Source organism: Sarcophilus harrisii, chromosome 1 (assembly GCF_902635505.1).
Source record: "Sarcophilus harrisii chromosome 1, mSarHar1.11, whole genome shotgun sequence".
NCBI classification, from domain to species: domain Eukaryota; kingdom Metazoa; phylum Chordata; class Mammalia; order Dasyuromorphia; family Dasyuridae; genus Sarcophilus; species Sarcophilus harrisii.
Genome location: NC_045426.1, coordinates 42,295,161 through 42,367,249, shown reverse-complemented (window position 1 = coordinate 42,367,249; position 72,089 = coordinate 42,295,161). Strand labels below are relative to the sequence as shown.

The 72,089-nt window shown below is 34.8% G+C and overlaps 2 protein-coding genes across 7 annotated transcripts; one reads left to right on the top strand and one right to left on the bottom strand.

The window, feature by feature from the left end:
- Positions 1-11,707: 11,707 nt before the first annotated feature.
- Positions 11,708-48,049, top strand: CRBN (cereblon). Of its 5 annotated transcripts, none has more exons than XM_031954191.1 (11): positions 11,708-11,874; positions 17,293-17,399; positions 18,210-18,412; positions 19,305-19,454; positions 23,238-23,400; positions 31,884-31,946; positions 34,296-34,380; positions 35,215-35,330; positions 37,255-37,319; positions 39,980-40,111; positions 45,390-48,049. In XM_031954191.1, the coding sequence occupies exons 1-11, from the start codon at positions 11,814-11,816 to the stop codon at positions 45,571-45,573; spliced, it is 1,329 nt and encodes a 442-aa protein (XP_031810051.1). In that variant the 5' UTR covers positions 11,708-11,813; the 3' UTR covers positions 45,574-48,049. The 5 variants fall into 5 exon arrangements, with proteins under 5 accessions (XP_031810051.1, XP_031810055.1, XP_012399041.2 ...); XM_031954195.1 differs by having other exon boundaries at positions 11,724-11,874; positions 17,296-17,399; XM_012543587.3 differs by lacking the exon at positions 11,708-11,874 and adding an exon at positions 12,273-12,685.
- Positions 48,050-53,225: 5,176 nt separating this feature from the next.
- On the bottom strand, positions 53,226-70,869 carry TRNT1 (tRNA nucleotidyl transferase 1). Of its 2 annotated transcripts, none has more exons than XM_031954176.1 (8): positions 70,787-70,869; positions 69,338-69,485; positions 68,417-68,610; positions 65,640-65,778; positions 60,549-60,675; positions 56,677-56,870; positions 54,348-54,601; positions 53,226-53,474 (listed from the first exon to the last, which is right to left on the bottom strand). In XM_031954176.1, exons 2-8 carry the CDS (start codon positions 69,483-69,485, stop codon positions 53,226-53,228), a joined length of 1,305 nt encoding a protein of 434 aa, XP_031810036.1. In that variant the 5' UTR covers positions 70,787-70,869. The 2 variants fall into 2 exon arrangements, with proteins under 2 accessions (XP_031810036.1, XP_031810041.1); XM_031954181.1 differs by lacking the exon at positions 70,787-70,869 and adding an exon at positions 70,498-70,582.
- Between the last annotated feature and the right edge of the window lie 1,220 nt (positions 70,870-72,089).

Here is a 72,089-nt window from a genome sequence, read left to right as displayed (position 1 = left end):
AAATCAACATAGTAACTGTAAAAGTATTTTATAGTAAGATCAATTTAAAGATACACTATTGTACCTGATTTGCTTATGGTTAAATAAAAGACCTTTCCTATGGGACATATTTAAGAAACTGTTACTGGCAAGAAGAGATTAAATCAAAAAAGAATAGTTTGCTTGGGTCTTTCTCCTCTAATTTTAAGGTTTGGCTAGCTTCTTTTCCCTTCATTCACAGCTTCCTCTTCTGTTTTGCTCTTCTTAGTTGGTGAAAAGGAGAAAAAAAATGGGTGAAGGATAATAGCCTGATAGTCTGTGTGTACTACTGATAGTCTCATTATGACAAGAAAAAATGAAAAAAAAAACTTCCAGCCCTCTAGATAACTTGATTGTGAAAAATTTATGGAAGTACAGAAATAAAAGACCCATGAGAATGGGCCGCTATGAATGGATTTCAATCTGCATTTTTGGAAGGAACATCCAAACAAATGAGAACATAGATCCATGAGAGGTCCTGATTGCTTTCTAATTTTTAATTCACTACTTTTTTTCAAGACATGTGCTTAACTGTCAAGTTATCATAAGTTCCAACTATGAACTTTTCCTCTCATGGTCTCCTCACCTTTTGCTGATTTTAACCCTAAAGGCTTTATTGTTACCCATAGTCCATATCCTGAACAAACCTTAAGGAAAGCAAGAGTAAAAAAAATAAATAATTTGGTGTAACAATTCCAATGGAATATATATTATATTATATATACTATTATATAGTATTTTATATATACTATTACATAGTATTTTATATATACTATTATATAGTTTTTTACATAAATTATTATATAGTATATAATATAATATATATATATATATATATATATATATATATATATATATATATACTCCACTGGGAGAAACCTTTTTTGTTTGAATTTTATTCATTTTTAACCTAAATCTGTTTCTTTTTAACTTCAAGTCATTGGTTTTTGGAGCAACACAGGATTTTTTTTTTTGGAGGGGGGTGCAAAAATACTACGTTCCCACCTCTATCTCAGAATATGAAGGCCAGCTATCCACCATTAGCTTTGATAGATAGATGAATCAGACTCTGTTGTCTTGCTAACTCCAGCAACAGGGCCTATGTCATTGGTCTGGCCATGAGAGCTATTTGTTTGGAAACTAGCAAGCAAGACTTAGAGTGATCTAAAATGTGAACTCTTTTTTTTATAGTGTTTTTCCCCCAGATACTCAACTAGAGCAGATGGTTCCTGGGAATCTTAGATTCTAACTCACTTTGGAAAAGTTCCCTTGCCTCCAGTGCAGACCACTGCTAATGTGCTGAGAGAACATGAAGAAGATCAATAGATGCTTTCATCCTCTATAGCCCTACAGCAAGGCTTTTATTATACTCTGTGAAAACTTTTCTTTGTTGGAAGCCAGTAATTTGTGATGCATACATTTTCTCTCTCTCTCTAGTCTCCTTGTCACTAATCAATCTGGCTCTTCAAAACAAAAAAGAGAAAAACAAGGAGTGTAAAAAATATAATTTTACAGGAGACACTGAATCAAGATTATTGTAAATTTCTTCAAGTTCTTCCTGTAATTTTGTTAACCAGTCCTACATCTTATTTATACTTATTTAGGCATTTTTGTTAAATGAATGAAGAACATATTTTTATGGTGTTATTGCTTTAAAAGGGCAGATTGGGATATTGGGGGGAAGAGATTGTAGAGTGGTAGCGGGTATATGGGGCAAATGATCAGAGGGGAAGAAATTGAAGAAGAAAATGGAGAACAAAAGCCAGAGATGAGTATAGTTTATATGACCCAAGCTGAACAATATGCGAAATAATTTAAAAAAAAAACATAAACTAATCAGAGAATCATAGACTCACAGGGACGGTAGTGATCTAAAAAGTCACCAGTTCAATTTCTCATTAAGTATATAGTCCCTTTTATTATATTATATTATATATTATTATATAGTATTTTATATATATATATACATATATATATATATGTATATATATATATATATATAGTCCAATAGGGGAAACCTTTTTTTAATTAGGATTTTATTCATTTTTAACCTAAATCTGTCTCTTTGTAACTTCAAGTCATCATTTTTTGGAGCAACACAGAATTTCTTTTGAGGAGAGGGCAAAAATACTACATTCACATCTCTGTGTCTCAGAACTGTCTATGAAAGCCAGCTGTCCCCCATTAGCTTTGACAGATGAACCAGGCTCACTCTTGAGAATTTCTTTATTCATTTTGGCCCCATTCTGAATTCCCCCTAGAAACACCATAAACTGATATATCTATCTATCTAAAGGTTTCCTCAGCCCCTTGTAAGCAGATGAAGTTGAAGCAATAAAGAACAGAGAAAGCAGTTATTACAGGCCCCTTCCTGAGAGTTACAATTTCCCCACAGGTCAGTCACAGTCCCCACAACAATTCACAATCCATCTATTAAGGAAGTCCTGAAAGAATGAATAAAAAAAACATTTACCAGTTTCTGGTGTCTGCTGAGATATTTGCTCTAATTTCCATCATTTCTACACTGTATTTCAATTCTGAAATTTACATCTTAAAAGAGTACTGTAGCTATCAGATGACTAGATGGGACATCCCAAACAGACTCGAATTCAAACCAAACCAGAAATTTTTAACAACCCCAGCAGCATTATTGCTTCCTTTCACTGATTCTGCTATTCCTTCAAATCATTCTTTTTTCTCCTATTACTAGTCAATGTGTATGTCTCCTTTTTTCCATCTACACTACATAAAGGAGAGGGAAAAGTTAACTGAGTCCTTTTGGGGTGTTCTTTTGAAGCTGTCCAAAATTTAAAATGTAAGTTCCTTGAGAGCAAGGATTGACTCATGACTGTCTTTATATTTCCAATTCTTAGCATGGTGCTTTAGGTACTTAATGAACATTCACTGACTGACTAATGATCCTTTCAGAGATTCTAGAGTAGAAACTATTAGCTTGCAACTAGTGTAATAACTTTAGTTAGGGACGACTAAGTGGGACAATGGATAGAGTGCTCGAGTCGGGAAGAGAAGTTCAAATCTGGTTTCAGATATTACTAACCATGTAATCCTAGGCAAGTTATTTAACATTCTTTGTTAAAATAAGCTGGATAAAGAAATGGCAAATCACTCAAGTGATCAAAAAAAAATCCAAATAGGGTCATGAAGAGTTGACACATTCAAAATTCAACAACAATAAAAAAAAAAAAAAACTATAATAATAGCTACTAGGTAACATACAGCTGCCATTTTAATTCAGTCATTCTTCTCCTGGATGATTACAGCAATCTCCTGAAATTATGTATCTCATCACTACAAACTGTTACCAGCATAATTTCCCTTAAGTGCAAATCTCACTATGTGACTGTCCCATTCAAAGCCAATATTTCCACATTTATTATTTTGCGCAAGAAAAATGAGATCAAAAGGGGAAAAATGGGAAAGAAAGAAAAAAAAAAAAAAAACAAGCCAACAAACAACAATAATAAAAGGTGAAATATGTTGTGATCCTCCCTCTGGATGTGGATGGTTCTTTCCATCTCAAGTCTATTGGAATTGCCTTGAATCATGTCATTGTTGACAAGCTATGTCCATCACAGTTGATCACATAATCTTGTTTTTGCTCTTTACAATGTTCTCTTGGTTCTACTCATTTCACTTTGCATCACTTCATGTGAATCTTTTCTTAAATCAACCTAATCATCATTTCTTAAAGAATAATATTCCATTACTTCATATGCCATAATTTATTCAGTCATTTCCCAGCTAATGGGGCATCTACTCATTTTCTAATTCTTTGCCACTATACAAGGAGTTGTTATAAATATTTTTACACATGTGCTCCCTTTCCTTTTTTTTTTAATGATCTCTTTAGGATACAGGCCCAGGAGAAACACTGCTGGTTCAAACAGTATGTATAGTTTGATATCCCTTTGGGTATAGTTCCAAATTGCTCTCCAGAATGGTTGGAGCATTTCACAATACCATCAATAACGTAATAATGTCCCAATTTCCCATATTTCTTCCAATATTTATCATCTTTTCCTGTCATCTTAGCCAGTCTGAGAGATATGTAGTGGTAACTCAGAGATGTCTTAATTTGCATTTCTCTTATGAATAGTAATTTAGGGCATTTTTTCATATCTAGAAATACCTTTACTTTCATCTGAAAATGTTCATATTCTTTGGACATTTATCCATTGAAGAATGGCTTGAATTCTTAGAAATTTGAGTCAATTCTCTATATATTTTAGAAATGAGGCCTTCATCAGAAACATTGGGTATAAATTCCTCTCCCCCCCAAAAAAATTCTGCTTCCCTTCTAATCCTGCATGCATTGAGTTTCTAAGAAATCTTTTTTAATTTAATATAATTAAAATTATCCACTTTGTATTTCATAATGTTTTCTAGTTCTTCTTTGGAAATAAATCCCTTCCCTCACCACAGATCCGAGAAGTAACTATCCCTTGTTTTCCTAATTTGCTTATACATCACTATGTTTAAATCATGAACCTATATTTCAACCTTATTTTGGTATAGGTTATTAGGTGTTGGTCAATGCCTAGTTTCTGTCATACAATTTTCCAGTTTTCCCAGCAGTTTTTATTAAATAGTGAGTTCTTATCCCAGAATCTTGAGTCTTTGGGTTTATCAAATACTAGATATATAATTGTTCTTATAATGCTCAATAGAATTCACTTGTAAATCCATCTGGTTCTGGAGATTTTTTTCTTAGGGAGTTCATTAATAGCTTGTTCAACTTCTTTTTCTAAAATGAGACTAATCTTTGTAATTTATTTCCGCATCAGTTAATCTGGGCAATCTATATTTTTCTAAGTATTCATCCATTTCATTTACATTATCAGATTTATTGGCATATAATTGGGCAAGATAGCACCTAATTATTGCTTTAATTTCCTCTTCATTTGTGGTAAGTTAACTCTTTTCATTTTTGATATTAGTAATTTTTTTCCTACTTTCCTTTTTCTAATCAAATTAATCAAAGGTTTTATCTATTTTGCCTTTTTTTCATAAACTCTTAGTTTTATTAGTTCAATAGCTTTCTTACTTTCAATTTTATTAATCTTTTTATTTTTATTTTCAGAATTTCACATTTTGCATTTAATTGGTTGTCTAATTTGGTTTTTTCCTATCTTTTTATTTGCAAGCTCAATTCATTGATTTTTCTCTTTCTCTATTTTATTAATGTAAGCATCTAGAGATATAAAATTTCCCCTATGAAATGCTTTGGCTGCATCCTATTAGTTTTGTCTCATTATTGTCTTTCTCTTGGATGAAATTACTGATTATTTTTTTATGGTTTATTGTTTCATCAACTCATTCTTTTAGATTATTTAGTTTCCAATTAATTTTTGATCTATTTTTCAAGGGCCTTTTATTATATGTATTTTTATTGCATCAAGATCTGAAAAAGATGCATTTACTATTTCTGTCTTTCCACATCGGATTTTGAGAGTTTTATGCTCTAATTGCATGATCAATTTTTGTGTAGGTGCCATGTACCATAGAGAAAAAAAAGTATATTCCTTTCTGTCCCCATTTAATTTTCTCCAAAGTCTATCAAACCTAACTTGTCTAAAATCCTATTTACCTCCTTTACTTCTTTCTTGTTTATTTTCAGATTTATCGAGTTCTGATAGAGCAAGGTTGAGATCCCCCACTAGAATAACTTTACTGTCTTTTTCTTTTTGCAATTCAGGAAATTTCTCCTCAGGGAATTTGGATACTATCCCACTTGGTGCATATATACTTAGTATTCCTATTACTTCATTATTTATGGTGCCCTTTTGCAAGATGTAGTTCCCTTCCTTGTCTCTTTTAATTAGATCTATTTTTGCTTTTGCTTGATCTGAGATCAGCATGGCTATGCCTGCTATTTTTTAACTTCAGCTGAAGCATAATAGATTCTGCTCCAGCCTTTTACCTTTACTTTGTATGTATCTTTCCGTTTCAAATGTGATTCTTGTAAACAGCATATTGTGGGATTCTGACTTTTAATCTATTCTGAAATCCACTTCTGTTTTATGGAAGAGTTCATCCCATTTATATTCACAGTTTAAGTTAATAACTCTGTATTTTTTGCCACCCTATTTTTCCCAAGTTATATTTTTCTCTCCCCTTTCCCCATTTCTCTCTTTACCACCTTCTGATCACTTCAATCTGCCCTTCCTTTTTTTCAGGCCCTCACCCTTTCCCCTTTTCCTTCTATTCTCCCTTCTATTATCCTCCTTTTCTCTTCCCCCCCCCCCATTCTTAAATTCTCTTCCCCCCATTCTTAAATAGTGAAAAAATGATACAAGCAAAAGAAAGCCCAAAATGAGACACAATTAAATCACATCATTTCAAGAGATTTGATTGATGAAACTGCAGGTACAACAAATAGATGGACATTGGAAGAAATTCATCAATGTTTCTCTAATAAGTGATGACTCTCAATGCAGTCCAAGATCACATTTGCTCCTTTTGTGGTAACATGATAGTATTCATTCATTCATATTGATCTTGTGGTACATTAAAAATCCCAGCTTTTTTCCCCTAAGAAAAACAGCTCCCCAACCACACTGTCACCATCTTTTACTTCTGCTGGAGATTTTGGGGGACCTAAATATAACACGACTTTCCCTGCATCCTTGCTGATTTCATTCAACCCTACTTCCTAGCATAAGATATTTTTGATTGTGACTGTAATAGTCACAAAGCAATAACTTTTCTCTAATCCATGCATTTAACAAATACATCAAATTGAATTCAATTCATACTTCTCTATCTTTTCCACAAGAGTGGTATAAGATATATTAAATGTTTTGTTCAAATCTATGTGCCTCTGTTCTATCATTTTATTAATCTTGTCAAAAATGACTTAAGCATGTTATGAACTTTTCTTGCTTTGTGTATATTTGTTCATATTGTTCTCTATGTCTGGAATACTCTTCTTCCTTCCTCTTTTCCTCTTCAATTCCCAAGCCCTTTTTCCAATAGAATGTAAAAGTCCCTTGAGGATAGGGATTGCTCCAATTTGGATTTTCATTAATGATTAATTTAATCAATTCAGTGATTAAAACTGCATTATTTTTAAATTGTAATAGGCTGAGGCTTGAGTTGATACATTGAGGTCCCAAGCCCGTGAGGCTAAATAGTAACTGGACTATACTCTATTAATATATATACTTGGAGAAAGAATGGCCCCCACCCACTCTCTGTGCAAGTCCTGATGTGTTGTATAGGAAATGACGATTTTGGTGGGTGGAGGCAGAGGAGAGGAAGAGAAACGGAGAGAGATGGCTGGCTGGGTTCTGCTCTGGTGGCTGCTGGTCTCGTGGCTTCTGGTCTGGCTGGCTTCTTGACTCAGTTCCCTTTTACTTCTGATCCTCTTCTACCTTGGATCCTTCTTCATCTCTACTGAGAATAAAGATTGAAGATTTTCCCCTAACCTGAATTCCTGACTCCAGCTGATTTTAAAATATGCAGTCATCACATTAAATAATTTTAAATTTTAATTTAATAACTATTTTTAATAATTTAATTATTGTATTAATATGCAATCAAAATGTCTGCCACCTCCATCTGCTGTTGAGTTATTGTGTCCAACTCACTCCATTTGATGTTTTCTTGGCAAAGATGCCAATTTCCATTTCCTTGTCAAGTTTGTTTTATAGGTGAGGAAACTGAGATTAACAAGGTTAAGTGACTTACCCAGGATCATCTAATTAGTGGCTGAGATCAAATTTGAACTCAGGAAGAGATTTCTTGGCTCAAGGCTCGGCCATCTATCCACTATATCTTCTGATAGCTTAAACTGCCCTTTAACCGCCTTAAAATCCTTTTAGTCAATAAAGACCTTTTGTCTCCCATAGACAACTTTCTGGGAGACAACTTTTTTTGGGAGACAACTTTCTGATACACTTTGTGTATGTGTTGTATATATTATCTTTCAACTAGAATAATGTCTTATACCAATACAAAACACAGATGTTTATTGAATAAATGTTTGCAATAATGACCCATCGACTGGAGGCAAAATTCACTAATTAATTCCAAGTGTGGCTGCTCACACAAGATTGCTTTGAGTTAATAATTCTTGTTATTTTTCAATTAGACCAAAATGAATTGACACAAATATTCCATCACATTATTTGGTGACCCTTATCATTATACAATTATGACAAAAGCAGTACACAAAGAACCAAAGATCTTTTTTTCCAGTAAATTATTGTAGACAAATACTCTGGATAACCTTTATGTAGATTATGGATCTTGAATTCTCTCTACTGGCTAGAGATACATGTAGATGTGCCATGGAACATCATTTATCCAATTTGCTTGTCTCAACTGGAATTCACATTTAAGTTCAATTATTTCTGGGGAAATATTACATGCCTGGCAATTTATCATGTTTTTAATCCAGAAAGAGCCAAAGCAATCTATGATAGATGTTGCCTTATGTTTGTGGAAGATACCAAGTATATATTTTAATGGTTATGAACCAGTTGATAGAAAATTCCTGACAGCCATTGACATTTTCCAGACCAATCAATGGGCAGCTATGGTGACAACCCCAGAGTATAGCTGAATAACCTGTTTATAGACCCATGGAAACTGCCAAGAGACTTAAAGGTTTACAAAGTGCATGTGTAATCTCATTTGACCCTCGCAACAATCTTGTGAAGTAAATATTATTCCCATCTTACTCATCCTGAGAGAGTTTAAGGCTTACAGAGTGTTTTCCTGATTCTAAGTCTGTTTCCCCATCTGTAAAATGAGGTGAAAAATAGCAATATTTTTGCCAAGAAAACTCCATATGGGGTCATGAAGACATGAATGATAAAATAACTGAACACAAGGCATTGTGGGAGAAGTATATATTTGTATATGGTACGCTTGCCAGAATTACTCTGATCATTGCAGATTTTAAGAGTCAACTACTTTAGGAGGTACAGCTGTAGCAGGAATCAAAAATTTTAGAACTCTTTCTTATCATATTAAGGCTTGCTTCCTTAGTGATATTTCAATGAACCATGTTTACTTATTTGACTTGGACTTTGAAGTTTCAAAAGGAAGAGGAAGATTTATAACTTTCATGTCTCTCAGTTGAGGGGCCAGTTAGAAGCCTCATATGTACTGATGAATGAAGCCCAGAAAAGCCCTCAGAGAAACGAGACAAATTGACATGCATGTTCACGGCCAAGAAAGGAGAAAGTCCTACTAAAAAATCTGTTTGCAAACAAATTGACGGAGAGTCATCTTGTACTGAGTTACACAACTAGGCAGGTTGCCAGTGTACAAAATGGCCTTAGAAAGCGGAAGGATCATTCATTATAACTAGCTATTGTCCATAAGGAGAGTTAGCTGAATTTCCTAGTGAGTGGAGAGAGAGAAGTGAAGGTGATTAAACCAAGAAGTTCAGTGAAGAGCCTACCCATCAGTCACTAATAAACTGTTGAAAGTCAGACAATTGCTCATGAAAGGAGAAGCTAGAGCTAAAAAGAGTAGCAGTCTGTACCTATCATGTAGGTTGTAGCATACAACCAATTCTATTCCAGATGAGAGGAGCTGAATCCAGAGACATCCCCTTTTCTGAAGTTTTCTTCTTGTGAATGTCCTTACAGAACCACAGAGCTTAGAGTTGAATGATTAGGATTTCTGGGCCATATACATGTCTGTACTGAAATTCTAAGATCATCTCTCAATTTTTCATCCCTTGGGTCCACTATATTTTTCTGTGTTCACCTCTAATCCTTAGAGAATAAGCTCCCTGAAGGCAAAAAATAAATTTTATTATCTTGCATCTGTCTCTAGAGCCTAGGAGAGGATTTAGCATAGAGTAAGAGCTAAATAAAAGCTCATTAAATTGAATTGTAAAGATTCATTTGTATTCAACTATGTTAGGACAAAAGAGAATTAGAATATTAGAGCTACAAATGACCTGCCCATGTTTTAAAATATTATATTCATATTTTTGTATAATAATTTTATATAATTATATATAAATATAATAAACAATTTTCTATAATATAAAATAAAATATTTTATATAATTATATATAGAATAAATTTATATAATAAAATTATAATTTTATATAATGCCCTTATAATCTTGCCCTTTGTCTCACCCCTCCCAGCAAGCAGCAAATATTTTAAAGAAAAAAATAGAAAAAAGGTCAATACATTGAAATAAAACTGATATCTTGTACAATGGTCCTCACCCATGGAACCAACCACTTGAAAAGAGTGAAGTAGTTTTCCATTTCTTTTTGGAGGGATAAACCTGTTTTTGTGGGGTTTTTTGTTTTTACAATTTCACAACACTGAGTTTCAATTATTATTGCTGCTGCCATTACCATCCCTGTATTCTTTTTGCTTATTTCACTCTGTATCAGTTCATGTATCTTCCTATGCCTCTGTATTCTTTATGTTCAGTTCTTTTCTTATACTCTAGTAATACTTTATTACATTCATGCTTCAATAGTCACTTTATTTCCTTTTCTTTTCCACCAAGAAAACTAATACTATCAGTTTCTGTTTTTTAAATGTTTCAAGCTTCTCTTTTTGCCACTGACCTCAGGCTTTCTCCCTTATAGCAGAATCTCCGAGGGAAAGCGTGTGGACATTTTAGCCACTTCCAGAATAGTTGCACCAAATCTCAGTCTACAATGCATTAGCATGCCTTTTTACAACCCACCCACCACTGTCTATCCCCCTCCTTAGCTATCTGTGTGGAAGATGAAAACTCAAGGTTCTTTTTAGTGACATTTCTCTCGTGACTCGGAGTTTTCTTTCATACGGTGGTTACAACTTTGTGATTCTTTCTGAGAACTGCCTGTTCAAATCCATTACCATGTATCTATTGAGAAACGGTTCTTGTTAGACACATATATACATATGGGTACATATACATGCATTCATAGGTATGTATATTTACGTGGGGCTATTTCTTGTCCTCTCTGTGTATATGTACAGACCATGCATACATAAGTGTGTATGTGAGTATACATAGACTCAGCCAACTACATTAGAAGTGAATAGAGCACCAGGCCTGAAGTCAGGAAGACATCTCCCTGAATGAAAACCCCGCCTCCTTGCAGCTGGCCAGCTGTGGCCCTGGCAACTCACTTCATCCTGGTTGCCTCGGTTACCTCCTCTGTGAAATTAATTAGAAAAGGAGATGGCAAACCACTTCCATGTCTTTATCAGGAAAACTTCACATGGGGAAACTTAGAATGCGCACAACTTAAAAATGACGCAATGACTTTTGGGACATTTTCGCGGAGGTACACACCACCGCGCCCCCGAGTGTATATCCGTGTGATGCGTGATGTGTATGCCTACAAAGGTCCTCAGATTTTGAGATTCTCTTCTCTGGTCTATAATCGCTAAGAGACTGTATTTTTTTACAATTATTTCATAATTGAATTCAGTGCTGGTAAATGCACACAGAGACCCTACGAGATGCCATTTCTCCAAGGAGATACCACCACGAAGTCCTGTACAGGTGATGTCTCCATCTCACTGGTCCTAGCCCGGGGGGCGGGGCTAAGCTGCTGTCGCTCCGCAGCCTCGGTGGGTGGCCCCAGCAGGGGCCCTCCTCCCCCGCCTCCCGGCCGCCCCGCCCCGCCCCGCCCGCAGCTCCGCCTCCCTGCTGTCGTCGCGGAGCTGGGCCGGCAGAGGGCGGTGTGGGCATTTGCGCTCAGAGATCCGGCAGCGAAGGAACCTGGCGGCCGCCGTCTCTTTCCCTCGTCGGCCGCAATGGTTTTTCCCAGACTTCCCCGCGGGTAAACAGACATGGCCGACGAAGGTGGCGGAGGAGAACCAAACATGGGGAACCACCTGCAGCTCATGCCCGGTAACCGCCCGGCCGCCTGCGCCCCCGGGGAGCGGAGCGAGGCGGGGGAGGCGGGGCCCGCGGCGGCGGGGCCTCGCACTAGGCGGGGAGCAGGGCCGGGGGGATCCCGGGCCGGACGGGGCCGGTGTCTCGCGGCCCGGAGAACCGGGCCAGCCTGGCTAGCGGCCGGAGAGGCGGCGCTGCCGGGTCGGGGGCGGGGGGAAGAGGAGGAGGGGGTGAAGGGAGAAGAGGGCGGGGCGTCGCGCTTGAGAGTTTCGGCGGGGGGAGCGGAGACCCCCGCCTCGTACTCCTGCGGGAAACCCCCCCGTTCTCCCCCCTGTCAAGCCTCCGCGGCATCCCTCAGCCTCCGTGGGACTCCCGGGACTCCTCTCGGGTCCCTCGGAGTCCTGGCCGGGGAGGCCGCCGGGGCGGCCGCCTCCGCTCCCCCCCACAGCCCCGGTAGAATGTAAGCTCCTTGCGGGCAGGGCCGTTTCATCTTGGCCTTTGTGGCCCCGAGCCTGGCACGTAGCGGGCGCTCAATAAAGGCTGGCCCGAGACGGGGCGCTACCGACCTGGCGGAACCCTGGCCGAGGGCGGCCCCGGCGGCCACCTGGGGCGGGGGGCGGGCGCCGTCACCGCCCTCCTCCGCGATCTCCGTGACTCCCCCGGCCCCTCCCCTTCTCAGGGCCCGGGCTGGAAGCTGTCCAGCGGCGGCATCGCCAGGGGGAGCCCCATCACCGGCGCGGAAACGGAGGCCGGGCTCGCTGGCCCCGTGACCTTCCTCACAGCGTGGGCATGGAGAGGCGCGTGGAGACGGCCCGGCCCATTGGGGGTATTCCCAGCTGGGGGGGACCTCAGAGACCCTTGCTAACCGCCCGGCCGCAGTGCCCAGAAAAGGGGGACAAAGTAATCTGAGAAATTAAGGACAAGCTTAGACACCAAAGGTGGTACTTAGTGAATTTTTGCGTAGACATTTGCCAACGCACTGTTTCCCAAGTTAGAATGTAAGTTCCCCGAAGGGAGAGACTTTCTGCTTTTTCACTTGTTATCTTTCGGACTTAGCACAGGTGCCTGACCCTTAGGATCAATTGATAAGTTTTTTGATCAATCGATAAGCGTTAAGTGCCAAGGGCTGTGCTAAGCACTAGGAATAGAAAAAGAGACAAAAAATGTGATTGATTGAAGGATGGATATAATTAATTTTGAACGTGATCAGAGAGGTATTCTGTATTAATTTGGAAGCAGAATTAGGCATAAAATAAAGGGGAAAGAGAATAGATTCCAGTTTCCAGAAATTCCAGTTGCCAAATATATCTTTTTCTGGAAAAAAGTAAATAGAAGGCTGTTTGGATGAATACTCAAAGCCAGGCTTGCTGATTTACCTTATTATGTCCATTTAAATCTTAATTGGTCTAAGAGTTAAATTATCTGTAGCGTTCCCCCCTCCCCCTTGAACAGTATGCCAGGTAATTTCTTTTATCTACCGAGTCCAGTTTTTCTGCAATGGTAGCAGGTGGGGAAAGTACAGATAGTGTTGTATTTATTGCTGCAGTAAAGTGACTCATCAGTCTTTATGGATTCCCAGATTGACCAAAATCGCACACTGAACAAGTATTGGCGTTTGCTTTGTCAAGAATTATCAGTAGCCACGGAGTCCACATATGTTGCTAATCTAATAATAATGTTTTTCAAATAAGTATGGATTTTAATTGTACAAAGACCTTATATATTATTCATAAATCCATGCAATAAAAGCTTTTTTGTGTGGTCTTCCTACTGAGCTCTAAGGAAATGGCTTAGTATTTAAGAAATGGGGGAATCTATCCTAGCCAGCTGGAATATTAACAAATAGCAATGCAGCTAAGTAGTGGTAAGTGGGCTTTAGCCAAATATTTTTCAAGGACACCCGTTATAGAAGAAACTATAGGCAACGATAACGAATAGGATTCAGATTATTTAAAATAATATTTTTAAATGAAGGTTTTAACTAAAAATGTTAACTTTTCCCTGACAAAGCTGTGGAATTAAAAACTTTAGAATAATGGACACATTCACCATGCAGAATGAAAATTAGTGCAGTCATATTTGTACAAAGAATGAATTAAATTTCAAGTTAGAAGAATTTGTCATATTGCAGTTCTTAGATACTTAGAATTTCATGGTAGGAATAATTCAGTTAATTAAACATTTTCATATTCTTAGTGAAAATTAATATAATTCATCACTGTCACGATAAGTTTTCAGTTGATTTCTTTGAGATAACTCCTTAATTTTCAAGTTAGTAAAAAATACAACACTTCTACTATATTGAGATACACTTGTATTCTGAACCATTTTGTTCCATATGTTGGAATTTATAGCCATATATTGAAATATATCCATGTATTGGAATATTTCAAATTTGATTAAAAATAATGTACACACATTTATTAAATTTTTGTGCAGTACCTTTCTCGTTCTTAATTTGAACATAGGAGAGTGACTAGGCCCATGATTTCATTGGTATTAGTGAGCTCTGGGATGAGCTTGACCCTTTCTCTGCAAGATACAATTTTAGGAAGTTACTTAGAATACCCCAAATTTTCTCAGGGATCAAACAGTCAGTATATGTCAAAGGTGATACGTAAGCCTAGTATTTCCTGGCACCAGGAGGGCTCTACATTCACTCCACCATTCTGACTATACTCAGGGTGAAATACATCTATGGTATGTAAATTGTGAAAACGGTTACAAACTACCTGCTATATGCACTACAATATGATGGGTACTGGTAGTATAGAAATGAAATGGCACTGTCTCTTTTACTGAGAAGCTACAATCTAGTTGGCTGGGGTACAGAATAAGGCACCTACGAGCCTGAGAGAGCCAAACTAAATACCTGGAAAATGTTGAAGAAGCAAAGTTCTGTAATAGGATGGGTGGAGTCAAAGTGAAAGAGAATCTACCTGAGCTTGAAGAAAGGAAGGGATTTCTGTTGCTGGGAAGAAGGGAGACTTGTGAGTGGTATGGAAGCAGGAAATTATAGGATGAGATTGGGAGCATCAGGTAGGCCAATATAGCTGGATCATAGGGTATGAGAAGAGGAACAGTATGCATTCAGGCTGGAGTTAGACTGTGGATAGCCTTAAATTATGGCCTAAGGAATTAGGTGTTTTCCTTGGTAAGCAGTGTGAAGCTGGAAGGTGGAGAAGACCCCTGTCTTTTGGAAAATCTCTCTTGCAGTGATGTGTAAGATGCATTAGTGAGGAGAGGAAGACTATTGGCTGGCAGCTGATGGCATAGTGGAATGATTACTGGTCCTGGAGTCAGAAAGATTATAGTTCAGATACTGCCTTTGACACTTCATGTGACCCTGACATAATTTCTGTTTGCCTCAATTTTCTAATCTATAAAGTAAGGATTATAAGACTCTACTTATAACTCTCTCAGTTCCTTTCATTCTCTCTAACTGTTGCCGCCATGCCTGAAACTCTCTTTCTCCTCAGCTTTGCTTCCTTTTTTCCTTTATGTGCCCACTAAAATCCTATCTTTTACAGCAAGATTTTCCTAATCCCTGTCAATTCTAGTGCCTTGCTCAGAGGATTATTTCCTTTTTATTCTGTATATAGCATGCTTATATTTGTATATTTTCTCTCCCCTTAGAGTAAGCTTCTTAAGGACAAGGGTTATCTTTTGATCTTTTGTCTTTTTTTGGGGGGAGGGGGTATACATGATGCTTAGCATAGTACCATGGGCAATTAATAAATGTTGATTGACTAACTTCATCCCCAGGGTTGTTTTGAGAATAAAATGTGGCAATTTTTGAAGTACTATATAAATACAAACTGCTATTAACAATAGTATGCATTCAAATTAACTTGCAAAGCATTTATTTAATGGAAGTACAAAGGAGGGGAACTATGGCCAGTGTGCTACTTTGTAAAAAGAAAAGATGATACAGGTATAAAAATCACTTGCTTTAAAATTGTTCACCCTGAATTTGTTTTTCATATGTGAAGCTTGAACAGAAAATTTATTGAACTCTCCCTTATTGCATTATAAAAAAAAATAAATTTTTTGAGATGTGCATGTTATTTAGTCAAAGTCTAGTTATTTTTTATTGCTTTCTCACAAAACAGCATTATTTTCGATATAAATTTAAGAAATTTTCACATTAAGAAATTCATTGTCTTTTTTCATATAGTGATTGATAACAGTCAAACTAGAGAAGATTGACAATTTAGCATGGCCAGAAAGAATGTTGTAAAGATTCCAAAATTAACAAGCATTTATTAAGCTGGGGAGTATTGAGGCCAGGCAAAAAATAGTCTCTCTCAAAGGAGCTCCTAGTAAAGATGACTAATTGTGAATCATATATTCACAGAATATTAATGCTAGGAGAGATCTTAAAGAACATCTAAGTCAACCTGCTGATTTTTTTAATTGAAGAAATTGAGGAGTAGTAAGGGAAGACTTACCTGAGATTATATTTAAAGGGCAAAGAGAACTAACTGATTCCTAAGCAATATTCTGATTCCAAGTCAGGGGTTGGCTTGAGCTGGCTTGAACTAGCAGGGTGAACATTTAATAGATCTCAAATACTGACAAATGCTATGAATCAGAAATTGCTTCTTTTTCTTTCTTTTTTTTTTTTTTTTTGATTGTCTAGAATTAAAAGTTATTGAGAAAAAGTTAATAATTTAAATTAAACTTAAAAGAAGAGAAAAGGGAAAAGCATTTATAGCACCTACTGTGTGAGTTACACTGTGCTAAATGCTTTACAAATATCTCATATGAGCGTCACAACAACCCTATGAGGTAAATATGGTTGTTATCCCCATTTTACAGATTTGGAAACTAAGGAAGGACAGAGGTTAAATGATTTGCCTAGGGACAGAGGCTGGTAAGTGTCTGAGGATGGATTTGAATTCAAGTTTTCCATATTCCAAGTCTCAAGCTCTACTGCCACCACTAGCTGGTTGTACATTTTTCACTACATCCCTCTTCTAAGTCTGTTGCTCTTTCTTCTCTGCCAGTTCTGTCTATTGAAGATGTTATTTTATTTTCTTTGATACAGCTTTTTTTTTTTTTTTGCAAGCAGACAAAAAAATTAGGTTTTTAATGTGTTTTTATTGGAAACATAAGAGATCATTTCTTTTAGAGGAAGAGTTCTTAACTTTATCATTGTAAAGGAGATCTCTAGCAGTATGGCAAAGCCTGTGGACCTTTTATTAGAATAATGTCTCTTCAAAAAAAAAAAATTCATTTAGAGTGAGAAAAAAGATTTTTCTTCTCAAGTTCGTGTATTCTCTGAAATTTATCCATGGATCCCAGGTCAAAACTTCCGTTCTAGAGAGATATATGCCCAAAACTTTGAATATGAAATTTTTATTAAAATGCATTTTGACAAGTTAATTCACTTTTTAAAAAATACAATTTTTTTTTCTTACTGCTTATTAGCAGAAAATGAAGAAGATGATGAAATGGAAGTTGAAGATCAGGACAGCCAAGAAGCCAAAAAACCTAATATCATAAATTTTGACACTAGCCTGCCAACATCTCATATGGTGTGTACTTTTGGTTATAATCCTGATCAGAGCTACTTTTAGCTAAGATATTCCTACAAGTTATTAGAAATAATGATTATGCTGTCATCCAATATAATCTAATACAACTCTCTATGAAGGAACATATTAGTCATTTACTAATACACAAGTCTTCTATAATGAAATAGTTTTGAAAAATTTGTACTTAAGTAAATGTGTTTGTTAAAAGAAATTTGAATCATGGCTCCCAAACCTTTTGAGTGTAAGGAATCTTAGTAGAAAACAATTTTTGACCCCCACATTATTAATATCTATTGAATTAGGAAATAAATTAACAATACAAAGCTACTTTGAATTCAGAAATGCTTTTAAATTAACTTGTATTTTCTTATTTGAATTTGAATTTTCTCATTTGAATAACAGTTGCAAGATATTGTATATATAGTTTGCCAAAAAAGTGTTTGTTATGCTGATCGACATTGGGTGTTTTGTTGAAAGTTAATGATGCTTAAAGTACATGTAGATTCATGTGCCCCTTTTTATAACTTCTTAGCTCACAGATTGGAAACTTTCTGAATTTAATCCCATGGTTAGAGTAAATTTTTACACTTTAATCACAGAATCCTATTAGCACTACAGTTAACTTAGTGTAATGTTCAACTTTACACATTACTACAATAGTATTTTGTAATGCTTTAAAATATCATTTCAGTTTAGACTTTTGAATCTATCAATATTTCTCTTTGTTTATATCATATTAATAGTGTTTAATAAACTTAAGATTGTGCTTTCATATCTGTGAAGTCATTGTGTGTATGTATTCTTAAATAGTATCTGGGCTCTGATATGGAAGAATTTCATGGCAGGACTTTGCATGATGATGACAGCTGTCAGGTGATTCCAGTTTTGCCACAGGTGATGATGATGTTGATTCCTGGACAAACCTTACCTCTTCAACTTTTTCGTCCTCAAGAAGTTAGCATGGTGCGGAATTTAATTCAGAAAGACAGAACTTTTGCAGTGCTAGCGTACAGGTATGTAGTTTGTTTTCTTTAGTCAAAAGCAATTGGTTACTGTCCTTCAGTCAACCAGTAAATAATTATGCATGTTCCGATATGGTATGTGGTGCTATGAATTAATATATTTTATTGATAGAACTATATTTGGGAAAGTTGATAACTTTCACTGTACAAATTTGTATTTGTATGATTGTATACATGCACACACACACAAATACATACATACATACAAATAAATTTGTACACATTACTGACAAATCTAGGATTAGACTTTGAATATTTTTATATTTTATACACTATTGAAGTTCTCAAAAATATTGATGTTCTCAAATGCTTGAATTGTTTTGAGAATTCTTAATTTTAAAAGTTTTCTAAATTTCAGTGAATGCCATAGAATGTACAGTTAAACAAATTCAGTTTTTAATCCTAGAAATTTTACTTAAAGAAAAGAAAATTTTTTATTTTAATATAAAACTTGATTTTGCAAAGGACAGATTTCTTATCAAAATGACAAATCCATGATTTGTATGACTACAATCCAATGGTATAGAAAGGCTAAATTTAAATATTGTAAAAGGGAATATAGGAAATTGGAGCTTGAGGCAGGAAACAATATTGAGAAGGGATCCAAGGAAATATCACAGCTAACATTTGATGTATAAAATGAGTGAAAGTGAATCTCCACAGCATTTTCTTGTCCTAAATAAATAGCTATCTTCTCTTTAAAATAGCTCATGTACTTTCATTAAATCTAAATGTGATTTTTTAAAAAGGAGCTAGAGTAAACAATGAGTTGTTTTGTGAAGTTTATATATATTTAGTGCCTTTAGTAGCTTTTCATGAATTGATATTGAAATTTTAGACAACTGAACAGAATTTCTTTTTTTTTTTTAAACCATTTCTTCAGTAACATACAGGAAAGGGAAGCACATTTTGGGACAACAGCTGAAATATATGCCTATCGGGAAGAACAAGACTTTGGAATTGAAATAGTGAAAGTGAAAGCTGTAGGAAGACAGAGGTTCAAAGTACTTGAAATAAGAACACAATCAGATGGGTAAGAAATTGCTATGTGTGCTTTAAAAGTTGGACCTTTTTTTATCTTTGTAACTTAAGTCATTTCCTAATAGGTTTATATGATTATCCTTTAAAAAAAGAAAACAATTTGAACTTTCCTATATTTTCATTTTGTAATAGAACATTATCATGTTTCCTGTTCCAGAAAAAGAACTCTTTACAGGCTGGGTTTCCATTCACAGTTCTATTCCAATAAAGATCTAACTGTACCCATCCATGAAGTATGGTCAGAGCTCTGTGGGAGAGTCTTTCTTTCATAAATGATTGAGGTGTTCAGAGTATACTGGCTCAACTTTGCAGGCCATGATTGTTCAGTAATCAAACAATCAATAAACATTAAGTGCTTATTGTGTGCCAAGTACTGTGCTAAACAAAAAGAGGCAAAACATAATCTCTAACTTCAAGGAGTTCCCAATCTAACGGGGAAGACTATATGCCAACAAATTTGTACAAAGTAAACTATCTCCAGGATAAAAAGGAACCATTCATAGAGAGAATTCCCTGGAATTAAAAGTGATTTGGGAAAGGCATCCTCTGGTAGATGGGATGATAGTTGAGATATTTTCTCTCACGAGGCAGGAATTGAATTTTTTCCTGCTTTTGTGTGCTTAATAATTAAAAATACAGAACTTGGGCACATTACAGGCATCCAAGAACTGCTTGTGGTTTGATCAACATAAGCCATTTAGGTGTTATGGCAAGGCTCGTGTGTGTGTGTGTGTGTTTATTTTATTTTATTTTTTACTGTGTAAGTTTTATTTCTGTTTGGATCTTAACTCAGTTTAATCTCTAAGCACTATAAAAAAGCATCTGGCTTGATTACAAGCAATTGCTTAATCTTTTGAACATTTTGTGTTGTTGTTCGTCAGTTGTTTTAGTTTGTCCAAATCTTTATGACTGTTTTTGGGTGTTTTCTTGACAAAGATACTGGATTGGTTTTGCTGTTCCTTTTCCGGATCATTTTACAGATGAAGATGCTGAAAAAACAGTTAGATGACTTGTCCAGGGCCACACACAGTTATTAAGTTTCTGAAGCTATATTTACACTCTCTCTTCTTGACTCCAGACTTGGCACTTTATCTGCCCATTGGCTAACTGTGTTAATGATTATCACTGATGCTTAAAAGTATGAAAATCCCAAAACAAGCAAGCACATTTGGGAGATGGAACAGAATGGAAGAATTTATAACAGGCCAGAAAGAAGTAGTGAATTGATCTGGTAAAAAGCACTGTAACTTCACAGGCCATTTTATCAATATAATTTTTGTTAATTTAAAAAAAATCGCATTATGAAGGGTTTTGTTTTGATTTGTTTTTTTCTTAATGCAGTACTCTGAAGGGCTGGGATTTATTCACTTTTTTAACCATCACTTAAAGGACAATTGACATTGAATGCTGTGTTTCCTATATATTATTTTTGGCACCTGCAGAGTTACTATTTAAACACAAGATGGCAGTATACCAATATCTGTGAAACTGGTTTAGGAATGCAAAGCATATGACTGAATACCATCTATACCCAGAGGTAGAAGGGATCTTTGAAAGGACATTGTCCTTTTGTACCAAATGAGACCAAAATTAAACTATCTCAAAAAGTAGAAAATCTGTCCTTCTACAAAAGATAGCGGACTGCTTTAACAACCTTTGCTGGGAATTCTTCATGTGTAATTTAAATCACAGGGAGACAGTAAGTGGGCACTACCCTTTTGTATCGCTTCAAATACCCGTGAAGTCTGTGCCATGTAATATTTTCATTTCTAGGAAAATATCTTAGAATCATGAGACTCCTATAGGTCTTATATCATCCCTTGAATAATTTTTGTTACTCTTGTGAATTTTCTGAATCTTTCAACTTGTGAATGTCACCAGGGCCTTGAACAAACTATAATGGCAATAGAATTTAAAGATGGTATATGATATATGCATGAAGATAATTACAAATAGTTTGTTTTTTGTTCTACTGGATTAATAAAATGCATGGTAAGCCTTTTACTTGTAGTTTACTGATCTTGTCTCTTACTCATAAATTTTAAATATGATTTGTCATATGAAATTATAGTTTTCTGACATAGACAAAATATTTTTCTTAATTTTGTCATTAACAACTTTTGAGGAGATGAGTGTTTTCAATTCTGTGCATATTCATATATAATCATTTATTTGCTGTTTAACAAGTTTGGGCAACAGCAAAAATAAGATTTGGAATTTTAAATCATTTTAATTCATGTTTGAGTAGGGCAAAAGATTTTCCTTTAAGGTTTTTAGTAAACATCCCTACTATTAAAGGAATCCTTACTTAAGGGATCCATTTTAAAATTTCTTTTGAGTGTTCTCCCATCAATGCATCCTTTGCAATTTCCTGTAGCAAAAACTAGTTAACTAGCAGCTAACTCTGGTTATTTGCCACACCAGATTTTGCCAAGTTGATAGTGAGACATGAGTCATACACATTGCATTGCTAAGGATCTCAGGATGGTGAGACCTGTCAGACTTGGATTATCCTGACATAGTCTCCTAGAACCCAAACTCACTTCCATACCATGATGAGAAATCAAAATAAGACTGTGGTAGAGAGGAGTTATCCTTAGTTATTTTCACATCATACCGACATGCTGTGGAGGTCAAAAATAACCAGTTTTATTGAACATAAAAATGCAAGTATCAGTTTGTCTTTCAGTCTTCATTTGTTAGGATAGTAATTAATTTAAAAAAAACTCATTTTAGAAGCCTCAATTGTAACTAATGATGGAACCACAGACCTTGCTTTTAGAAAATCATTGGGTATTTTATTGAGATGCTGTAAAATAAGAATATTTTGATGAACTGCTTTTAAAAAGTGAATAGCATGGTATATTGAATTTGAGGTCTTTTATTTGCTCACTGGTTTAGAATACTATGCCGTTTAGTATCAGGAAAAGATCGATGCTTTTTCATATAAGTCCATTTCACTCAAATTTGAGGGCAATAAACTTATTTTCTGTCTACCTAGTACAGCCAATTTTCAGTTAGTTGTTCTCTGGCAATGTTGGAAATAATGAATGATATTTGAAATCCATAAACAGTATTTTAACTTGGAGGAGGCAGTATGGTCTAATTGAAAAGACTCTAGGTATGGAAACAAAACCCCAGCTCTGCTTCTTATTATTTCAGATCTCCTTTGATCTTGATTAATTTGTTTCTTCTCCCTCAGTTTTAGTTTCTGAACTTGTAAAAATTTTGAGTAAATCATTCTTAAAATCTTTAAAAGCCTTTAATGTGCTATACAGATATGTTATTAACCTCATTTTAATCTCTTTTCTCTATAATAATCAGCCAGATCATTTAGTAATTTTCCTTCTTTTTTTTAAAAATGCTTTTTCTAAAAGTCAAACAAGGGGGAGCCTGAAGGGCTCTAGCTAATTCACAGAATAGATAATCAGTACTTGGTTTTATGTTAACTTTTGGATCTTTTGGTACAATTACTTTTGTAATTGTCATGTGTTATACAACTTTATACAAGATCTCTCTTCCTGATTCTGCTTTAGGATTAAACTACCACAGCCCAAGTTATCCTCTGTTAGAATTAGAGCATAATGGTATAATGTGTGAACTGTTTTCTTTCTGAAAAGGTATTTTGATTATTGACATGTCACAACATGAATGAAATATGAATAACTTGATAATTTGTGTTTTTAGAGTAATTTTATCTCTTCCAGAATTTGGAATCCGAATCTATTTAGTTTTTGTTTAAATTGTTCCCCATGTTTGCTCGTTTTGACCACAGAATCCAGCAAGCAAAAGTACAGATCCTTCCTGAACGAGTATTGCCTTCAACCATGTCTGCAATCCAGTTGGAATCTCTTAATAGGTGCCAGCTTTTTCCATCTTCAAAACCTGTATCATGGGAAGACCACTGTTCACCTCAGTGGTGGCAGAAGTATCAGAAGGTGAGAACAAATTGTTTCTGCCTCTTAAAATTATGCAAAGCCACTCGCTCATTCTCTTGCTTTTTGAAGACTGTTTATAATTTACTTTACCTTTTACAACATTTTGCTCCAAAAGTCCAGGCTTTCTGTTTGCTATCTATAAATCTGCTCCTCTATAAATAGTTATTTTTTTTTTAGCCTTAGAAGTATCAGAGACCATTGCAATCAGTTCGTCCAACCCAGTCAAATTCTCCATGAGGCATCCGAGGGTCTCAAGAGGATTGGCCTTAAAAAAAAAATGTAGAATTATGTTTGTTTGGAATTTGTTGCTCTTAAAAGTATTGGCAGTGAGGGGCAGCTAGGTGGCACAGTGCATAGAGCACCAGCCTGAAGTCAGGAGAACCTGAGTTCAAATCTGGCCTCAGACACAATACTTCTTAGCTATGTGACCCTGGGCAAGTCACTTAACCCCAGTTGCCTCAGATATATATATATATGTATATGTATATGTATATGTGTATATGTGTATATATATATATATGTATATGTATGTATATATATATATATGTATGTATGTATGTATAGCTGGTTGTGCAAAACTGTTTTAATAGGTTATTTTTGTATTTTACAAAAGTGAAGTAACAGAATTATTTTTGGTTATTCATTTGTGGGATGTTACATCTCTTTCCAAGTTTCAGATAGAATGTATGTTTTTTTGTTTGTTTTATGATTTCTGCCCAAGGACCTGCCTGGTGTCCCACATTAGAAGTATGTGTACTAAACACTATGCTAACCAGGAAGGTTGATATTTTTGGTTGGCTTTTTGAAATTTAATTTAGAAGTATATTCCTTAAAGTTAAAAACAAGGTTTTCTAGAAATCTAGCATTATAGTTTCTCTGGTCTTTTATAGGTAAAATGACTGAATGTGTTTAATTTAACTTTTATAACAAATTGTTAAAAGTGTAAGATAATATGCTAGATTTCCAAGTTAAAAATATAACACTTTGTATATCTTGACCAAAGAGAGCTCAAAAGATCACCAGAAGGCAAAATGTTTAAGATTCCCCACTTCCTTTTACTCAAGTAGATTATTGCCATTATTCTTTTCATCATATGACTTTTTCTGACCTTTTTAAACAGAAGGGATTTAAACATGCAGGTGGGTTAGTCTGCCACATGTGTGGCTGTCCACACTTACTGGTTTGATTTATGGTTTTGACAGATTCACTACAAAACTTTGAGAAGTCACTTAGCTCTAGTATGCAACAGTTTACCAGCCTGTGAAATGAATGTAATGACAATGCATGTGTTTTTTAATTAGTGTTAAGTGGCTCAGGATTCTCATTGGACACACATTATGCAAAGTGCATACTTTATACATTATACATCTCCAAACAATTTGCAGACTTATATCTTCTTGACATTTTAACAGTATTATTACTAATGTCTGACATTTACAACTTCTGTATAGAGGTTCATCTTCCCCTTCTCTCCAATTGTACTCTTTATTTCACTCCATTTTTTCCTTTGCATTACTTTTAGTACATTGATAGTTACAAAATGCAAGGTGTCCTTTCTTAGTCCTTTGTTTAAAAATCAGGTTAAGTAGATAACATATTCTTTTAACTCACAAGACTTAGAAACTCTGGCTATCAAAATTATTCAAAAAAAATGATTCATGTCTTTTTTATCATAGTGTACCTAGAAAGTATGGACATTTTGCTACTATCCCCATGCTTGAATTGATGAATGCTTCTCTTAGAAAAGAATGCAAATCAATGTATTTTCTACATTCCAAAATTGAGTTCATTATTTATATGTTCTGGATACTGAAGTTTGTGCCTGCCCCAAGGAGTTCCTTTAAGATTCTGAATAGTTTTGTAGATGTACATTTTAAATATCATCCCTACTTTTCTTCTGACCTATCCATCCGCTGCCAATTTGGAAATTTTATTATTTTATTTTGCTCAGAAATAGTAATCATTATGTTTTATTTCTTTTCTCCTATTATGTTAATAGTTCAAGCAACATGTAGTGGTTAGAAAACCAACCTCAGAAGTCAGATATTGGCTTCAAATCCCACCTCTTACATGGTGGCTGTGGGACCCTAGACAAATCACATGATCCCTTGGGGCCTTAGGCAACTTTAAGACTTTTAAGTTATGGACCAGATGCTGATCTGCATTGGTAAAAAGGGGGAAAAGTGGGAAGAAAAGGGATGTAGATTAGCCTTTGTGAAGTATCTTCTGTACCTCAGCTGGATGGCACAATGGGAAAGAGCATTGGGCTGGAATTGGGAAGATTCATTTTTGTGGATTCAAATCTGGTCTCAGACACTTGGCTAGCTGTGCGAGCCTTGGCAAGTCACTTCACCCTGATGCCTTAGTTTCTGATCTATAAAATGCACTGGAATAGGAAATGGCAAGTTATTTGAGCATCCTTGCTAAGAAAACTTCAAAGTGAGGTCACAAAGAATTGAGTATGGCAAAAAAAAGATTGAACAACAACAACACTGTGAGCCAGGCACTGCAATCCTATTTGATCCTTCCATCAACTCTGAGATACAGTAGGTACTATTATTAGCTTCATTTTATAATTGGGCAAACTGAGACAGCCAGAAGTTAACTGACTTTTCCAGGGTTATATGGCTAGTCAGTGTCTGAGGCTGAATTTCAACTCAAGTTTCCCTGACTCCAGGAAAGGATCTTGATAATCAGATTTCATTAAAATGTAGGGCATAGGAAAGATAATTAAGGCAGAGTCTTTGGGTAGAAAGAATTTGGGGAAAGAAAAAGAAGAGAGCACTTAGAAATGAAGAAACTGAAGACAGCAGAGAAAAGGAGGTAGAGAAAAAATATGTAATGGATTGACAGGAAAAGAGGGAAGCTGGGAAGGGGAGAATGCAAAGAGGGAGGATAGCTGGGGTGAAAAGGAAGCAGAACTGTTTCTAGGACAAACCTCAGAAATACTCCCCCCATGGCTTTTGTGCCTAAAGCCCTCCTAGGCTGGAAAAAAGGAGGGGGGAGTACATTAAAGAGCACAGAGAGAAAGAATTGTTCTTGTTGCTCTGTAAACTTTCCAGCTGTTTAATGTTAAGAGATCCCAAAGATCTTTACTAGGTCCCAAGAAAGCCCTTTAGGAGCATATCCATATCTCAGATATGGAACAGATCTGTGTTGTGGGAATCAGCATCTTTCAACATTTACCTGCATTACTCCTAATTTGCTTGTAGCTTTAAGATTTTTAGATGGCCATGACATTTGCAAATCCTAATTAATCAGTTTGACTGGTATTTCAAGAATATTTTTAATTCAGTAGGCAATTGTGAGCACAGACCAGACTCATCTGTGCATAAGAAAGCATCTTACAACTTCTAAATCATTGGATCTTGGGTCTTCATGACAGGAAGAGAAGTCTAGCCAAGAAGAGAGAAACTCTGTGTGTGTGTGTGTGTGTGTGTGCATACACGCACACATGCACTTACATGAATGCATCTGGTATGATAGCAGAACAAGGGGACACAAGTACCACCAATATGAGAATCTTATTCATGTGCTGCCATTTTAGTATTTTAGCCAGCAAAAACTTCGGCTATTGTGATTGAGTCCTCTGAAATGTTTTCTTTAGAAAGTTGTAAGGCTCAGTTTATTCCTTTCTTCACAAAATTTAATCCAGATATTCCAAAGTCCTTAAGAATGCATAAATGGACCTTGTCTCCATCTTGCAGCAGTAGTTGAGGTGATGTGGTTCAGGAGATATTTAGATGATTCATGGCTCAGTCCCTCCAGCATGTGCTAATCAGGTTGCCACACACTTTTGCAGCAGAAAAGATGCTTAATGGCAGGAGTGCACATCATCACCTGCAGAGAGTGACTCGTCCACCAGCTATACTGCTTATCCAGACATACTGAAGGCTAAACCTCTGCAGGAATATAAAGGATCCAGGTGTGTAGTGTCCCTCAGATGTATGCAATAAACCTTGAGATTGTTTGCACACACCTTCTCTTCACTCATAGAATAGAACATTTGACACTAAAGTCTGCACATCCTTAAAAGTATCAGAAGTACGCAGGCTTCAGGAAGTGGGTTTGTCCAAGTATAGTCAGAATATTGAAGGACCTACGCAATAAGAAACATGCCCTTCTTTAAGTCATCTGGCAATGGAAGATCAAAATAGAAAAAAAAATGTACTTGGCCATCAACTGTGAGCGGTTTTAGAACCATTCAGCGGGAAGCCCAAGTGTTCCTTCTTTAAGTCTTATTTTGAAACCTTTGGCTTTGCTGTTATTTAAATTTGCTCTTTTACCAGACACAGCTGTTGGTGTTTATTTGTTGGGTTTATTAAGAGTCCAACTGTCATGAAGATGGGTAAAAAAAAAACCCCTGTATATTGACTATATTTTTGAGGGTAACAAAAGTGTTATTTCTTTGAATGATCTATCTGCCTGTTTTCTCATTAATGAACTGTAATGTATTAAGCAAAATTTTATTTTTAAAGATAGTTCTAAACCCAGCAAACTATAGAAACATTTATTTTAAAACAAAATGATACATGAATGCCTAACTTTCTATTTTTTTCTCTTAAACTAAGTCTTGGTTTTTCTTAGTTTATTGTATTGAGGAATATATACATACATTCATACATACATATGTGTGTATGTGTGCATAGACACACACATACAATATACTGTAGGAATCATTACAAAAAAACCCAAAATCAACCTATCATAGCCATATCACGTGTCCCATGATCACCTTGTGCCCTTCATTCTCCATGTAGAAACAGGAGTTTTTAAATTAATGTTTTTAAGTGTTTACTGAATTTTTTTTAAACATTAAATATCCTACAAAATTATTTTTCTAGGCACTTACTTCCAATTGGGGTATTTCTAGAATAGCACAAATGGATAACAACTAAGTTGCTTGGATAAAAGATAGGTTTTCACTTGTATGCTTGATAGGACAGTATGGAATTTTAATAATATTGCCCTTTGGTTTCAGTGGGAATGTAATTAATAGTGATGATTTGGCATTTGAATTTTTTTTTCTCCATGAGCTCTGTTGCATTCTTGCAATCTCTTTAAGTTACTTTATGTGCTTTTGACATTCTTGTTAAGAAACCAAAAAAAAGGAAAATTAGTAGTTCTGAGTTTCTTAAGAAATAGTTCATGTTGTAGACATACTCAAAACATTTTTTTGAAAAAGATATCTTTAAATTTTCAGTTTATCAGTATGATACAACAATAAGATAGAATCCCCTAAAATTTGGGAATTTTGAAATTCCTTAAATGTTTTTGCTAACTCTCTTGTAAAAATGTTCAATTCTTTTTCATGTATTTCTGGTCTTTGATGCAATATTTATTTAACTGTACATAGTTGATAAGAAAGAGTAAATCTGGTGTACTATATTAACTTTATGATGCCTCCATGTCAGAATAAACTGTAAAATTTTCATACTCGAATAATTCTTAGAAAAATTTTACAGATAAGGAAACTGAGACCCAGAGAGCTTGTGATTATCCAACACAGCAGTCAAGCAGAAGCTAAATTACCAACAAAGTCCCATCCCCACATTTTTTCATCACAAAACACTATTCCTTTAGTTTTATAGTAGGAATTCATTTATCATATGAAGCATTTAATGTTCTTGTAGAAGATTTTTTTTCTTTAGATAGAATTATAGATTTGAGCTGGGAGAGAGATCTTAAAGAGGTCTTTGGGGCCCATCCCGTCTTTTTAGGGCTTAGAGAGGAGAAGCAGCTTGCCCAGTGTCACCCAGCAGTAATAACAAATCTAAAATTTTAACTGAAGTCCTCTCATTCAAATCTAAGGCCTTTCCAAGTTACTTTCCTACCTCTTCAACATGGTATTCTGTTGGCAAAAATTTACAATTTTTTTTCTTTTAATAAAAGCTTTTGGAAGTAAAAGTAACATGTATGTGTTAGCATTAGTGGGAGGAGAAATAGCTATTCTTTTAAATCCATATTATTTATGGCATTTTAAATATGACATTATTTGATGAGTTAAAAATGTAGAAATCTACTTTCTTAATTTTCAGTTTATTACAGCATTGCTTGCATGTAGGATTAAGAACTTAATAGAATTTCAGCAAGCTGAAATTTTTATGAATTTTTTTTTAGATTTCTTGTTAGAGAGGAACAAATGAAGTCATAGAACTCTTGAAAAATAAGATTGATATAGATATGTATATTTATGGCTAAGCTTCATTAAGAGTAAAAATCGTGAGCCTTTATTATATAATTAAAAGAACTCCATAACATTGTTAGTATCATGAATGATCTGTAGCTCTCATTGGTATCAGGATTTCTTATTTTCAATAATATTTTGCTTTCATGTTGTCGATGCCTCTTACGTAGTATTAGAGTCTAAATACTTATTCTTTTCTTATAAGCCTATATGTTCAGCATAGATATACAAACTTTTGGCTTTCCTTGCAGAACTAGTAACCAGTCTTCTGTCTTTACTCCAGAACTCTATAATTAATTCTCTGAACAAAATTAGAAAGTACAATTAAACAGATCTATTTGAAAACACTGTTGGTCTTCCTGTACAACAAGAGAACTGTTCAGTTCTGCACACATATATTGTATCTAGGAAATACTGTGACATATTTAATATGTATAGGACTGCTTGCCATCTGGGGGAGGGGTGAAGGGAGGGAGGGGAAAACTCAGAATAGAAGTGAGTGCAAGGGATAATGTTGTAAAAAAAATTACCCAGGCATGGGTTCTGTCAGTAAAAAATTATAATTATTAAAAAAAAGAAAACACTGTTGGGTGGGCAGAGAGATAGTTGAACTTTGTGTTTAGGTTTCTTGAACATCGAAAAGTATTTAGTGTTTGTTATCTACAAAGTATCACTGTAAAATATTTGATATTTTCTCCTTCTAAACTATAAGGTTTGGGGTTTGGGGTTGATTTTTAATCAATTTCCAAGCTAATCAGAAAAATTTTGGAAGTTTTAACTCAGATGGTTCTACTGAATTGATTCTGCTCAGACTCTCTTGTGATGACTCATTGTTACATAAAGTATATGCACATTTTTCTTTCAGTGATTTCTGCCACTACTTGTGGGCCAGTTATCTTTGGTATTTGTGCAAGCAGTCCAGTGATATCTACTAGGTATCTCTGTTTCTCCAGTGGAGAAACTGGAATAAATTGGGGCTTAAATCAAATTCTTGAAATAGGCATATCACTCTAAAGGCAAGGTTAATAAAGAATTTTCCATTGTATTTGAGGGAAAGTGGTGTTATGTTTTCATGACACTTGTTATATTCTCACTGGGTCTGGTTACCAGCAAGTTCTAGGTAAGTAAATATTGTTTCCATTGAGACATGTGTGATAATAGCATCTTGTTTTTCAGCCCATTAGTATGATCAATAAGTTCTAACTCCACATTGAATTCTGTTTTAAGATTTTAATGCAAATACAGTGGAAATTATATAAAAAGTAGAAATTATGTGAAATGTCCCAGTAATATTTTAAAAATCTGGTCTTCTTTTCATATTCACTTTATTCTTTTACACTTCCTAAGTTGTCTTCAGCATTTGTTTTAATATGCATACCTTTCAATAGTATTCAAGGTTGAAATGCTTAATAGCAGCTTATACACAAAGTAAAGCCATTGTTTAAATGATTCATATAACTGACTTGCATTGAAATTACATCAATAGTGTACCCTTCTGCCCACTTGTTTCAAATAAAAATGGTTGTCATATTCAAACACAGAGAATACTTTTTGACCTTTCAATGGAAATAAATCCATAGTGCTTCCATGTACAGATTTGTATTCTTTTAAAATATAAAAATCTTTCACTAGACACAGGTGATTTTAAAATAAATCATATAGTTATTTAGTTTCCATTCAATTGAGTGAACATTTGTTAATTGTTTATTAGGTGTAAGGCACTGCACTATCAAAATGGCTCTAGGCACTGGAGACACAAATCAGTCAGTCAACAAGCACTGTGTGCATGGCACCATGCTACAGGGCACCGCACTAAGCACTAGGGAGACTTAGAATGGCAAAAACTCAGACTTGGTGCCTCCAAAGAGCACAAATTGTACATTCAGTATGCAGTGTGGATGTACATAATCAGCTAGGTAGCTCCATAAATAGAGCGCTTAACCTGGATTTAGTAAGAGCCGAGTTTGAATGTGGCTTCAAACACTTATTTAGCTGTGAGACTCTGGAGAAGTCACTCTGATTCAGTTTTCTCAGCTCTGAAACAAGAAAGGTAATTGTATCTACTTGCTCAGAACACAGATTGTTGTGAGGATCAAATGAAATGATATTTGTAAAGTGCTTATCACAGTGTTTGGCACAGAGTAGGTGCTTAATAGATGATTGTTTCTTCCCTTCCTAATCTCAAAAGGCACAAACAGGAGAGGAGAGGAAAGTAGACTTTCTTTTTCAGTAAATTTTCACCCTCTTTTAATGTAGAGGAACTTTTTTATGATGTTAATATGTTTTCTGTTTTCAGAGGAAGTTTCACTGTGCAAGTCTGACTTCTTGGCCTCCCTGGCTCTATTCCTTATATGATGCTGTAAGTTACTTTCTGTATATTTTTTGTTTTTTTTTCTGCACCATTATTTCATTTTTGTGGATATTATTACACAATCTTTCTACATTTTGATACATATTTATAGAATGGAATTTTATTTCCAAAAAATGTAGTACTTCATTAGGTGAAGAGCACTGGAAAGATTGCCTTTTAGATTCTTCCCTTCATATTTAGAACTAAAGAACAAGGTGCAAGCATTCATCTTCTTGCTCTTGCTCCCCCACTTTCTTCTATTTTGCTTTCTTCTCTTTCTCTTCTTTTCTCCTTTATTTCCCTCCTTCCTTCCTCTCCTCCTCTCCTTTCTTTCTCCTTAATCTGGGGTTCATTGACCTTGAAGGGTCAGTGCAGATTCTGGAGATCCGTGAGCTTAGATAGGAAAAACAAAATGACATCTTTATTTTCCCCAATTGAAATTTCACATTTCCTTCAATTATGAGGTTAAAAAAGAAAAAAAAAATAGTATTCTGCAAATGGATTATGAACTTTGCCACATATTTATTTGGGATTCATGGAAGGCTTAAAAATTGTTTTCTGGGTTCATGGTTATCCTGAATGTAGCTTGTTTGTATATATTTATTTGCTTTGTCTCCCTTATTCAGTTGTGTGTTCTTTGTGGAGCAGGGATTGTCTTTTTGCCTCTTTTTGAATCCTCAGAACTTACTATAGTGCCTGGCATATAGTAGGCATTTAATAAACATTTACTAATGATCATGATAAAGTATTTTTGTGCAGATTTGATGGAGGAGTAAGTACTTTCAACTGGAAAGAGTAGGGAAAGTTTCTTGAAAGAGTTGGCTTCTGTGTGACCCCCTCAATAGGCAGAGAGGGAGATTTCATGCTTGAGGATTGACCTGAATGAAAGCATAGAAAGAGAGGAAAAGAGGGTATAAATTAGGAGATAGTTTTCAGAGTATATATGTAAGCTCAGTAGTGAGAAATAAGGCCAAAAGTTAAATTAGAACTTTGTTCTAAATTGTGTTTAAATTCTATAAACTTGTGTTTTTTACAGATAATGAGGAATCATTGTAGGGTTTTGATCAGGGGAAGTAACAGGGTCAGACTTATCAACTGGAAGATGGATTGGAGTGGAAAGGTAGTAGAGGCACAGAAACTAGTGTTTACACAAGTATCCAAATAACAGATGTTCAAAGCCCCAGGTGGGTGGCTTATATTTTTTAGTGGAAGTCATTGAAAGCACAATCATGGATGAGTCTGCTAAAGGAAAGAATAGCCAAATTTGTTAGCACTGTTGTTTGAGGTGGATTGCCATAGGTAGCATTCAGTTCCACAAATGTTTAAGTATCTACCACATGCAAGCCATTGTGCTAGCATTCTCTTAAGCATGTTTGTGCCTTTTGTGCTCCGTGTTTCTCAGTGGTCTAGACTGTATATTTGTTTCTCTTGGAACGTTTGTCAGTATCTACCATTCTTCACTTTTTTAGTACGTACTTCAATGAATGATTTAGACTTTAGAATTTTCTTTCACTTTTAAGAACTAATAAAAATTTAAGTATTGAACTTGAAGAAGCAAAAAAAATAATACATTTTGTGAAAATACAGAAAAAATTTTTTTAAGATTTTTAATAAAAACCTCTTTTAGAAAACTTTTTTTATTCTAAAAATAATCAGAGTACATCTTTTTCTAAGTAAAGAACTGATGAGTATCAGAAAATAATTGTTATCCATGCTAACAATACAAAGTTAGGAAGTGCCAAAAAAATTTTTATTTTTTTAAAGATCAGAAATGAGTATAATTGTTAATGAGATGCCAAATATTTTTATGCCTTTCTTTATATCCTCGGATACTGGCACTAGCACATAGGAGGGACTTGATAAATGATTGTTGCCTTGTTTACTTTTGAAATACATTTACAGCATAGTAACAGCAATATCGTATGATGAACAACTATAAATGACTTAGCAATATAGCAATACAATGATTTAAAACATTCCCATAAGACTCATAATGAAAAATGCTATCTGCCTCCAGAGAAAGAACTGATGTTGCTGAACACAGACCAAACTGTACTATTTTTCCCTTCTTTCTTTCTTACCATCCTTCATTTCTTTCCTTTCTTGTTTAAGCTTTCTTGCACAAATGACTAATATGGCAATGTTTTACATGATTGTATATGTATAACCTATATCAGATTGCTTATTGTTTCAGAAAGGAAGAGAAGTCTAAAATTTGTAACTTAAAACTTAAAAAAGAAATGTTAAAAGTTGTTTTTATGTGTAATTGGGGGAAAATAAAATTTAGTATTCAGAAAGAATTATTTTCTGATAAACAGATGGAAAAGCTAAATTGTTAATGTTTTATTTTCACTACAGGAAACCTTAATGGAAAGAGTCAAGAGACAATTACATGAATGGGATGAAAATCTAAAAGATGAATCTCTTCCTTCAAATCCAATCGGTATGATAAGAAAGCTACTCTTAGTTCACCATGTTTTATCCAGTGCAGCAAACATTCATTGAAATAGGTTGGAAAATGTGGTATTTATTTAAAGGAAATTATTTTATTCTAATGTCATTGAAACCTAAAATCTGTGTTTGAATTTTAACTTTATTCTCTGGAAATGATTTTAAAATAATCTAGAAGAAAATCAAAAGGAAGGAAGAAATTTTTTTTTTCTTTTTTTCCCTCTGAACAGGTTAAAAACCTGTTTCTTTTAGGCTATGTTTCCTTAAAAAAAGAATAAAAGTATAATAAATGGTTCTCTTAAAAACCATATATAATTGTTTTGAAATGTATAAAGGACAGTTTTTCACTTAATAGTAATCCTTGCATTTATAAGTGGTCCTAGTGCCCCAGTTAAACTTACTCTACTCTTTAATGTTTGGATCTGTTTTTAAGTTATAGTGTAATTAAAATAATACAGTATTTGCTACATGTAGGCAAATAACTCTTAAATTGGTTTAATTTGAGAATTTTCAAAGTATACAATTAGAAGTCAGAAGGGATAATATAGTATATGTAAACTTGTTAAATTGCATAAATTGTATAGTATATGTAAATTTGTTAAATTGGCTGTAGTCAGTCCATATGATTTAGACTTCTTTGAACTTCCTGACAATATACTTTTTTGGCATTATTCTTCATTAACTTATATATAAAACATCTCTATCACTGTATTACAGCTTTTGGTTGGAATCCATTTTCAGAAGATAGGATTCTGCATATCCTTTATGTGTGATATGCTTTTTAAAAATCTAATTCTTAAATTGAAAAACTCATCATGTCTTGAAGATTTTTCTTACAGAGTAGCTGCCTGTCTTCCTATTGATGATGCATTACGAATTCAACTCCTTAAAATTGGCAGTGCTATTCAGCGGCTTCGTTGTGAATTAGATATTATGAATAAAGTGAGTATGCTACCCTTTTCTCACTAATTCTTGATGAAGTCCAAAGTTGGTTGGATCTGATATATCATGATGTGTGGTTAGGAACCATGAAATCAGAGTAACTATTCTCATTTGAAATTGCATTAAGCCTACAAGAGCTTACCTAAATTTGAAAATTGCTTTTTAAAAATTAGCTTGTAACATTCACCTGTTGCAAAGTTGTTTCAAATCACCATTTTTTGCTTCATGCAAGAGGTATTTTCCTCATAATTTAATACGGAGCAGTTTTGCAACAGTTACAAATTAACTTAAAAGGTCATTTTCTAGTCATAATTTACATAAACTTTTCAAGTGACAATTCAGGAACTTTTTTTTTCTCTGAAGATAATTGAACTCTGGTTCACAACATGATTGTCACATCAGTGTTCTTGATAGAATTTTTTAAAACAGTACACATTTTTAGACAGAGAAAGAAGGAAAATGGGACTTAGGATCCCCAAAACTTGTATTACAGTGAACTACTTTAAGAAAACAATCCCTTAAATATAATTTTCAGAGCAATGTTGATGATTATTTAGCTGTATATTTATTTTCAATATTTGGTGGAATGTTTTAATGAGATAATTTGGTATATACATTACCCAAATAAATATATCTAATAAACATTTATTTAATATAAGTTGTGGAAAACAAGACCCTCCTCTCCAAATGGAATAATTAGCATAATACTTGTTCCCTAGTGCCACTTTCAGATTATTCATGTTCTACATTTCTTTCCTCCCTTTAAGATTACTTTTCTGTCTATATTGCCTGATTCAGATCCTTGTTGCTATTTTACTTACCATTCAAGTGACACTTCCTCCTTTCTCAAGGAGTTTGGTGTACATTTTTATTAATTGGACCTGTGATTTCATTGATAGAGAAATCTTCTCTTCCAGTGCAAATCAGCAACTGATAATCTTGCTGATAATCTTAGAGAATTATCAGATTCACTTTAAAGTAACATGGATGTATTAGAAACACTATTAAGTCCCATATCTTCCTGGAATTAAAGCTAATTATACATTGTGCTACTATGCCTTTCTTCAGGTTGATATCCCTAAGAATAGCAGGATCCCTTAGTTCATCAGTTCACTTCTCCTGACCTAAATCTTCAGATTCTCTCAGTTAACACCTACTCTGCCATTCTCTCCAGATGTCATCTTATCGCTTTCTTTCACTAGCAGATTCTTAACAGGACTCTTCCTTTATTTGGTGGCTGCTCACACTCAGCCTCTTGAATTATGTCTTTCACCCCCACTAAAAATTCCCCTATTATGTGTTCCAAAACACTTTGTACATATTTCCCTTTTTAAAACACCAAAATAATTTTCTAGTACATGCTCTTGCCTCCCATTGAGTTCTTTCTAAAGACAAATTTGAGTGAAACCCAACCAACAAAGCTAAATTGATGTTTCATTTCATATACATAAGCCATTATTTCTGCCTTAGATGAATTCTCCCTCATTTTTACCTCAGAATTCTGATCTTCAATATTTGGCTTAAGTCTCATCTTTCTACAGTTTCCCCCTCATCATCTCTCCTTTCTCAGATTACTCAGATTTGTCTGTATATGTATTGTGTTCACCATTTTGGTCTTACCCCCAACTTCCAGCATTAGATTATAAGGTCTTTGAGAACAAAGAATGGTTAATTTTTGTCTTGAAGTCGTGATATTGGCTAAATTAATTGTACAAGTACATTTAAGTCATTGTCTCATTTAAACTCTGATCTTTCTGTCCTCTCCTCAATTTTAGGTTTTTTTTTTAAGTGACTGAAGATTATTACATTTGGGAAATGTATTGTAGCATATGCTTTCGATAGCTTTATAGCTGAGGTGACTTAACACAATATATATTTTTCTTTTGTTTATCTTCTAAGACTGTTGTGTGTGTGTTTTTTTAAGTGTACCTCCCTTTGCTGTAAGCAATGTCAGGAAACGGAAATCACAACCAAAACTGAAATATTCAGGTAAGAATTTTATTCAGTTCAATTCAGTTAAAAGACTTTCTTGAACACCTGCTGTTAGTTTTGAGGAATACAAAAGAGGTTTAATAATGGATAATGTTCAGGAAGGAAAATCATATAGACAGATAGTTTTGTCATAGATGCTTTTGTATTTTATTTGGTGAATTCATTCACTACTCATGTAAAATCCCTTACCTATTAATTACCGTAAAAGATGAAAGACAAAGTTTCTTTCAAATTTATTTTAAACTTTGTGAAATAAAATTTATATACAATAAGTATTAAGAATTATATAAATTAGTGAAATCGTCTTCATTAGATATGAGTAATATTTTTCTTAAAGACGTCACAAATTATTCTATATAAATATGGAATTGTAGGAGCTAATAATTCCTTTGTAATTCTTTTGCTGTTCAATTGGTACTCTTAATAAAAATGAAAAAAACATTGTTCTCTGGGTCCTTCTTCTGATCGCCAGAAGCTAAGGTAGTTAATACACCTAATCAGCAGCTATATTATGTTTCAGCCAAGCATCAGTTTTGCTTTATTTTACTGTCACATAAGAATCTTTGAGTTGAAACTACTGATAGGATACAACTCAAGCCCCTCATTTTACAGACCCATTAGGAAGTAACTGATCTATTGTGCAGAAACCCAGGCTGTCTGACTGCTGTTCCAGTATGCTTGTTGCCACACCAGGGGGAGTTTTTGCAATGTAGGGTTCTTTTTTTTTTTTTTGTTTTTATTTTTTTCAAAAGGGCTATCATGTGATAGGAAAAGATTTATTCTGCATAATTCTGTAGAAGAGAACTAGAAGGAAGAAAACTAGCAAATATTTTGTAAATGCCTATTATGTGCCAGGCACTGTGCTCAGTAATTTATAGATATATAATTTTATCCTCACAACAATCCAGGAAGGTAGGTACTATTATCCCCATTTTACAGTTGAAACTTTTGAGGCAAACAAGTTAAATTTCTTGCCAAGAGCACACAGATAAGTTATTGTCTGCACCCAAATTTGAACTCTGATCTTCCTGACTGCAGGTCAGCCCTCTACCCATCTGCCTCTAAAGCTGCCATCTGCCATCAGAAGTTAGGAATGGAATTTACAAAGAAACACAGTTAGACTAAAGATAAGAAAAACTTCTCAACAATTACAGCTCTCTAAAAGTGGATTGGACTCTCTCAGAGTGGATTCCTCCTCACTAGAGAAAATAACTGGATGATCTCTTATTTGAATGTTGTTTAGAGGATACTTTGGTATGGTTGTAGATTAGATTGCATGGTCTCTGAGGTCCCTTCCAATTCTGAAATTCTGTGATTGTGGAATCATATCCAGATGTCTTTCCCCCAAAACAAATATGGAAGTTGGGCTGTAACTACAGTGATTGTGGGCTTTGATATATTACAGCCATGGATAGAAAAGTCTTGTTTTTTTGTTTTTTTTTTTAAACATACTCATTCAGCCTCTTTACTGTTGTGTCATAATATAAACACCAATAATGTGTTTCATGAAGAGGTAGATATTATTGCCTCTGGCTTACAGTTAGAGAACTTGACATATATCATCTACATAACTTGGCGGTGGATACATATTTAGAATCTTTGAGCTGGAGAAGACAAGAAATACTATCTAGTTTAAATCCCTCTTAAATGAGATTAAACCCACAATAGTGAGTAAATTAGCTCCCTCAGCATTATACAGCCTATTGCTGGTAGACCTGAGATTAGAAAACAAGGTTCCTAATAATAATCACCTGGCTCTTTCCATATTGTCTAGATCAAGTCTGGATTTAAGATTTTTGGTTTGATGTATAATCTCATGCAATTTTTTTTTTTTAAAGAATTTGTACTAAACACAATCCATAAAGAAACATTTGAATGATAAGAAATGAGTTTTCAAATTGTTTAGAGCCGATAAGTATACCTAGCAGTTATATTATGCTTTTTGTGAATTTTTTTCACATGCACATCTGCTCTAAAGCTGTGACTCTTATTGATTTAGCAATTTATAAAATCTCAGAGATGGAACAAAGTCACAAAATTTTCAGGTGTTCGTTAGAGGCTATCTAGTTGAACCTGCACCAAGTGTTTGATCTAGACCATGACAATTTGGAGGCAAAACAAAAAGGAGAACCAAGTTCTTTATCCACAATATAAATAATTGCAAGAAACTGCTTCTAATAAATTAAGGATCTTTTTGTATTTGGTTTAGGTGGGAATCTCCAGTGATTTTTGTATTTTATTTTTTAGTTCTTGTAGAGATTCCTTTGCTTTAAAAAGTTTAAGTATTTTAGAGAATTAGTATTGATTCTTTTCAGGCCTCATTGAAAATGAATTTGGTACTGATTTCTAAAGGCAGAATTAGATGAGTGAATTGAGTTTTTACTAATCATTATTAAACCTTTTCAGAAGACAGCTGGACAAAATAAGCTGTCAAGTATTGTTTTTATTTTGAAATTTCTACTTTTGACTCTTAATAGGTCACATTTCTCATGCTGTATTAATTTCTAACCAATATTTTGGGGAAAAAATCCATCACTGTTACCTTCTACTTCTGGTTCTTAGCAGTTCTGATCACTTTATGTTAAAATTAAATAGAAAGACTTTCATTCCAGATTCAAATGTAATTTTTATGGCTGATCTTGATTTATCTATTGTAGTTTGTCCTTATGTGGGCCTATGGCAGCATATGTGAATCCTCATGGATATGTGCACGAGACGCTTACGGTGTACAAAGCTTGTAACCTCAATCTGATTGGCCGATCTTCAACAGAGCACAGCTGGTTTCCTGGGTAATTTGGTGGTTCTTGAATGTTTTGTTTTGTTTTGGTTTTTTTCAAATTTAACTTCTTAGAATTTAGTGTGTCATAATCAGACACAGAAGCCAAAAAGTCCTGAACCAGAATTACAATCACAATTTTAAAATGAAATGAGTAATTCAGCTTAAATGCTCTTCACTTGTGAATGCTGAGCAGCAATTGTTGCCTTATTTTTTATTCCTTTTACATAAGCAAGCAGCACAGAATGCAAGGTTAAGAATATGCTGTGGTCCCAGAGCAAATTTTAAATTGGAGGCAAAAAAACACTTTTTAAGTCTGTTATCTGTGTCCTAAAAGTAAACCACTTTGGACCAAATTAAGCTGTCTTCAGAATCTTGGCTTTAGAGCCAGAAGCGATATTATAGGACCTGAAGTTCAGCTTTCTTTTTTATAGATAAACTGGAAACTGACTTAGCTTAGTCACAGGTAGAGTGGGCTGATGGATGGAGAGATGAAGTGTAAGCTGAGATTCCCATCTGGGCCTCTGACCTTTCACCTCTGGGCCCTGAGGCTTCCTAGTATTGTTTGCCCATAGCCTTCCACCCTATCAGAGAGGCTTCCCACAGATCAGTGAAAGGCTGGTCAGCTTAAGAGTAAACAGCACTGTCTGGAGAATTTCTATACTATATTATGTGACTTTTGTGTTTAAATAAATCAAGTTTATGTATTCACTTTTAAGTCCTCACATAGATTATTAATATGTCCTCATTTGTAAAAGATGATTCCTAAGTCTGGGCACCTTGATGGTTTAGAGTATATACTCAGAGCTGAGGTTAAAAAGTCTGTATTGTTTTGGCTGATATCCCACAAATATTGATGATTCATATTAAAATACAGTCCATGTTTTATTGCTCTGTATGCTGTAACATATTACGCCTATTCTGAATATGCTGAAGTAAAAGATTCTGACCAGAACATTTTAAATATAATTCAATAAATTATAATTTATTACATGCTAAATATAAGAATGCATGTCTGTAGGATAAATGAATGAATGATTGGTAAATGAAAAACACACGAGCCAAGCACTTTAGGTGATGCAGTTTAGATGATTTGCTCAGAGATTCAGAACAAGAAGAGACTTTAAAAATTCATCTAGTCCATTTTATAAAATAAGGAAACTGAGGCAAAGTTAAGTTTAGGTGACCACCCAAGAGCAAATATCATGTCAGAGACAAGATTTGAAGCTGAGAGTGTGGCTCCAGATGTAAGGAACTTTCCATTGTACTCCTTCAAAAAAAATAGTAATAAAAAATAATATCAACAATAATAGCATTTATATGTCCCTTTAGGGTTTGCAAAACCCATTACTCATTCATTTCATCTTCACAGTCCTGTAAAGTAGCGTTTGCAAATGTGTGAACAGGCTAACAAATTTAAGTGACTAGTTGTACTTAAGAAAAAATTCTTGGTTTCATGCACTAAGCGTCTGCTCTCTTTATTATGGAAATACTCATATGTTGTTTAAGTTCAGATTAGATATAAAAGAGCTAGAAGGAAACTAGAAAAAAAAACTAACAACAAGCAAGCTAAAAAAAAGAATCCTGTATAATATTCTCAACAAGTGGGCATCTGGCCTTGGCTTAAAAACCTCCTGTCACAGAGAACTGGTTATATTTCAAAGTAGTAAATAATTATAATTGTCAAAAATCTTTCCTTATAAGGAGCCAATATAGACCTCTCTGTACTTGTACCCTTTTCTCCCAGTTCTGCTATCTGGAACCAAGCATAACATGTTTTGTTCTTCCATATAACAGTTGTTCATTTACTTAAAGATAGCCATAATGCTTCTATGAACTCCTAGTCTTCATTTCTACTTAGTTAAGTTTATCACAGTTCAATAGTTCCTGCTAAAGGAACTTTAATAAATTTTACTAAATTGAAATGATGACTGTTGGTTCATAGGAACATTATTAGGATATTTTCCCTAAAATTACACAGTGCTGTTGGCATAATGTGACTAAGGCAAGGTCTCCATTATGAAATGAAAGTCTCTATTAATGTTTCCTAAGATTGCACGAGCTTTTACATACCTGTGTCATTTTTGGTGTATTCAGTAGTCCATTAAAATCCCTCATTTTGCACATGACCTCTTGCCTTAAATAATCTTGTCTCTGCTAATCCTATAGTTTTAAAATTGATTTTTTTTTTTAAATCCAAGCAAAGGACTTTACATTTATCCTTAGTAAATTTGAGAAGAGAACTTCAGACATTAGCTATTGTAAAGGCCTCTTATTGATGAAGAAACAGGCCCTAATCTAGGTTAATTGATTTACACATGTCAGATAGAAAAGTAATTATCAGAGGCATAATTTGAACTCAGGTCAGTTGACACATTCTAATCTTCTTTTCCATAGCACCTTTGTGTTTTCAGTTCATCACTCCACTCTTGATAACTTTGTGGTTTAAAATTTTTTCATCCTTTATACAAAAATGATTTCCCTACCCTTAGGTTATCTGTGCCTTCAGCTAATTAATAAAATGTTGAATAGCACAAAGGAGAAATTTTTTTTTTTTTTTTTAGGTTAAAATGTACAAACATTTTATTTTATTTTTTTTTATTTAATAGCCTTTTATTTACAGGATATATGCATGGGTAACTTTACAGCATTAACAATTGCCAAACCTCTTGTTCCAATTTTTCACCTCTTACCCCCCACCCCCTCCCCTAGATGGCAGGATGACCAGTAGATGTTAAATATATTAAAATATAAATTAGATACACAATAAGTATACATGACCAAAACGTTATTTTGCTGTACAAAAAGAATCAGACTCTGAAATATTGTACAATTAGCTTGTGAAGGAAATCAAAAATGCAGGTGTGCATAAATATAGGGATTGGGAATTCAATGTAATGGTTTTTAGTCATCTCCCAGAGTTCTTTTTCTGGGCATAGCTGGTTCAGTTCATTACTGCTCCATTAGAAATGATTTGGTTGATCTCGTTGCTGAGGATGGCCTGGGTCCATCAGAACTGGTCATCATATAGTATTGTTGTTGAAGTATATAATGATCTCCTGGTCCTGCTCATTTCACTCAGCATCAGTTCGTGTAAGTCTCTCCAGGCCTTTCTGAAATTATCCTGTTGGTCATTTCTTACAGAACAGTAATATTCCATAATATTCATATACCACAATTTATTCAGCCATTCTCCAACTGATGGACATCCATTCTCAGCAAAGGAATGCAGTATCTATACCAACCACTATTCCCACTGGCTCCACTGGCTAGTTAGCTGATGTAGTTTCACATTTTGTTTTTTAAAATCCTGCTCAATCCCAACTTTTTTCTATTTAAGTCTTACACATGAAGTGTGATAGGTTCAGAGTAGTATATAAAATCATTTGTCCTGAATCACACAGGTAACTATTAGCAGGAAATTGAAATGATTTCTTAACAGATTATTAACTTTCCTTTTTAACTAGAAAAAGAATTAAAGGAACTTTTAGATTTAACATTTAAAGAACTCCTAATTTCCAAAATCATTAACTTTCCTACTTTTATTTCCCATCTTCTACCATGAAAAAGCTCAAGTTTGCTTAATAAAATCTAGGGAAGAGGATAGTTTCTAATCTGGAACTAAATACGTAGACTATCAAATAATTGTGGGGGTTTTTTTTGTTGTTTTTTTTTCCCTGGAACAAAATTAGGAATTATTTGTCAGTTCAAATATTTACCGCTTGTAGTATGTTATGGTGTTGAATAAAGACACTAAGCAATTACATTTAACCAACAGTTTGTTTAGTGATTTATGGGGTTGTAGAAATAAATAGGGTTCAAGGCTCAAGGACCCTGAACCTTGGTTTCTACAAAATCAGAAGGTAAGGATTTAAGTTGCCTTATTTCTTATTAGTGGAGAGGATTGGGACTTTCTCTGAAATCAGGAGACAGTGGTGGGGGAGGAATAGTTTTATAATTTCCCTGAAACCACATGGCTTACCAAAAATTAAAACTTATTAACCTTTCATAAAAATAAAAGCAAAAATGAAATTATTAATCCTTTTTCCTTTTACTGTAGCAGCTATCTGCAATGCATTGTGTAGTGGGGAAAACAGTGGTTAAGAATCCTCTGCTACTTTTGGAGAACTTACAAAATCAAAATTGTGTTTAAGAAATATTTTGTTGTTTTATTTTCCCAATGAAAAAAATCCTACTATTTATGTCCTTGGTGGTCTTTCAGCTTCATGTTAAAACAGCTTCATCTTTTTTTTCCCCAATTAGATAAATAGTTTTCAGCATTCATCTTTGTAAGATTTTTGAGTTCCAGGTTTTTATCTCTCTCTCTTCCTTCTTCGAACCCTTTCCCCAAGACAACAAGCAAGCTGATACAGGTTATATATGAACAGACATTTTAAACATATTTCCATATTAGTCATGTTTATAACAGTTTCATTCTTGTTTGAATCAATTTAATATTATTGTTGTGAATGACTTTGATGTCCTAGTGTGACTATCATTAATTTTTGAAATGTTTAATTTATACACAGTAGAAAAAGTATACACTTCTGCAGGTGGGATGTTAAAAACAGATCCTGCTGTTCTCAATAAGCATGAAAATGCAGAACAAAAAATGCAGGTGCACAGCTAGCATGTGGCCTTGGCACTATGCATGGGCTCTGGTGCAGAGTAAACTTGGATTCAAAAGAAAAAGTCTAGATTCCTCAGAATGTTTTCCTTATGATCAGAAATTCCCCTATGTTAGTATAGTTTTTTCTTCTCTTTTTTGATAGACAGTCAAGTGTTTCAGGTTTTTACCAACCAAAGCTTTTCCTATAAAGTTTTACATGCATGTAGGAAGTACCAGGTAAGCATTCAATTCTACACAAACAAGAAGGTGGTACCTCAGAACAAAAGTGCAATTCTGATATTCGTTTGGTATGAAATGGTATTAAAGAATTCACTTCCACTGAAATACCAAGAGTAGAATTGCCATTTGTCCATCCCAATTTTTTTTTTTTTTCTTTGAGGAGTAGGGGGTGGCAAGGCACAAGAATTTTGTTGCATTGATTGTTCCTAGAAATGTTAACTAATATTTGCAGTTTAGGAGCCAAATTAACATATTTTGGATTATAAAAAATATTTGTCCTAATAAGATTTGCCTTTTTGACTATCAGACTTATTTTGAATTTAAGTTCTAGTTAGCTTATGTATTAAGAGTTCTAACTGTATTATTATTTAAAATAGGTTTCTCTTAAAATGTATGATCATTTTAAAGATGAAATACATGGACTTATTGCTTTATTTTTCAGGTATGCCTGGACTATTGCCCAGTGTAGAGTTTGCTCAAGTCATATTGGGTGGAAATTTACAGCCACCAAGAAGGATATGTCACCTCAGAAATTTTGGGGGTTAACCCGATCTGCTCTCCTGCCTAGAATTCCAGAAACTGAAGACACATCCAACCAAGATAGCTCACCATTACTCTGCTTGTAACCTGATGATTTGCTTTGGGAACAAGAAACAGAACCAGTCAGTCAGTGTTTCTAGATCAAATCTGCCTTGGAAGTTACTCTCTCTTCAGATGCTTGCCTAAGTAAAAAGTGTCATTGCACTGAGGTTTGCTGTATGTATGAGGAATTGCTACTTCCCTGAGAAACAACAGTAGCTGAAGATTTGAATTCATTGTTGAAGAGGAGGAAAAGAAATTTAGCAAATAGGTTTGATTTCAGGAATAACTATCCTAAATAACTTGGTAAACTTGCCACTGCCCTGTTGAATTTGATGTCTATTTTTACCCAACTAAAGTTAAAAAAAAATATATGCTGTTAAAACAGCTTGCTGCTTATCTCTTTCATGTTTAGCAACCAATATTAAAAGTGCATTTCTTTTCTAGGAATGTTTGTCAGAGGTATCACATGAAGATATTTTTCAAAGTGGCGCTGTTTCCAAGTTTGTATATGTGTACACACACACACACACTCTCTCTCTCTCTTTGAATTTCCATTTTTGCTCAATAGTAAAATATCCTGGTATGAGACAGGTGGTTGCTCCATCCTGGTATTTGTGATGGGTTGTAATGCCGTTTTGGTAACAAAAGTGGTAAAAGGCAATCAATGGCACTTGCTGCTAAAGCAAGTAAGATACAGTGTTCCTTTTTTATAGGGAGATTGGATCATATATTACAAAGGGCTTTTTCCTTTCTGATTTCGCTTTTTTGCCATGTTGATTTGTAAATCTTTTAAAGCATTGATGTAAAATGTACAGTTTGAACTCCCCAAATAAACTTTCCTCATTTTCCAAAATATTAGTGAACTCTGAGTCATGCTGTTAAATCATATTTGCTTAGTTTTTTAGTAAACTTGCCCATTTAAGTTTAATTTGTTCAGGACATAAATTATTTTCCATGAAGAAAGTATAAACATATAGTAATTATCCTTTTGCTCATTTAGCAGCTTCAATATTATTTGTCCCATTTTATTTTTGGAAACAGACAAGAGAAGTAAAAGCAAAAGCAGAATAATGAGAAAAATGTTAATTTTTTTAAAATTGTACTTAAGAGTCTAGTATTGATCTGTTTAAATTTATTCTAGTATTGTTTGGTTTGCCCTTTATATGTTCAAAGTAAATAATGAAAGAAAAAATTTGAGTCAGTTTAATTAATAAAGGAGTTCTTACAGTAAATTGTATTCAATGATTCTCTTCTACCCAACTATGTTTATGTAGTGCATGTTGAACTAACATTTTGTAAACATACAACAAAATCAGAATGTGATATTGTTTCATAGTTATAAAAAATTTTCAGTTAACTTTGAGGAACTAATGGCCACTGATTTTTGATACTTTATCTGCTTTTATTAAAGTGTTTAGTTGACCCATTTCCATAACATAGTTTTTTTTCCTCACTGATTTACCTTTATGATGGACTGGAGAAATCATTAGCAATGCTGACGAAGTAGAAAGCTTTTTTTTCTTGAAAATATTTTTTAGGTTTTTGAAAACCAAAATAGGAAGAACATCTGTACTGTAGTCATTTGAAAGAAATTGTTTTCTTGACATTCATGTCATTTAAGTTGGAATGGAGAAGTTAAAAGTGGTGTTTTCAGTTATTACTAAATAGAGCCCCTCGAAACATCAAACTGACATTATATGACATCTAAGCATGAAATATGCTTTCTTTTGGGTACTGTATGCATATGTAATCGAGTGGAACTAGTTTAAAATGCAGTTTATGATTTTATTTGCATTCCATAGAAGTGAGCATCTTTGTTGTAACTAAGTTTATGACATCCTGATAAGTTACTGAAAAGATGACCAATTTCTTTTTGTGGTTTCTAGCTACAAAAGAACACACATGTAGAGAAATCATTAAATATGTATGTATTAATTTGGAGTATTGCTATAGATTTTAAGGGTTCTATACATTATTAGTTTTCATGACTTGAAAACTCCTTTGCTTTTTAAGAAAGAATGTGAATGTTAGGATGGTGATTATAGATAGCAATGAATGATCCTACACTGGCCAGCAGAATGCAGATCTCTGTAGTTATCCCAACCATATTTAATTGTACACTTTAGAAGTACTTGCCATTAAGTGCTCATTTCAATAGCACAAAATACCTCTAGGAATCAACAAAATTGCCTAATTTAAGAATCTTTCATTAGATTTGTTAAAAGAAAAATGCTGAAAGCTCTTTTGTAGCATGTAGTGATTCTTTTTATGTGTTTTAAATTTTATTGTATTGTGAGATTTTTTTATGATGCTATTTTGTACATTAATATTTCTGGTTTGGAGTTCAGATAAGTTTTCAAGTGTAGAGTATTTTGCAGAGTTGCTTTTAGGAAGCCTGTTTATTTCACTTTCTCAACCTGCTTTTTGAAATCTCAGATTAATTTGTTGGTATTACTGCTTGCCAATATTTGCAAAGAATTAAACTCAATTATTTAAGAAATAATAAAGCCCTAATATTGACTGACTGCTTGTGATTTGCAAAAATATGCATATGATAGTTATAATAAGGAAACTTCATATATTTGTTTCAATCTATTTATAAATCTAGTTGAAATATTATTTTCAGATTTCTGATATCATTGGTGGGAATGCTTTTAGTTTAATAATGTTTTAGTATTGCTATGTGTTAAAAAAAAAAATTATCATTTGGTGGTTAACCGTCTGGTGATGATAGTTTGGGAATAATATCAGTATTCCTGTGGGGTTTTTTTGTTGTTCTTGTTGTTTTTAAACAATATTGAACTGGCTTTCCATGGAAATGTCTGTCAAAAGGTAAGTCTTTCACTAAAGTGCTATAATAGAAAGATAGGTGGAGTAGTGGATAGAGCAGTAGGTCTGGAATCAGGAAGACTCAACTTCCCGAGTTCAAATCTGACCTGTTCAAGAGGCTTATTGTGAGACCGTCATTTGTGAAATGAACAGGAGAAAGAAACAGCAAACCACTTATATCTTTGGCAAGAAAACTCTATTTGGGATTTGGAAGAGTTGGGCATGACTGAAAAAGTTCTGTCCCCTCTTTTTGGCACAGGAAATAACATTTTGTATTCTTAATAGGGCTTGGCACATCCCAACTGCTTATCATCCAGGCCTACAATGGATAATTAGCCTAGGGTCAGCCTTAGCATCACTAGAAAGTTGGTCAATTGGAGCTTTTAGTTTTCCTTTTAAAACCACTAAATCCTTTTACTGTGTGTCAGAGGGGAAGAGTACTGAGGCAAGGGTTCAGACAGCTAAAGGAGAAGCATTCTTGGGTTTCTCATGGTTAGCCATTTATTTTTCCTAGTCAGCCTTCCATTTCTACCTTTCTCATGAGCACAGTCATATAAACCTGATCTCTGGAAAACGAAGTAACTGAAAATCTTAGACCAATAGACAAGTTTTTAAGAAAGTTGCTAAGTTTTTGATGGTTACTAAGAAATTAATGTGCTTTACACTGTTGGTGTTATTTAGCAAAGACGTGGTAAAAAGTATCAATTGTCATCTTTGTACATTCTACCTACCTCATTTTCCTTTGAGTGCAGACCAAGCTCTAGATCAACAGATGTGACAGTTGTTTGTAAAAAAAAAAAATTGCAGTGTTCCAGCCAAAATAGCCGGAATTAGTAGTAGTAGAAGTAGGGAGAAGATAGATGTGGAAAATTATGAGGTAAATTAATAAGATTTGTTAACTGTTGATTTGAAGTGAGAACCAAGGTTAAGGTTAACTCTGAGAAGCTGGGTGACAGATGTTGGTATGCTAGAAAAATGGGGAAAGTCAAAAAAGGGCAAGTTTTGGAGGAAAGGTAATGTTTGAATACATTTAGGGTTAGGGATACATTGAGTTTTAAATTCCTAGAGGCATTAAGTTTAAAATACTCAGGAGTTTAGATTGTGTGGGTGTGAGAGAGCAAAGAAAATCTGAATCATTTGCAAAGGGACAAAAAATTAGGAAATGAAGTCCCCTTGTAGAGATAACAAAAAAAAGTCCCAGCACAGAACCTTGAGGTATCATGAATGAGCAATCAATAAAGGAGAGTGAGTGGTCTGTGCCATGAGAAACCAGGGAGAAAAGTATCCAAGAGTAAAAGAAAAAGTGAAAGGTAAAAGGAGTAAAAATATCCCAAAGTAAATAAACAGTGTCAAATGCTAGTGATTAAGAATGAAAACTCAGTAAAGCTCATCAGAAGAACTGAAAAAAGCAGTTTCAGTTGTTAGCCTGGTGCCAAGGCTAATGAGATTAAGAACCTGGAAGATTGGAAGGCTGGTAGGCGGTAGGCTCTTTCCAGAAACAAGGTCCTGGAGAGAAGGGAATTGTTTGGGGAAAGATAATGTAATCGCAACCTATCAATGCCTGTTCATCCTGTTGTACTCATTCCCCCTAGAAAATGTAGGAGCAAGGAGCAGGGAACTTCTAACACTGTCAAAGTATGCAGAGTATCTCAAAAGTATTCCCTAGTAAAGGGGAGCAGGGAATGAGGAATCAAGAAAAAAGGGTTTAAAAACTTGCAAGCCTGACTTACACAATACCTGGGTCATGTTAGAGACTATACACTTTCCACTTTGGGGGATCTGCACCCCACTAGATCAGTCAACTATTAGTTACGGGGAGGTGTAGGGCTACATATAGGTACAAGCAAACTACGCCCTGGTTCCCCAATGGTTATTCCCATTGCTTAAGGTCAAAGCTACTTCCTAAGGTTATTATTACTGCTGGAATAATGCAAAGGGAAATGAAAATTCAACTGAAGGCTGAACACAAGTTCCAATCCTTCCTCAATAGCTAGGAGACTTTTGGCAAGTCATTTCTCTGAGCATGTTTACATATCTCTGAAATGAGAATAAAAAGCACTCACATTTTTATAAGATTATAAGACATGAATGAGATATCCACAAAATATTTTCCAAAGCTAAGAGTGCTATGTAAAGAAGCTATTTATTATGTGAAACAACATCTGACTTTTTCTTGGTGACAGCATCACCATTATGAGTAAGTTGTTATGATCTTGTGCTGTCATCATATAATAATCTCTTAAGGAGTTACTCAAGTGTGTAGGATTGTAATTGTTAATTCTCTTTACTACTTCATATTTTAGCTGACGTTCCCCCCAACCTCCATCCACCCCTACAGACTCCTCCAAAAAAGAAAACAAAATTCTGAGAGTTGGAAAAGAACTCTGTGGCCTACCCAAAAATGATCCCTGACATTTTACCTAAAATTTATGGCCAAAACTGTTCCCAGAATCCATCTGTTTTTGAGGAGCTAGTCTAAGATAAATCTCAACAATTTTTAAATCATGAAGGGTCCCCTTACTTATTATCCAAGATATATTCATGAGATATAAGATAGTCATCAAACAAATGCAAAAACCATCTTATTTCCTAGTTTTGAATTATTAAAAAAAACAAAATTAGTTTAATGGAGAAGCATACCACTTGGTATTTTGGATTCCTCCAAATCTAAAGCCAAGTAAAGCAGTCACATGGATTTAAGGAAGATGCAGTACTAATGAAAAGGATTCCTTGAAGCCTTGAATGGAAAAAAGCCACCCACAGCTGCTGGCAAAAGGGATGGAGGAAAAAAAATGTTCTTGGTACTAACAAACACCTTATTTTTCCTTCTCAGAGTATTTATTGATATTTAAATTAATATGCCAATTAAAAGGTCCAATAATCAACTCATTCTGATAGTTCTAATACTGCCTTATGCATTACTACACTGGCTATGCTGCCATCTAGTGCTCACAAATTACTATTATTTGGAACACTAGCTTAGCTGAATGCTTTTTTTTTTAGCTATCAATATAAAAAAGCTTTTATGAACCATTTCTAAATGAAAATGCCTTCCATAAACTTTTAGATTCTCAAGTTGAAAACATAACTACCCTCTGAAAGTGTCAACTGTGAGATGTGTCCTTGTTCAGGCCGACCTTTAGCTCACACAGCCACAAAAAGGAGTTATAAACCCAAAGATGTCTGTTAGTGCTCATTATTTGGGGCTCAGATCCATGAAATAAGAGCTCACAAAACAGGCACATTCAAAATCAATCACTGTTGCGGTTATACAAACATCATTACTGTCAGAAGAGTCTTGGGAAAGAGTAACAAGTAGAAATGAGTGAAAGAATCAAATGTAAAATGGATTTTAAAAAATTAACTGGGCTAAAAGAAATAGCAAAAAAAAAAAGGTCAAAATCAGAAAAGTAGCTGAGATAAATAACAACTGTGTACAGTGGACATTCACCTACTCATCTTTCTAAAGCTATCAGTCATCAGCAAATCATTCTTTTTTTTTATTTATACTCTTATAAAAAGCTGCATCTTATTTTCTCCATAAGAACCAGCAAAATCTTATTGGTTCTAGACAAAAGACTTTCCTAAGTCTATAAACATGGCCTCAGAGACACTTCCTTACCATCAGAAAACCACAGATTAACTAGAGGCCATCAAATCTAACACCATCATAGTTACTGATGAGAAAAGTGAGGCTGAGAGGTTAGTGATGTCCAAATCCTCTCATTTGACAAATGAGGGAACTGAGGCCGAGGGAAAGATCAAAGGTCACAATGCCAGAGCATCACCGGCTCCCACACTAACAATGGTTGTGAATCTCAGTTCCCTTTCATCCAGACATTCTCTCACCATCGGAGAGCAGCTCATGCTTTCTACCACACAAGCACACGAAGCCAATATAGGCTCACTCATTCCACCCCCCAATCTAACAGAAACCTGCTTTGTCTACATGAGCAACAATTATGTGTTTAAGGTTAACTGCCTTTGCACGGGCAAAACTGGCAGCTCAGGGGACAGTGTTGGGTTCTTGAGTCAGGAAGACCCAAATTCAAATCCAGTCTCAGATACATCCTAGCCGTGTGACCCTGGGCACTGGAGAAGGAAATGGCAAACCACTGCAGAACCTTTCAAGAAAATTATGAACAAGTGTGGTCCATGGGGTCCCTTAGAATCAGATGTGACTGATAAAGTGCATGAGCATGCAGAACAGGAAATCACTAGAATACTTAATGCCAGTAAAAAGGTATGAACAAAGCTACTACAGAGAGACTGTCCACCGGATTGAGATGTAATACTTCAATCACTGTTTCAAAAGTTTAATTTTGAAATTACATGGGCATTTAATCCTCATGTAAACTTGGCTATTCTACAAAGTAGCCAATTATCTCAAATGGAAACATCGAAATCTTTATTTCAACCTGTTGGTCTTCTATTTTATAAGCACAGGCACGTGTGAGGAAATAAAATTTATAAACAAAATCCTAAAAACATGAAGTTAGAGAAGCTACGTAATTTGGGTTGGACTACATATCATACAGCAGGAATTCTATAGGAATAAATCAAGCCACAAGTAAGTTTAAGTTAAGAAGATTGTATTTACTATGAAAATGTGAAATAAAAGGTAGGCACTTCTGTTCAATGATTGGAACAGTCCCATTAAGCAGGTTTGAGATTTGTACATAATACTTAATACATAAGTTTCCATCATTTCTTAAGTTCTAAAAATGGGCCTTTCTTCTAACAGCTTTTTTTTTTAATCAAGGTTGCTATTTCTTAGTCCCAAAACTTTCAGTTCACGTCAGTTTTTTGAGATGCCAAGCCAGAAAGGACCATAAGAGATTATCTAGGTGGATTTCTCCAATCATTTTCAGGTCTTCTTTATGTAACTTAGAAGTTCCTCCTTGTCCATCTGGTAGCCACTCTTCTTCCACTGTTCCCGTAATTGCTGTAATATCAAACCAATTTCTTTTCCTGAAGAAATACCTACTTTTCTCACATCATGGCCGCTGACAGGAAACGGAGGGATAGACCACTGTTGCATTTCTTTAAGAAGGTCCACCTCTCCTTGGTATTTGAGTAGTTCACAAATTCGAGAAAGTATATCAGATTCCCTAGACTAAATCCAAAACAAAGAAAGTTTAGATGGAGTAATACGAGGACAGTTTACTAAGAGGATTCACTGAATGAATCAAATAATTTTATCACTGGAATAATCCAAATCCCCCATCCTATTTACAGATGAAAAAATCTAGGAATATCATCTAACCTTCTGTTCCTGAAGTCATAAATTTGATAATGGCTGTAGGGGGGAAGGCTGAAATTAGGATCATTTGTCAGCCAAGCATTTTTTTCCTATCACACCACAAATATGTGCTTGATGTGAGAACCTTCTAATATGACACCCAAGAGGGAAACGGGAATATGGGCAAAAATACTGGATTTGGTCTCAGAATCCAGGCTTGATTCCTGCCTCTGTCACTGACACCACCAGGGAAGCCTTCCCCTTTCTGAGACCTTGATTTCCTTATTGATGAAAGGAAGAGACCACATTAGATACTTGTCAAGGCTCCTTTCAGCTCTAAATCTGTGATGCAAAGACTACTGGACTCACTCTCCCATTTTTGAATGGGTCTTTCTGCAGTCACAGATTGTGGAAGATGGATCAGAGCAGAGCTGTCTAATTCACTCCCTTCAGCTCCATGAACTCAAGTCATTTGTCATGGGTCTCACAGTTGAATGGTGGAGGCAGAATTTAATCCTTAGTTCAATGTTCTCTTCACAAATTCCATTTCTAGGATTTTACTATGAGCTGTTTTATCACTACTTTGATAACTTGATTCTAAAGTAAATACAGCTAATAGGAAAAGAAAACCCCAACTTTAATCTGAGTTGCTTTTTAGAAAACACTAAAAGGCAAGAACACTTGGATTTCAAGAAGAGTTCTCACTCTCACAAGGCAACTGACCACACACCACATTCAGGTACTTACATCTAAAACAAAATCTTGATATGGTTTCAATGGTTCTGAACTATCAGCAGCTTTAATTAAATCTTTCCTATATTTTACTATAAACAAGCCAAGATTTTTTTCTTCTTTTGCAATCTTCAACCTCAAATCAAGGTTTTTAACATCATCTTGTACTTTAAATAATGAGGCCAAAAGAGTCATTGGCTTTGGAGAAAGAGTTTCAACATTTTTGCTGATTTTGTTAAATTCCTCTAAACTTGCAACAGCAGGTAAACCTGTAGGAGGGAAAAGTTGATTTCTGTGTTTTAAAATGCATTGATTAAATGAACAAAAACATTTACTTTCTTGTCAAAGTAATAAACTAAAAAAAAAAGTTGCAAAAGATAATTTACTTTATAGAAATGTTGGTATAGGTTTCTGACAATAGCACCAAGAAAAGGATTAAAAAAAAAAAAATGTTAGGGGATACAGCCCAAATATTCCAATTTTACATAAAAATTCACAAATGTACTGGAGAAAGAATTACAGAAAAATTCAAGAAATTGCAAAGCTCTTTTAAAAAACACCAAAGTACTCCCAAAAACAAAAGCCCATTTCTTAATAGCAATATTCCCGTCAATGTTATTTTGAGATCAGAAACTGTAACCACTGAAGATTTGAAAAAGAAGGTTCCCAGTGGGCAATGGAGAAGTCTATTGGGGCTGTGAACAGGCTACAATGTGAGCCAAATGAGGTTGTTACCAGATTAACAGGATATTTGCATGGTGAGGTCAAGAAATTATGGACACACACTGCCTAATTGTCCCACTTGTATCCTCAAAAAAATGAGGAGAAAATGAAGATCCTCATGGACCCTGCTCTTGATTTTATGAGAGAACGTGGACAAGATTTGCAGAGGATGGGAAACCACGGATGGCATGATCTTTACTGCTAGTGGAAACATCCAACTGATAAGACCACAGAGCCTAGTGATAACTCACTAGGTTTGTTACCAGTTCATTTATCTAAATTGCTTTTTGAAGAATACCTTTTTGTCTATTCCCCAAATTCACTATTGCACAGAAATTATATGATAGGGTTATGTATAACAATATTATTTGTTCTTATTTTTCAGAAATGCATATTTTTAAAATTCCTATGAATATCACTAAAACCAGTCTACTAAGATGTGCTTAAAAAAAAAAAAAAAAAAAAAAAAAAACCAACTTCATTTTGTCCATATCCTAGTATGTCACTTCAAGCCTGCATCTTTCCAAATCAAAAGTTCTAATTTTTAAGTCCGAGATGCTCCCATCTAGAAATTGCCCATCACTTTCTTGAGGTATATTTTTAAACAAACACAGTAATGCAGAAAGAAAACAATGGTAGTTTTATTTATCTTATTTAATGGCACCAGGATGCCACAATGTATTTTATTTATAATAACCTGACTGATGACACCGAACATATTGACTTTCTTACTCCAGAAGGATTTTCAGATACTTTCTAGAAACAGCCTATCATGACTTTTACTTCTTTGTTGGCTCAGAATCCATTATATAATCATGTTTATTATCTTTCCTTACTTGAATTACCATGTGACCACATAAACAGGTGAATACCTGCTACCCTTATTCTTATTTATGTAGCTCCAACAGAGCTTCCTATGGAAGTTTAACTTCCCTCCTTAGTGCCTTCTAAAATTAGATCTAGGGAAAGCATTGGGCTCTCTTCCTGCCTTACATTATAGAAATGTTGGAGAAAATTCACATCTATTAAGTACCCAATAGATTTCTAATCCACTATTTCCTTTCTGTTTATTTTCCTATTTTGACAAACTTTTCCCCTCCCAAACTGTTTTCATGACTTTTTCAATAAATATTTTTGGTGTAGAATATTCTTGCAGGCCTATCTGAAAATCTATTTTCAATTATTTCCTTTTATTTAAGTGTTCTTTCTGGAATTTCTGGAGTTTTCTTTCTGGAATGATGAATCTTCAGAATCATAGGATTTAGGTTTCACAAGGCCTTAAGAGTTCTAATTATTAAAACAGACATTTATACAATTTTAAGGTTTGCAAAAGTACCTGACAAACTAAATTATTTCATTTGTTTTTCACAACTTATGGGATATTGCAGACATTATTCTCACTTTACAGATGAAGAAACAGATTCAAAGGTATTATTGACTTATTTATACACATAGGGAGAGCAAGTGGCAGAGCTAGGTTATTTATTAAATCTGGGTCTCTTCTAACTTCAAATTCAATACTTTATATTACAGCTCACTGCCTCAAGGGATGTGACTTTTACTTAAGATTTTTAAGTTACATTACAAAACATAAAAGCAGTAATTCATAAAGAGTACTCACCAATATAATGAGCCACATCAAGATCATACATAAGATGAACCAAATGATTTGCGTGGTTACCCACAAGAATTTTTTTCAGTTCTACCCAAATCCTTTCTCCAGAAATTCCAGCCAAGCCTTTTGCATTTTTTTTAATTGCTTCCAAAGTCTTCGAGTCATGGGTACCAGGTCTATCTGCTATTCTTCCATAAAACCTTCAAAAAAGAGTTCTCACATGTAGTAAAGATTACCACAAATCACATTCATAACAAATTTTATTTTCATTGTGTACTCACGCTATGACTTTTATGTATAAGTGGCAAAGAAAATCAAGTCTCCATAGGAATAAAATGTTTCTATTCTAATGCATACAGTACAGTTACCTCCTGAAATATATATATAAATATATATTTAAATTTGACTTTTGCAAAACTGATTGTGTGCAGCCTTTTCTCAGAAAAAAAAAGTGAAGATCAGGTAAAACTTTGAAATGAAGACTAGGATGGGAGAATTATAACCAGCATGGCTTTGTAAGTTTGTTTGATGTGCTTAAGATCAGACATGATGGTTTTTAAATACAATGCCCAACATGAAATGATTTATTTTAATATAATTAATTTTATTTTTAACTCTGAATTCTCTTCCTCCCAAACTTCCTATGAGAAAGCAAAAAATACAAAATCCATTTAAAACAGATTCAAGCAAAACTAATTCCCATATTATTATAAAGTATAAAAATACTCCTCAATTGTATGCTTTACCATGATCTCTCATTTTGGGGTTCGAAGCATGCTTCCTGGGTCCTCTAAAATAGTGACTGTTCATTGTGCTGATCAGAATTCCAAAATCTTTAAGTTATTTGATTTTATAATGTTATTAGTGTATAAATTAAATTGTTCTGGTTCCGTTCATTTTGTATCAGTTTATCTAAATCTTTCCAGGCTTTTCTTAAACAATTCCCTCTCTATTTTTCTTACACTTTTCTAATGACATCAAGTTGATATCAAATTTTATTCAGCTTTCTCCAATTGATGAGTATCATCTCATTTCCCAATGTTATTGCTACCACAAACACAAAAAAAATGTTACTGTAAACAGTTTTATATCTATGGATCTTGCTTCTCTCTTTGAGATATAGATTTGTACTGATATTATTGGACCAAAGTGTACCTTTCTGGGCATACATTAATGTACCTCAAATATATATGATTTTAAAAAAATAACCTATTTCATATATTCAAACACATCACTGATTTCCTCCATCAGAATGAATAATCAAGTTATTAGTCATATTTTATGTACAACCTTATTTCTTAAGAGTAGGTCCAAATGGATAGAAAATTAGGACTCAATATTAAATTGTAAAAAAAAACTAACTATAAAATATATTTAGAAATATTTTAATCTGAAAAATTTTCTCCTAGATCTAACATTTTTAACCTAAAAGATCTAAGATGGAAAAACAAGAGACTTCAGAAGGAATCAGGTTTTAAAGTGACATGGTGAGCTTATTATATATTCAAGAAAAACAATCCCTAAGTAATAGAGGCTTGCAGTTTCATGTATATGCTTCTCCTGTTTTAAAACACATAGGGAAATACTTGTCTTCTTAGGCGTTTGTTAAATCTTTAAAAAATCAAATAAAAATATTTAAGGAATTGAACTGCTTAAATGTTTAAAGCTGGGAAGGGAAGAATGGGAAGTAAAAGCAGGAGAAATAGGCCTTAAAGGGTTACAAATACTAATGACAATACAAAAAACACGATTTGTTAGGAAAATAAGATATGAGAATATTTTTTGCCAAAAGATTCTCTATACCAATGATAAAATTTGAATAAATATGATAGCTAGCAAACCACCATATGTACAAGCCAAATACTGACTAAGGAAATTGTAGACTAGCATTATCTATGTAATGGTGGGAACTTATTGGTACCTTTATTACGTTAAATATTTCTCAATTAAATTTTAATTTGGTTCAGGAGATACTCTGAGAGTGGGGTGGGCCACATGTTTGCTACCTCTGACACTGATCACTATTAAACAACCTTTTCAAACCAGAACCAAACTAAATCTCGATTCAAAACAAATGGTTAAACAAATAAAACAACCATCTGTTAAACTTAAAAAAAAAAAATGCAATTTAGTATTATAGCTAGCTGACATATTAAAAAGGAAAGCTTGTGTTAACACTTTATTCAATAAAATAAACCTTTGATGAGATTTTTATTGATGTTTTTTGCATATTTCTTTGAAATCTGGTTTTATAAGTAGTTAAAATTCAGCCAAATAAATAAATTCAAGATGCTTTCTACAATTTTCAAATGCAAATTGCCTTCTCAAGTGATTCAAATAAATGACACCCTGCTCACACATGTAAATGGGATCAAATACTGAAAGACCAAGCCTAGATTCTGAATAACACTGTAAATGACAGGAAGTTATTTCCAAGTTTGTAAAATTCTTTGTACTGGATTTGAGATTATTTAAAAGTTTTGCAGTTCTGCATAGTGTCTGAATGAGGGACATTAAATCTGAATCCCTGCAGCTTGATGTCTTTGCCCCCAGATAGATGACTCCTCAGAACACATTATTTTTAATTCCAAACAGCTGACACGTCAGGCATCCATATCAAATCCAGTTCTTCAATAATACTTCATGTGGATCTACAAAGAGAGATTCGGATGCCATTGGCAGCTAAGACAAAAATTCAGTATGTGCTGTAATAAATCAAAGATGCTATTTGGATTTGTTCATGATTATAGTATGGAATACTCAAAATCTTTTAAGTCTCAGGTTCCATCCATTTTAACGTTTGTGATGAAGATAGTCAATTCTGACTAAAAATCCAAGCACAGTCTGTCACAGGTCGTCACATATTTGCTTTCTCTTAAAACTTGAGATTTGACTACTTCTGAATATTTCCAAGGACATAAAATTCTGCACAGCAGAAAATATCAATCTATTAAAAAAAAATTTTAATCCAATTTCCCTAATTTTCCAACTACTTATCCTAGTCCTGCTACCCAGAACTTCAGAAAAATCAAAATCCTTCCTTCAAAATAACAAAGAAATTCCTTATGCACTTTACCTCTACCTTCTAAGAAATTATGTCAGTTACTTCAAGTTCTTTGCCATACTCCAACTTAATGTCTTTTCAAAATGTGGGACCTAGAATTGGACAATCACCCACATTTTTTCTACGTATGTTGCACCCTAAGATTACACCAACCTTTTTAAAAAGCAACTACCCCACAGTGCTGATTTATACTGAACCAGTACCCAACCAAAATTTCTATGTCTTTTCAACATGAATTTCCACCTAGCTACAATTCATCTATTCTACATTTGTCTTGGTCAATGTTTACTTTTGAAGTCAATGCGGAAATTGACAATTATATCTGAATAACTTCATCTTGTCATATTCACCTCATCATTCTAAGTATTCAGATTTTTTGCCTTGTTTTGTTTTTTTTTCAGGTTATTAATTGCCCCCTTCCTCAATCTCTCTGAAATCACCTATGTGACATGGGAGACCCTGGTACAGGTGTGCCTGCACCAAAGGCATTGTCCTCTAAAGTGAAGAAGAACTGTAGCAGCTCAAAAGAAACACGAGATGCACAAAGGTAAACCATCTGCTTTCCAAATGCTCCTGTGGACTACTTGTGCCTGGCCTGTGGCAGAGCAGTCCAAGCTCATTCTGGTCTGATCAGCAACAGTGAGATAGACAGTCCTCTGGCTCCAAACACAGGGATATTATTTTGGTCCTCTTCAAGAATGAAGGACAACAACAAAACCAACCAATTTAGTAGAGAGATATAACAAACATTTTTAGAAGATTGTTGAGATAATAATTTGATTGAATATACAACTATTTAATACATTTATTTTACCTGAAATATCTCAAAATTCGAAGATAATCCTCTTGAATTCTCTCGTTAGGGTTTCCAACAAATCTAACTTTCTTATTTTTCAAATCTTCATAGCCATTAAAGTAGTCATAAAGGGTACCATCAAAACCTATTGTGATAAGAGATTTTTCTTAGGACTCTTAACATGATACCATAATATTAAATTATTTACATCATAAAATTGTATGAATTCAAAATAGTCATGATTTGGAGACTTTCTAATCAGAAAGAAAGCATTAGTATAAAACCATTCACTAGTGATATGCCATAGAAAATAATAGGGTGAACATTACTTCTTATGTGATGCGATGGTAAATCACTGGTACCATTGAATTGAATCTATTATTTTAAGTTTAATTAAATGGTTTAATATATTTCAAGTTTAAATTGTTTAATTTATTTTTTAAAATATATTTTATTCTCAATTGCACAAAGATAATTTTTAACAGTGTTCCCCCCTCAAAATTGAGGTCCAAATACTATCTTTCCCTTCCCTCAAAAATAGTAAGCAATCTGATATAGGTTATACATGTACAATTATGTACAACATTTAATGAATGTTTTAAGCTGTTTAGTGTAAGTGTTCAATGTATTCCAAGATAATCTACTAAGTTTGAGTACAGCTCCAATTCCTACCTAACCCTATGCATGATGGTTATTAAGGAATCATTCAATATAGATAATGACTATGATAGGCTCTAACTTTAAAGGGCAAAGAGATGGAAGTAAGGAGGAAAATGAATCCCTTTCTTAAATAGACAAACATGCCCAAACTAAAAGCTAGTTTTTAATAAAGTTTGAATATCAAGAAACTAAAAATAGACTTCCTCAAATCTAGTCAAAAAAGTACAAATGATTATTAATGAGAAATATACATAATTATGCTTAAGTGTAGTTCCTTAAATCCTGTATATCTACTGCTTAAAATGAAGTAATCATTAATAGTAGTATCCATAGTATTGGATAATGAGGTCTTAGTAAGAAACATTGCTAACCTGAAGGCAGTTTACTCAAATCAAGAAAAATAGCTAAGAAAAAATAAATTATTCTAATACAATCTTTGTTACTTCCTAGGCATGTGATATCAAGTCACTTAATTCAACTGAGCCTTAATTTCTCCATGTCCAAGACAAAAAGGAGCTCATTTGCTTTTCATTTTTGGAGAATGTCCTGACTGCTAGTAAGAAGAGGGGCTTCTTAGGAGCTACTGACTTTTATTCTTTTCCTTAGTGACTTAGCATCCCCAGTCCTCTCTGAGATGATTTCACCTCTTATTATTCTTACTTGGACTTAGTTAGGGGTCTTCTGGGGGAATGTCTGTATTTGTTAGGTAGCATTCTCTTTTGTAATATGCTATCAAATTAGCTGACAACATAAAAACAAAAGACAAATTTCTCTTCTGTAAATTCTGATTACTTTGATTTTCACAAGATTCTTGTAAATAAAGTGCTTTAGATCAAAATGCTCAAGGTGGCAAAGAACGACAAGGACCCTGCGAGCCGTCAAAGGACAATGAGGCAAAGCTCCACTTGTCCCTCCCTACTACTTGCTAAACTATGTATTAGTAATCTTGAGTTTATGGACTTCAGTTTTGTCTTTTAAATGGACTGAATGAAATCTATGCTTCTTACTTGCTCTAAATATCTTAATATAAAATAACTGTCAGAACCATAATCCTGTGTGCCTTAAAATGAAAAAGGGACAATTCAGTACCATTAGCCAAAATGAAAGAGGTACAATTTAAGAATAGCAGCAGCACTAGCCACTGTGTGTGTATCCACAAGATTCTCTATACTTTACTCCACAAAGCTCATTTTCCTAAAGTGAATCTTAGGACAAAAGAGTTAGATCTACCTTTAGATAAAGTTAAAGGCACACCTAAACTTTAAAATAAAATTTAAAAATGTTATTCAAAGTGTCCATTAAGCTAGACATCTACACATTTAAGTTTCTATCTTTACTGCTTGTACCTAAGATGAAACTTAAGCTTCTCAGTGACTTTTTCTATATGTATTTCTTTACTTGGAAAAAGTTACAACAAAATAAAGAGACTATTTCCTTAAGGCATAATGACCAAAGAGCCTTCTGAGTGATTAATATTAAGATTAGTTTCAGGCCCTAACTTTCTGATATTTATACTGGCCTAATAACCTCCGTATTTGAAAACATAGGGGAAGGAGGAGTCCTAACAATTTCCTTTCATGATATAGATATCGTGCTGATACCTAAATCAGGAAGGGCCAAAACAGACAAAAAAAAAGAAAAAAAAAAAAAAATATATATATATACCAATTTCCCTAATAAATATTGATGCAAATATCTTGAATAAAATATTAGCAAAGAGATAAAAGTATCTTATCACTAGGATAATACACTATGACCAAGGAGGATTTATACCAGGAATGCAAGGCTGGTTCAATGTCATGAAAACTATCAGCATAATTGACTATGTCAATAACCAACCTAACAGATATATGATTATATCAGTAGATGCAAAAAAAGCATTTGACAAAATACGTCTATCTACACTAGAATAAATGGAGTTTTCCTTAAAATAATTAAGTAGTATTTATCTAAAACCATTAGCAAACATTGTATACAATGGGGATAAATTATAAGCATTTTCAATAAGATCAGAGTTGCCCACTGTCACCATTACTATTCAATGTTATAGTAGAAATGTTAGTTTTAGTAGTAAAAAGAAAAAGAAATTGAAAGAATTAAGAATGTAATGAGAGAACAAAATTATCACTCTCTGCAAATGATTTGATGGTATACTCACAGAATCTAGAAAATTAATCAAAGAACTACTAGAAACAATTAACAACTTAAGCAAAGTTGTAGGATATAAAATAAACTTAAATAAATCATTGCCATTTCTATATGTTACCAACAAAGTCCAGCAGCAAGAGATAGAGACATCCTATTTAAAGTACTGTAGATAAAATGAAATATTTGGAGTCTACCTGCCAAGACAAAGCCAGGAATTATATGAACACAATGACAAAACACTTTTCACACAAATAAAGTTAGCTCTAAATAACTGAAAGAATATCAAATGCTCATAGGTAAGCCAAGCTAATATAATAAAAATGATAATTTTACCTAAATTAATTTACTTATTCAGTGCCATACCAATCAAACTGTCAAGAAATTTCTTTATAAAGCTAGAAAATATAATAACAAAATTCATTTGGAAGAACAAAAGGTCAAGAATTTCAAGGGAATTAATGGGGGAAAAAATGCAAAGGAAGGTGGCCTAGCTGTACCACACCTAAAACTGTTTTATAAAGCAGAGTACATCAGAAGCACTTGGTGCAGGCTAAGAAGACGAACAGTGGATTAGTGGAATAGGTCAGGTTCACAAAATACAAAAAATACAAAAATGTAGTAATCCAGTGTTTGACAAACCCAAAGACTCCAGATTCTGGAATAAGAACTCATGATTTGACAAAAATCGCTGGGAAACTGAAAAATAATATGGCAGAAACTAGGTATTGACCCATACCTAACACTCCATACCAAGATAAAGTCGAGATGGATTCATGACTTAGACATAAAGGGTGATACTATAAGGAAATTAGGAGAACAAGGATGGTCTACTCTCGGATCTGTGGAAGAGATAATTTTTGACCAAAGAAAAACTAGAGAACAATATGCAAAGTGGATAATTTTGACTATAATTAAAGTTTCTGTACAAGCAAAACCAATGCAGTCAAGATTAGAAGGGAAGCAGAAAACTAGGAGTGGGTGTCTGTGTGTGTATTTGTGCGGGGAATTTACATCCAATGTTTCTGATAAAGTATCATTTCTAAACTATATAGATAATTGACTCAAATTTATAATAATTTACGTCACTCATCAATTGATAAATTGTCAAAGGATATGGACAATTTTTAGATGAAGAAATTAAACCTATTTCTAGTCTTATGAAAAAATACTCTAAATCACTATAGAGAAAGGCAAAGTAAGATTACTCTGAAGTGCCATTTAACACCACTCAGACTGGCTAAGATGACAGGAAAAGAATGATAAATGTTGGAGGGAATATGGGAAAACTGGAGTATCAATACATTGTTGGTGGAGTTATGAACTAATCCAATTATTCTGAAGAGCAATTTGGAACTATGCCTAAAGGGCTATCAAACTCTGCATACCCTTTGATCCAGCAGTGTCTCTAGTGGGCCTGCATCCCAAAGAGATCACAAAAAAGGGAAAGTAGCAGCCCTTTTTGTGGTGGCAAAGAACTGGAAACTGAATGGATGCCTATCAGCTGGAGAATGGCTGAATAAGTTGTGGTATATGAATGTGATGAAATATTACTGTTCTGTAAGAAATGATCAGCAGGATGATTTCAGAGAGACTTAATGAAACTGATGCTAAGTGAAGTGAGTAGAATTGAGAGAACATCGTATACAGCAACAAGATTATGTGATGATCAATTGTGATGGATTTGGCCGTTTTCAACAATGAAGTGATTCAAGGCAATTTCAAAAGACTTGTGATGGGAAGAGCCATCTATATCCAGAGAGAATACCATGTATACTGAATGTGGATCACAGCATAGTATTTTCACCTTAAATGTGAAAACGTTTAGAAGAATTGCACATGTTTAACTTATATTGGATTACATGCTGTCTAGGAGAGGGAGGAAAAAAAATCTGCAAAAGAAATTTTGCAATGATGAATGATAAAAACTATCTTTGCATGTATTTTGAAAAATAAAAGTTATTATTAATAATAACTTTGGGCAATCCACTTAACTTCTCATTGTCCCCAGGCAACTCTGTAAGTCTGGAAATTATAGAAATGATGCTAGAGGCATTTGAATAAAGGGAGCTTCCTAGACCACCTAAGGGGGAGACCTCCATTTAGGAAACTCGAGCAGCATTACCAATAGCTACTGACTAATAACTACTGATAAATGCTAATCTAGAAGTCCAGACTACAGGTTTTCTTACTGTGATTCTTGGGTATTCTGTCTCCACCTCACCTGACAGACTCTAAGCTGCCAGAAAGCAGACCTGTTTGAAATTCTGTTGTCACTGCCTGACTGTGAGTCTCCTGCATTACCTAGAAACATTGAGTTGATGGTGAGATCTCTGCGCTCGGCGTCTTTCTGCCAGTCAGTTGTGAATTCCACTTCTGCATGCCTTCCATCTGTAATGACATCAATCCTTAGTGTCGTGATCTCAAAATTTTCCTCATGAAGCTGCAACAAATATGAATACAAATAGGAAGCTGAATGTAAAATATAAAACAAAACAGCTTTTAAATGAAGCAATGACTTTGCTCATACAGCCTTATTACACGTTCTCTCTAGCCTTCTTAGCACGCCTCATCATGGGCCCTCCATTGGCTGTCTCCATGCCTCTGAATAGTTCTCTCCAGGACTGGAGGCCCTCCCTCTTCATCTCCTTCAAAGCTCAACTTAACCATCACGCTTGGAAAGGTTTCCTCATCTCCCTGACTGTTATTTCCTCCCTCTTCAAATAACTGTTCAGTCAGGCCAGACTTCTTTTTGTAACCCCGTATAGCAGGCCAATACTGTCCATGGGATTTTCCTGGCAAGATTTAAGAATGGTTTGCCATTTTCTTTTCAGGGATTAAGGGGTTACAAAACTAGTAAATGTCTGAAGCTGGATTAAAGTTCAGATCTTTCCACAACATAACATATCCACTCTTTCTGTTAATGTTTGCTTGCATTTTTGTTTTTTTCTTCTCAGATTATTTTTACCTTCTTTCTAAATCTGATCTTTCCTGTGCAACAAGATAATTGTGTAAATACGTAAGTATGTATATATATATTATTTAACATATACTTTAACATATTTACCATGTATGGGACTACCTGCCATCTAGGAGAGGGGGTGGGGGAAGGAGGGGAAAAGGTGGAACAGAAGGTTTTGCAAGGGTCAATATTGAAAAATTACCCATGCATGTTTTGTATATAAAAAGCTATAATAAAAAATATATATTTTTTTTAAATTCAGGTCTTCCTGACACCAGGCCCAGTGCTCTATTCACTATGTCACCTAGCTGCCTCAACTGCCTTTTATTTTATATGTATGTACACACATATGTATGTGTGTATCTCAACTATGTGCATGTCTTCCGATAGGATGCAAACTGCATGAGAGCAGGGACTATTTATATTTTTGCTTAGGTATCCCTGATACTTAGTAGGCTCTCAAAAAATACTTGAGTGGGGGGAGGGACAGCTAAATAGCCCAGTCAATAGAGCCCTGGAATCAGGAGGACCTGAGTTCAAATGTGATCTCAGACACTTACCATTCACTAGCTTTGACTCTGGGCAAGTCACTTAACCCAAATTGCTTCCCTGAATAAATAAATACCTATTGGCTAGAAGGTCTACAAGTCCTGAAAATCTGACACAGGCCTACTTGCTACATAAACTCTCTGGTAAGAGATTACACATTTTAAAATACAAACTAATGCCACAAACATTAATGCTGCCAATTCAATAATTTGTTAACTATTGTGATATCAACAATGAACCTGACACAAAGTGGGTTTATAAAAGACTGGAACTCACATGATTCCTCACCCATGAGGCTTTCTGAGGTGTCCCATATAATTACTACCTACTTCTTCCCCTTGAGACTCACCAAGCAGGTTGTTTTACACCTTCTTAGGTTTGTCACTATAACACAAAGGCAATCCATTCCATCTACTCATTTATCTTATTCCATTCAAATTTATTAACTATCAAAGACCCTGGGACAATCTGGATCACATAAATTTTCCTCCATCCAAGTGTTTACAAATTGGTAGAGTATTTTATAGTCTAATCAAGCCCAACTTCAAGATGGACAAGCATTTCCTAAATGCTCATGCACTGAAACCAGGGCTGTTTCAATCTTGGAGAATCTTTTCTGAAATCTTTACAGTTGAAAAAATTTATCACCAGGTGCTCATTCAATGTACTAGTGAAGTGCCTGGGTTAGTTCTGATGATAGATATTGCCAGGTTTGTACTTTAAAGCCTTTCCACCTTGATAAGGGCTCTTCACATCAAAATAAGACACCAGAGAGGGACTTAAGTAGGGGAGTTTGTGCAGAATTGAACACAAAATCCCAGTTCTAAGCAATGAAAAAAAATAAATTCTCATCCTACCTCTAATGGACATTCAATATAGCCAAAAATTTTCCAATGATGACAGTCTGTTAGGATTTTTCCCCCCTCTAATTTCCATACAAATATGTCCAAATATCAAAAGCTGGTTCCCTGAAAACACCATAAATGAAAAATTGGCACAAATTAGTTCTCATAGTAATGTTACAAATGAGCAATATAATCCCAGGTTGAGAAAGGAAAGACTGTGAGGACATGAGACTCAATTTTAAAAAAGCTTGTCCAATTGAACTGAAGCTGGGGGGGAACCAAAGCACCAACTCAACTGAGGCTAAGTTGGTCTAAACCAGCAATCGTCAAAATGTGATGTGGAAAATTCTGAGGGTCTCTGAAACACTTTCAAAGGGTCTACAAATGTTTTAACTTCTAATATAGGTCAATAGCTATAAATACATCCCACTTAAAAACTCTGGACAGATCCTCAATAATTTTAATAGTATCAAGCTGCTGGGAACAAAAGTTAGAGAACCACTGGTCTAAACAAATAATAGATAGCATCATGCTGGGGTTCTGACACTTAAAAAACAAATGGTGGATAATACTGTTAAATACTATCAGTCAGAGCAATTAGGATAGGGGAGCAGAGGAATGAAAAAGGGCAGTATTTCTCTGTAAGAGAAAGGTTTTCCTGTTTTGAAAACAAAGAAAATATGTACGGCTATCAATCATAAAAAACTAGCCAAATCTTTACTTACTCTGGCGGTAATAGTTCCATGTTTTTCTCCTTTGTTATTGATAAGACGAATTCCAGCAGCCAGGAACATCTCTTTCATTTGAGCTGGAGTAGCAGTGGTAGCAAAGTCCACATCTTGTGGTTTTGTTCCATTTAATAAATCTCGAACAGCTCCTCCTGCTATTCTTAATTCAAACTTTTCTTTACTGAATAACTCTAGAATAGAAACATAAGAAAACATTTCTTTTCCTTATACATAAGAGTTTCATGGCAGCCTTCTATTATGGTAAAATCTTATAATGAAATTATGGAAGAAAATAATTTAAAAATAAAGTCCAAATTCTCAAATACACATTGATAAGAATGACAATATATCAGCAAGAAAGGTACCAGGAAACAGCAGAGATAAAACCCAATTATATTTTCAATCAAATAGGTTAATTTTTATTCTTTTTCTTTTTAATTAAAAAAAAAAATAACACTCTAATGTAAACTCTTTTTTTTTTGGACAAGGGCACATTTTTCATAAATAGGTGGTAAAGGTACATTTTCATAGCTAAGTTTTCTCTTTTAAATATCAATACATGGATGTTGAGGTATCCCTCCATAAATATAATAAAGGAAAAGCATTCAGAAAAATGTTCATTGATATTTTTAAGTCTAGGGGAAAATTTTTTTTATAACTTTTCATAGCTTCTTGCAGGATAAATATTGAGGCAGCCACGGATCCGGCTGAATCTCACCGGCTGGCAGGATTCCAATTCTAAGAAAGCTGGCTTCCCAGCCAATAGATCACCTATAGTTCAGTATTATCCATGTTAAGCTTTTCCTTGATCATTTCAAAGGACTAAGAGTTGGCTAGGACACTAGGGATCTGCATTAAACTCCACCATCCTTAATTCAAAGGACCCACACTTAAAAAAGAAAACCCTAATCTCTTTACCTGTCAGGTTCTTCAATCCTTCTGTAAAGAGGGATTGAAATTCTGGCGATTCCACTTTCATTGTGAATAGAAACTTCTTCAAAAGCAAGACTGTACTCCGATTGCAGGATAGCAGGTTTCTATGGCCCAAGAACAGATTCCTCAGCATCTAGAGCAAAGAAATGCCAAGATTCTAAATACATGATAAGTTAGATTCACAGAGTTTTTATCTAGAGGTACACCACTACTGAATTCTTTAACTAAGAAGGAAAATGGAGGAAAAAACTTCATTATCTTTGCCAAGAATATTCCAAATGGGATCACAAAGAACTAAACACAACTGAAATATAAGTGAACAGACTGGTCAGCTGGTACCTGAAGAAGTCCAAGTCTTTCTCCGTTTGTTCCCTCCTGATAGTGGGGTAATATTAGGAATAATATTAATTGTATTGGCATAACATTATTAACAGATAACTAGCGATTTATAGCTTTTGAAGATTTTCTACAATAATTTTAACAAATTTTAAATTTTAATAATAATTTTAAAACAAAAACATTTTCTTTCCTAAGCTTCACATTCTCACTAATTTTACCCTTTTTTTACACTTTACTGCACTTTCACTACGTTAATTCACAAGTTTTGAGCGCAACATTCCTAAAAGCAACACTGACAAAATAACGGGGATGACGAGGCTAAGGAAAATCCCCCAGGGCGGATGCACCGAATGGAACTTCAGCTTTGGAAGATTTCCAAAGCACTTCACAAATAATCTCACAGATCAACCAAATCATTTCCAATGGAGCAGTAATGAACTGAGCCAGCTACGCCCAGAGAAAGAACTCTGGGAGATGACTAAAAACCATTACATTGAATTCCCAATCCCTATATTTATGCACACCTGCATTTTTGATTTCCTTCACAAGCTAATTGTACAATATTTCAGAGTCTGATTCTTTTTGTACAGCAAAATAACGGTTTGGTCATGTATACTTATTGTGTATCTAATTTATTTTTAATATATTTAACATCTACTGGTCATCCTGCCATCTGGGGGAGGGGGTGGGGGAAAGACGGCAAAAACTGTTACAAGAGGTTTGGCAATTGTTAACGCTGTAAAGTACCCATGCATATAACCTGTAAATTAAAGGTTATTAAATAAAAAAAATAATAATCTCACAACCTGCCCACTTTACGGAAGAGGAAATCGAGGCAGGCGGCGATTGGGGGACTTGGCCAGGTAAGGCATCCTTCTCCAGGATCAGCCCCCAGCAGGAAAGGAAGAGAGGACCTGCTACTACGGCAGCCAGCCTGGGTCAAACGCCGGAGCCGGACCGGCGCGCATGCGCAGCAAGGCCGGCTCAGCTCCCGCGCGCCCTTGCGCGCCCTAAGGTTCGGAGTCTCTCCAGAAACCACTTCCTCGCTTCCCCCTCCTGACCCTCCGCTACCCTGCAAGAACCACGCTCTCCGACCTGGCCAGCTGCTGCTCTCCCTCGCGATGAGTCTGCGACGGTAATGGCCGGTCCCCAGGACCCTCGGGCTTCCTCAGCTCCTCCTGGGCCGCCAGCTTTCCCTTCACTGAGGTGCTCGGGGCCCGGCGTGAGGAAGCGCCGAGGCCGGAGCCACCGGGAATTAGACGGCACCGGCACGTGCGCCGCCGCGGCTTACCCGGGCAGCAGCTACCAAGCGCCGCCGCTCGCGGACACACTCACTTCCGGGAGCGCGGACGCTGACGCCTGCGGAAGTAGCGGCGGCGTCGTCGTCCTTGACAACAGGCGTGGCGGCCCCACGTGGGAACTTGGCCGCTGCTCCGCCTTTCCGAGCAGTCCTGTCTCTGGGAACGTGGTCTTTAAGGAAGGTCATGAGTGGAGTGTTGATGGGGTCAGGAAACCAGGCTTCAAATCCAGTAGCCGCGTGACCCTGGGCGGGACACCGAAACTCTCTTTGCCCGTTTTCGGGAAGAAGAAGAATAACATCCATCTCCCGAAGTTATGAAGATCAAATAAAAACCTATTTATAAAGGGTTTTGCAAATCTTCAAAATCAAATATTACGCCATTACAATTAATGTTATTCCTCACAGTGCCCCACCTGCCTCAGGTACCAGCTGACCTCGAAACCCGTTACTCAGGAAACGTTAAGCACCTTTATGTCCCAGATGCGAGCTTCTCCTCTCTCCTCTTTAGCTCCCCCTTTTGGTTTTGTGTGTTAACGAATCTTCCCTGCTAATTGCGAGCTCTGTGAGAGCGGAGGTTGTCTTTCTGCTTGGATTTATATTCCCAACGTAATTCTGGGCACTTCAGTCCTTATTATGTTTGTTGACTTGATACAATTTGAGATTAAAGAAAAAAACCATATGCACAGATAAATAGAGGATATAGCTTAAATATACAGAGAGAATGTAAGCTTAAATATAGTTGCTTAGTTTCTGTGTTTAAATTGGTATATTTGTTCAGCTAATCATTCCTCTTTCCCCCAATAAAATAAATTAATGGAAAAACGGTGCGAATGGAAAGGTGTAATAGCAGATATAACAAACTCCTGTTTAAATAATAGTCTGGCTCAGAAAGTCTCCGTCTTAATTTTGGAGGTATTTTTGTTGAATTTTTAACTTGACATTTTGTGACGCCATAGCACTTTATGTCAAGTTAACTTGACACAATATAACATAAGCTGGACAGTGAAGAACAGGTTCAGATAAAAACAGGTAATAGAATTTAGTGTTGGGCAGGACCATAGGGTCATTAGTCCAGTCACATCAACCTCAATAGCTAGG

Bases quoted from the DNA above. Each gene is read 5' to 3' on its own strand.
- CRBN (XM_031954191.1), top strand. From the start codon at position 11,814: ATGGCCGACGAAGGTGGCGGAGGAGAACCAAACATGGGGAACCACCTG. The intron at 34,381-35,214 runs GTATGATAAGAA...CATGTCTTGAAG, and splicing joins TCTTCCTTCAAATCCAATCG to ATTTTTCTTACAGAGTAGCT. The intron at 37,320-39,979 runs GTAAGAATTTTA...TATCTATTGTAG, and splicing joins ACCAAAACTGAAATATTCAG to TTTGTCCTTATGTGGGCCTA.
- TRNT1 (XM_031954176.1), bottom strand. From the start codon at position 69,485: ATGCTGAGGAATCTGTTCTTGGGCCATAGAAACCTGCTATCCTGCAAT. The intron at 56,871-60,548 runs GTAAAATAAATG...TCTTTTTTGAAG, and splicing joins CGAATTTTGAGATATTTCAG to GTTTTATGGAAGAATAGCAG. The intron at 54,602-56,676 runs GTGAGTACTCTT...TCCCTCCTACAG, and splicing joins TGATGTGGCTCATTATATTG to GTTTACCTGCTGTTGCAAGT.